Here is a 71,761-nt window from a genome sequence, read left to right as displayed (position 1 = left end):
GCACACACGTGCTGAACACCACCTGTGAGCTGATTAACACAATATTGTTATGGCAAAAAGGGGAACAAAGCACGAGGAAGTCATGCAATGTAACAAATGTCTCACATGTGAACTTGTTGATCTGCTTGCCTAAAAAGGTACATAAGCCCTTTTCTTCAGCTTAATAAATGGAGCTGTGTTGTACTCTCCTGCCTGGGCTGTGTACTCTTTTCACTCTCTGCAGCATTCAGCCATCTCTGGCCATTCAGTGCCACAGCCGCTGGCAGCAAAGCACTCCCTGTGTAGGATGATAGATTTCAGTCTGAAAGGCGCTTTAAAGATTATTGAATTCAACACCCACTTATTGCAGATGGGGAAACTGAGGCCCAGAGAATTAAGTGGCTTCTCCATTCATGTCCCACAGCTAAAAAGTGCCTTCAGCTGCATTTGAATCCAGCTCTTCCCAAGTCCAAGTCTGGTGCTCTAACCCACTACGCTAATAGTGTCAACCTCAAATAGAAACATATCAAGGATCCCTGGGGGCCTCATGTTGATTTAGAAAATGACATATTCTCTATGTTTTATCATATTTTCATTTATTTTACTAAGTGTTTCCCAGCTGCCTTTTCATTGGGTTCAGAGCCCTGGGAGGGTCATTCCGTCATGCTTTTACTGGGTCACTTTGAGGCTCATGACAGTCCTGGGGGCGGTTTGGAAGGCGTTCTTGTCTTCACTTGATAAGGCTGGATCTGAGGCTCACAGCAGTAATGGGACAAGCACTTGTCTGTGGTCACATAGCTCCGGAGTGTCAGAGGTGGCTCCCTGGACTCCAGATCCATCCCCTCCTCCCCTACATTAGTCCCCTTCTCCTCCTCCCTCACCGCTGAGGCTGTGCCCTCCTGCCAGGAGAGATTCATGGTTACATCTCGGGGATTTAGCATCCTAACCAAGGACAGAAGGCTACTGGGGAATCAGAGAAACAAGACCTAACGTAGATTTGTGGAAGGACTCAGGTGGAGAAGACCACAGGCTAGCCCTCCTTCCATGTGGGGCAAGAAGCCCTTAGTTTTCCACTGGGCTGAAGAGAGCGCCAGACTTGGAGCCAAGGGTCCTGGGTTCAAATCTCAGCTCTGCTACTTTAGGTAACACTGGTCCAGTTTGTGAAAATGACTAGTGGTAGATAAGGGAAAAGAAAAGGAGTGAGTCAAGAAAAATTCACAGGTTTAGCCAAAAAGGGGTCAGAAGAGCCAATGACAAAAACCAACAAGCCTATTGATTAAGTGGTGGGGTTTTTTTTTTGGTCTTATTAGGGATTGCAATTAGATCTGTGATTTGTTGTAGACATGAACTCCCTCTACCCAGGCCCGTTGGAGTCTCCCTGAAATTTAAAGTTGTAAAATATTCTCTGAAGCCCTAAAACATTATATGACTTGCCTGGGGTCACATACACATCAGAAGTGGGACTTCCTGGTTCTGAGCCTGGCACTCTATCTACTTCCTTACAGCTATTGTTTTTATTTATTATTATATATTCATACATTGTTTATTATTGTTGCGTTATTCATTGCTCCTAGTTCTATGTTCTATCACACTGCCTTATTATTACTATTATTGCTGTGGTTATTATTATTAAGAAAGGTGTTTTATTCTCTCTCCTCCCCCCCCATTAGACTATAAGCTTAGGGGGCAGGCCCCTTGGTTTGGGGGCAGCCAGCATTAATCACATTGAAATCAACAAAAGTCATTTCAGCAAACATTTAAGTATCTACTAGATACAAGTATACCTCATTTATTGATCTTTGCAGATATTTTTTACTGGTTCAAGGAGGGAAGAAAAAATATATATATAATATATATATAATACATATGATATACACATACATTATGTACACACATATACAGACATACATATGTATATATCCATACATAAATACACACACATACGTGCACAAACTCAGTTAGGTACAGAAATCTATTTTACCAAACAGGGAAGTAAGAGGAAAATGAGAAAAAAGAAAGGGGAGGGATAAGAGAAGGATGAATTAAAAGAGGTAGTGGTCAGAAGCAAAACAGATTTTTGAGGAGAGACAGGGTAAAGAAAGAGAGAGAAGAATAAACAGAAAAAAATAAGAGAGTGAGAAATACACAGTTAATAATCATAACTTTGAATGTAAATGGGATAGAATCACCTATAAAATGGAAGTGGATAGCAGAATGGATTAGAAACCAGAATCCAACAGTAAAGACACTTGAAAAGAAATTACAAGAAACACACTTGAAATAGAAAAACACAGAGTTAAAGGGTTGGAGCAAAATTTATTATGCTTCAACTGAAGTCTTTTTAAAAAGCAAGACTAACAAACATGATCTCAAAGAAAAAGCAATAATAGATCTAACTAAAAGAGATAATCAGGGAAACTACATCTTGCTAAAAGGTTCCATAGACAATGAGGTAATAACAATACTAGACATATATGCGCCAAATAACATAGCAACCAAATTCTTAAAGGAAAAGTTAAAAAGAGTTACAAGAGGAAATGGACAGTAAAATTGCAGAGGGCCTCAATTTACCTCTTTCAGAACTAGATAAATCTGACCATAAAATAAATAAGAAAGAAGTTAAGGAGATAAATAGAATTTTAGAAAAGTTAGGTATGATAGACCTATGAAGAAAATTGACTAGGAATAGAAAGGAGTATACCTCTTTTTCAACTGTATACAGTACCTTCACAAAATTTGCCCATGTATTAGGGCACTAATACTAATAAATGCAGAAAGGCAGAATGATTAAATGTACCCTTTTAGGACTATAATGCAATAAAAATTACATTTAATAAAGGGCCTTCAAACCACAGAACAAAAATTAATTGGAAACTAAATAATCTAATCCTAAAGAATGAGTGGGTCAACAAATGAATCTTAGAAATAATAAATAATTTCACTATAGATAATGACAATGAGACAACATACCAAAATTTGTGGGATTCAGCCAAAGCAATACTTAGGGGGAAACATACATCTCAAAATGCTTACATCAATAAAAAAAACCAGTACATCAATGAATTGAGCATGTAACTAAAAAAATTGAAAAGGAACAAATTTTAAATACCCAATTAAACACCAAAATAGAAATCATGAAAGTCAAAGGAGAGAATAATAAAATTGAAAGCAAAAAAAATCATTGAAGTAATAAATATAATTAGGGGTTGGTTTAATGGGGAAAAACATAAAGTAGATAAGCCATTGGTTAATTTGATATTTTAAAAAATAAAGAAGAAAACTGAATTACCAGTATCAAAAATGAAAAAGATGAATGCACCACCAATGAAGATGAAATTACAGCAATTATTAGGAGCTATTTTGCCCAATTATATGCCAATAAATCTGGCAATCCAAGTCAAATGGATGAATATTTACAAAAATATAAGTTGTCCAGATTAAAAGAAGAAATAGAATATTTTAGTAACTCTAGCTTAGAAAAAAGAAATTGAACAAGTCATGCATGAGCTCCCTAAAAAAAAAAATCTCTAGGACCAAATGCATTTATAAGTGAATTCTACCAGACACTTCAAAAAAAATTAATTCTAATACTATGTAAACTATTTTTTAAAATAGGTGAAGAAAGAATCCTACTAAATTCCTTCTATGACAAAAATATGGTTTTGATACCTAAACCAGGAAGAGCAAAAACAGAATAAGAAAACAATATCCATATTTCCCTAATGAAATTTTAAATAAAATATCTTTATTTTATTTTAAATTATTTATTAAATTAAGTTATTTTAAATAAAAAATATGATAGCAATATATCATAAATATCATACATACGCTATGACCAGTTGGAATTTATACCAGGAATGCAAGGCTGGTTCCATATTAGAAAAATCTGAAGCATAACTGACCATATCAATAACAAAAACAACAAAAAACATATGATTATCTCAATAGACAAGAAAAAGTTTTTTTTTTAAATACAACATCCATTCCTATTTTAAAAAACACTAGAAAGCATAGGAATAAATGGAGCTTTTCTAAAAATGATAACTATCTAAAACAAAAAGCAAGCATTATCTGTATGGGGCGGGGGGGAAGCAAGAAAAAGAAAGAAAGTGAAAAACAGTATGTTTCAATCTGCACTCAGAATCCATCAATGCTCTCCCTGGAGCTCGAATTTTTCATTATCAGTCCTTTTGAATTGTCACAGATCACTGTATTGGTCAAAGTAGCTCTTTTTCACAACTGGTCATCCTTGCAATATTGCTGTTAGTGTACAATATTTATCTGGTTCTGTTCACTTCACTTTGCATCAATTCATATCAATCTTTCCAGGTTTTCTTGAACCCATTCCTCTTGTGATTTCTTATAGCATAAAGCATTCCATCACAGGGGCAGCCACGTGGTGCAATGAATAGAGTACCAGGCCTAGAATAAGTAAGACTAATCTTCATGAGTTCATATCCAGCCTCAGACACTTACTAGCTGTGTGACCCTGGGCTTTCTTATCTGTAAAATGAACTGGAGGAGGAAATGGCAAACTACTCCAAAATCTTTGACAAGAAAACCCTAAATGGAGTCATGAAAAGTCAGACATGACTGAAACAAGTGAACAATAATAATTCCACCACAATCACATACCACAACTTGTTCAGCCATTCCCCAATGGATGGGCATCCCCTCAATTTCCAATTCTTTCCCACCACAAAAAGAGCTGCTATAAATATTTTTGTATATGTATTTTCCCTTTTTATGATCTCCCTGGATTACAGACCTAGTAGTGGTATTGCTGGATCAAAGGGTATGCACAGTTTTAAAGCCCTTTGGACATAGCTCTAAAATGTTCTCCAGAAGGGTTGGATCAGTTCACAATTACACCAACAGTGTATTAGTGTCTCTATTTTTCCACATCCCCTCCTGCATTTGCCATTTTCTTTTTCGGTCATGTTAGCCAATCTGATAGGTGTAAGCTGGTACCTCAGAGTTGTTTTAATTTGCATTTCTCTAACTATTAATGATTTAGAGCATTTTTTCATATGGCCATTGATAGCTTTGATTTCATATCCTTTGATGCTCATATCCTTCAACTATTTATCAATTGGGGAATAGCTTGTATTTTTTATAAATTTGGCTCAGTTCCCTATGTATTTGAGAAAGGAAGAAAGAATGTTATGCAATAAGGAGCAAGCTTAGCCCCAGAGAAGAAATGAAAATGCATTAGCTTCCCTTTTCTGCAGAGGTGGGGTACTAAGGGTGTGGAATACCGCATATACTGTCAGACTCTGTTGACCCCTGTCGGATTTTGTTTTCGTTTGTTTGTTTTGCTAAAGTGCTCTGCCCTCCTTATCCTTCTTCTGTATTCTTTGTTAAGGGGAGGCTACCTAAGTAAAGCAGAGAAATCTATTCAGAAATGAATGTGACATAAAAACAAAAGATACCCATCCAATTTTTTTTAAAATAAAGTTTAAAAAAAAAACCCTTTTCAAAAGGTTCTGTTGTAATTGCCCAAGTGAGAGGAGATGGCTTTGGGGCTTGCTCCAGGGGCCTGGCAGTAAAGTAGAAGCCTCCACCCCAATCGACTCCCCACCTCCCTCCCTATCTTCTAATTTGTTTTGAATTGATTCAGTAACCACAGAGAGGTACATATTGGTCTGCCCCGCTTCCTCTACAATAGAATGTTGTTCAGTCATTTCAGTCATGTCTGACTCTTCATGACCCCATTTGGGGTTTTCTTGGCAGAGATACGGGAGGGTTTTGCCATTTCCTCCTTCAGCTCATTTGACATATAAAGAAACTGAGGCAAACAGGGTTAAGTAACTTGCCCAGGGTTACACAGTTAGGAAGTGTCTGAGGCTGGGTTTGAACTCAGGAAAATAAGTCTTCCTGACTCTAGGTCTGATACTCTAACCACTATACCATCTAGATGCACTGCCCCCACACCCAATGAGAATTGAAGTCCCTTACAGGCGTTATCGCATTTCTTGTTCTTGTCTCTCCAGTGCCAGGTGTTTAATAAATGCTTTTTGGTTGATCGTTAAGAATGACGGTAGGATGATAGGAGTAGAAGTGACCAGGAAAATTAGAGACCAGCAAGTCCAAGCCTCTCCTTTTCCAGGTGGGAAGCTTGGATGAGACTCGCTCAAAGCCAAATACAGGTAGGAAGTAGCAGAGACAGATGTGGAATGCAGGACCTCTGCCTCCCAGTTCATATCCTCTCCACATCCCCGTGGCTGACAGATGTTCAGAAGGAGCTTAGCTGGACTTAGTGGTTGCTCTAGAATGGGGCAAGAGGGAAGAAGAGAAGGCAGAAATGGCTCCCAGGTTCTGAGCCTGAGCAGCCATGATGGTGCCATTGGGAGGATTGAAGCAGCCTAGAGGGGGAGTAGGCATGTGAATGATGAGTCCAGCTTTAGTTGTATTCAAGGAGTCAGGGGGAGATCCCACAGAGCTGCCCAACAGGCAAGTAGAAAGGCAAGGATGTAGGCTCAGGAGAGAAGAGGATTTGGGAAACAGCCAAGGAGAGGTGACATTTGAGTGAGAGTGGATGAGGCTACGAGGGAAAGAGGAGAGAGTGGAACCAGTGGGCCAAGGCCTGGGCCTTCCTGAGTGCCCAAATTTAGCAGGTGAGAGGAATTAACAGAGCCATCCAAAGAGACAGAGTGCAATTAGCCAGAGAGGTAGGAGAGATGCGAAACAATGTTAAGAGATGAGAGAGGTCCCCAAGAGCCAAGGGATGAGAGACATTCCCAAAAGCCAAAGGATGAGAGATGTTCCCAAGAGCTAAGAGATGAGAGACATTTCCAAGAGCCAAGAGATGAGAGACATTCCCAAGAGCCAAGACACAAGAGACATTCCCAGGAGCTAAGAGATGAGAGACATTTCCAAGGATGAGAAAAGTTCCCAGAAGGAGGAAGGAGGCAACTGTGACAAACGCCAGAAAGAAAAAAGCAAGGAGACAAGAGAAAAGGACACTGAATTTGGTCACCTAGAGATTCCAGGGCAGCTGAAGACCAGCGGGGAGTGAGATGAGAAAGCAGCCTGCAGGAGGTTAAGAAGTGTTTGGGAGCTGAGCAGGCTATGAAGGCATGAGGCTGCCAGAGGATCTGGGTTCAAATCTCACCTCTGACATGATCTCTTCCCTGCTCTGGTCTCAATTTCTTTGTCTGCAAAAGGAGGAGATTGAACTAGATGGTCCCTGAAGGAGCTTCCAGCTCTAGGTCAGTACTTCTTTAGGAAGGCTGGCAGCAACGGGGAGAAAGAGGACCACAGACCAGGAGCTCAGCCAAAAGAGGGGAGGGCTCAGTTTGTTTGTACTGAAGATGGGGAAGATCCAAATGTGTTAGGAGGGAGATTGGAGGGCACCTGGGTTCCCGCTATGTGAGGATCTAGGAATCCAAGAAGGATTCCCAAGGGAATAGGAAGATCACATCACCAGACTTCCTCCCAGCTCCCCCTAGAATCACAGGATTTCAGAGGTGGGAGGGACTGAAACCGTCACCCAAGGGTGGTAGTGGGCAGAATCGCAGCCTTCAGAGTCAGGAAGACCTGAGTTGAAATCTTGCCTCTGCGTGACCCTGAGCAAGTAAGTCAATTAGATCCTTTCAGCCTCAGTTTACTCATCTGTAAAATGGGCTCAAATGAAAGGACATCTGTAACCTCCAAGCACCGTGGAAATGCTGGCAATTGTTATCATCCCTCAATGACACCCCAGCTCACAGCCCTCCAGCCTTCGTTTGCAAACCTCAGGGAAGGGGAGCCCCAGATTTCCCAAGGTACCCCCTTTCCACTTTGGTAGGCAATGACGTTTGCCTCCCTATACCTTGCCCCCACTGCACTTGGCTCCTGTCATCTGGGTCCAAACAGAAGAAATTCAATCTCTGCTCAGCACTGGGATGCCCTTAAAATCCTTGAAGCTACCTGACTTAGCCTTCGCCTCTTTCTGGGTCTCCCTGGGCCTTTCTCACCTTTCCCCAGAGAGACTCCTGGGGCAGAGGTGACACACTCATTCAGAATTCGGAGAGGTGGGCAGAGGACAGATATAAGAATGGCAAGCCCTACTAATGGGAGACAGAAGGACAATGCCAGGAGTGGGGATCTCCTAAACTACAGAGGATTCCCATGAGAGAGTTGGACAGTCAATAAGTGGGACCCTTCCCCATTTTCCCAGGAGGTCTTTTGCTTAGAGGGTGGGAAGAAATACTGGCTTTTGCGAGTCTGTTATTCTAAACTCTAACCCTGCCCACATATGTCTGCATCCCATCTGTGAATCTGCCTTCAATCTCTCCTGAATGGCTGGTTGCCCCCATGATGCACCTTCACTTCTAATAGCCAAGGAAAAATCAGTCATGAAAATAATTTATTTCAGATATCTGGTCAGACTTCCTGTAGTAGAAACATATATATTAGAATATATTCTATATTATAGAAACCTATTCATGAATAATTGAAAAAAGCATTATTAAATTTTCACCATGTGCCAGGCTTTCAGGGAAACAACTCCAAAGGACAGATAGTCCCTACCCTCAGGGAGATTGCATTCTAATGTAATATTACATTATATATAGGGACTGGGAGCCAGGGAATTCATGAGAGTTGTGAATGGAGTAGGGATGGTACCTTTGACTTGCTTACTACTCCCAAAGTTAGAGGTGGGAAGGGAAGAAGGAGCAGGGGGCAAAGAAAGGGTACTCTGCAGATACCGTGACATGAAGATGAGTGGAGAGCAGACTAGTATTTCATACTATTCAGACATAGTAATGATGGAGGACATAGAGAAATATAGGCACTGTGCAAATGAAAATGACACCTAAGAGCAAAGAAAAGCCACTTTAGTTCATGGGATTCACAGAGACTGGTTGGTGGCTCCAAAGATGAGACATTTTCATCCCCATTCCAACAGAATGTTTCCTGGGCACTGAAGTTCATTCACAGAATCTCCACTAGAAGGAACCTCAGAGCCCGCCTAGTCCAATGCAATACTGAACAAGAAACCCTATCAATCCATCAATAAACATCTATTACTTGCCTATATGTCAGGACAGGGCTGGACATGGGGAATCCAAAGACAAAAATGAAACCATCCCTGCCCTCCAGGAGCTTCCATTGTTTTGAATACTATCCTAGCCTATGCTTGAAGACCTTCAGCGCTGGGAAATCCAGCCCCTTGGTCGGTAACTCCTATCACTTTCTTGAGAAAGTTTTCCCCACATCCAACCTGTGCCTGAACAAGAGTCTTCTCTACAAAACACCAACAACTGCTCCTCTGTCCCTTACATGAAGATGTCTGAAAGACCTCACTTCCTTCCAAGGCAGCCCATACTACTCCACTTTTGCACAGGATGGAAAGAAATACACATTTATTAAGCATCTGCTATGTGCTGAATGCTTTATGAATATAATGAGGTAGGTGCTATTATCATTCCCATTATCCCCAGTTGAGGAAACTGAGGCAGGCAAAGTGACTTGACAAAGGTCACACCGCTAGGAAGTGTCTGAGGCTGCATTTGAACTCTGGACTTCCTGATTCCAGGGCCAGTATGCTATCTACTGGGCCACCTGGCTGCTTCCAACGAGCAGAGCCCTAAGGGTTAGGAAATTTCTTTGTCCCTCAAGCCTAACTGAAATCTACCTCTCCATAGCTTCCCTTCCTTCACTTGCCCTGGTTCTGCCTTCTGGGACCACATAGAACTAGTGTAGTCCCTGTTCCCATGGCAGCACTTCATCAGAAGTGGCTCTCATCATTCCCACCCCCCGCCAAAGCCCCAGTTCTCTTCCCGCTCAGAGTGCCAGGTCTCTGCAGGCTGCCCTTTGAAGTCACTGAGCTAAAACATCCATCATGTCTTTCTTCACTCACATCACACTCCCCCACATAGCGTTGCTCTTTTCCCTGCCTCCTCATTTCATTTCCTCTCCATTCTCCTGCAATCCAACACTCGCAAGATGTCCCACATCTTCCCAGCCCATCTCACTTTGATTCTTCCCGAGATTGCCTGGTCTTCCTCGCAATTGACATGGTCCCCTAAGCTCTTGCCCCTGTGATGCAAAACAATTCTCCAAGCACTCGGGGTTAGGTCTATACAAGGGCCAGCCTCCTGGAGAGCTGGACAGTGAAAACTCTGGTCAGCCCTCCAGGCCTTTTCCTCGGGGCATGTTCAGGATGCTCCTCAGCATCCAAGCTGGGTCAGCACAGAAACCAGTGAGGCCCACGTTTAGTGAACTGTCCTCTATCAGTTTAGACATTCTGACCTCAAGAGGACCAAGCAGAGGATCTCAAGGCTGAAAACTCTGGGCTTTTCAGGCTGAACTGTCTGGCTTTGGACTTTAAAATATCAGTCTCTTGGTCAGGAGCCATGGCCACCTCTAGGGCCTTCACAGAAGTCACCCCAGCATTCTTTAATGTCCCTGAAAATGTTTGTTGTTAAGTGAAGATATAGGGATCACAGATTCAGAGGTAGGAAGGGCCTCAGAGGCTAAACCCCACCCCCACTTTGTAGATCAAGAAACTGAGTCCCAGAGAAGGGAAATGACTTTTTCAGGGTCACAAAGCTAAAAAGTGGCTCAGGGAGGATTTGAACCCAGACTTTCCTGACTCCAAGCCCAGTGCCCATCAACTGCATCATGCTGGCTCTCGGATGAGATAATGACTTTTGCAGACATATAATGGCAGAGCTAGAAGGTACCTTAGTCCAACATCTTCATTTTACAGAGAAAGAAACTTAATTTCAGAGAATTTAAGAGACTTCTCTAAGGTCATTCAGCCAGCTGGAGGCAGAGACAGGAATCTAACCCAGATCTCCTGGATACTAGCCCAGCATTTATTCTGCCTCATACTTCACTGCTTCACCTTAGCACTCTAGCTGGAAGCTTTTGTGCTTGAGTGTGTTTGCTTTCAGAAATGTAGAGAGAGTTAGATAGATGGAGGGATAGATGAATGGATGGACGGATGGATAGATGGAGGGAGGGAGGGAGGGATGGAGGGATAGATGGAGGGATGGATAGAAGAATAAAATAGACAGGTAGGCTACAGAGAGATAAATGCAGCCAGATAGACTGACACACATAGATAGACAGAATGATACATAGAGGACAGGTAGATGCTTGATAGAATAATAGATAGATATAGATATAAAGCTCAAGTGACAGAGCTGCTAAAAGAGTAAGTGAATGTTTGCATTAGAAATGTGATTCCCCATTTCATAAAACGATTTCAAAAGGAAAGGCACCTCAGAGGTTGTCTGATAGCCCAGATGAATCAATTCTGACCTAGAAGGAGCTAAAAAGACCGATGACTTGCTCTTCTCAAACTCTGCAGCACATGTTTCAAATAGTTGTAGCCCCTTTGTTGGCAGACATGCATCTTTGCTTCGCAGATTGTTTGTTCTTGTTTTCACATTTGGTACAACACAAGAAATGATGGATTTGGAGTTGGAGAATCTGGGTTCAAATCCCAGCTCTGCTACCTGCCACCTGGTGTGACCTGGATAAGTCAGAGCCTCTCTGACCTCAGTTCCATCCATAAAATGAAAGGGGTGGATGGGGGTCCTCTGAGGTCTCTGCTAGTCCCCAGACCAGAATCCTCCAATCCTTGGAGCCCTCCCCTCCTCAAGAAGCAAAGGGAATTGCCCAAACTGAGCCCCATCTCCTCTGCCTTCAAAGTCAGTCCTCATTCCCCATTACTACCCTGAGTTCTTTAAAACAGAGCTCCTCCAGTGCATTTGAAATATGGCTCAATGGATTATTTTTTTTGTTCGTGATGAAACACACCAGTCCTATCACACAAGGCATGCCTTTTCTTTTCTGCAGCCCTGTTTTATTGTTTTATACCAGAGAATTCTTCCAAGGCTTGGCTAGTGGCAGAGTTCCTGGGAGCCTGAGCTCTGGGGCTACTCTACCCACCCAACTATTTGCCCTTCATGCTGAAGTCGTCTGAGCAGCCTCCAGGAGGTGTGAGGGGTGATGGGCATTTCTCCATCACCCCTTTTCTGCTCTGCAAAAGCCTCTAGCTTCCCCCCAAGAAAGCCTTCATCATCCCTCTACCCCTTAAAAAAAAAACAAAAGTGCCTCCCTCAGACCTTTAGCCCTCCCCTCCCCTGCGGGTAGACATTCCACAAGCACCAGCTCAGTTCTGGCTGCCCAGGGGCTTAGCAGACTCACACAGAGACAGCCTCTCTCCACTCTCCTCCCCTTCCCTCCATTCTATGAGCTGACATTACCAGAGCATTGAGTGTCTCGGCTGCAAGGCTCCTGAAGATCTTCTAGTCCAATGTCCCCTCCTTTTACAGGGGAGATACTTGCCCACATCCACACAGGATATAAGTAACAGACTAACTCTGAGGGGAAAAAAATCAGTGCCCCCAACTCAAGAAGTCAAACACACAACACAGGGCTTGTTTTGTTTGTTTTGGTTTTGTTTTTTGAAAAAAAAATCAGAAACACAGACATCACATTGAGTAGTGCAGTATAAATACAGATTACAGTACAAAGGAAAGCAAAATAGAAAAATCCTCTTGGCTTTTTCACTGTCCAGCAGGAATCAGCTCCATAGATTATAAATAGATGAGTCAGACAGACGATGTACAAAACCCATCCTGGAGGGCGTGCTAGCCTGGCTCAGGGACACATTTCAGCACAGGGAAAATGCTTTCTCACAAGCAAATTCATTCATCAAGGGAGTCTCAGGGTGTCAGCCATGGTGGAGCAATCCCCAAGAAGAGATAGCAGCCCAGGCTATCACAGCAGCGGAGTTTGAGGTACTGAATCCTGATCTTCAGAGGGCTGACATTCAAGGTCAAGTCTACGCCATGATCTTGGCTTAGTTAGACACTGATATTTACATATAGATTTCTATGTATTTTATATATATGTATATATATATATAACTTTGCATTCTTCTCGTACAAAATAAATATGCTCAGACTGTAAAAATACATGAAATTCCATCTTTCATAGCTTCTAATTAGACAAGAATCTTTCACTTAAAATAAATTCTTCTTTTTTTTCACCTTGCACCCCCAAGGAGGGCTCAGTTCCAAGGGGCCGGGGTTGGGGCATTTCCTGCAGAGGAGCCCAAGCTCAGAGTCCCCAACAGCTTATCCCAGTGGGTGAAATATGGGGCATAGTTGCAATTGATTTTCCTGTGGTGCATGTCATGATGGGACACTCCGCCGAACCAGCCATAAGGCACTAGCCGGTGCGTGGACCACGGAAAGTCATAGCCACAGTGGTCTTCCACAGACAGCCAGATGTTGACCACGTTGAAGGTCATGGTGGTCAGTGGGTGGCAGCCGAGAAGCATGGGGTTCAGGCAGTTGAAGAAGCCCAGGGAGGAAAGCTCCCAGACACTGAGGTACTGCGTAGCCAAGGCGAAGGGGGATATGTTCTTGTGGTGGACCTTGTGAAAGGTCTGGTACAGCCAGGGGACCTTGTGATGCACCACATGCCACACGAAGAACTCAGCATCGAAGAGCAGAAGACACACAGTCACGTGGTAGAGGAGCTCCCAGAGCCCCGGGGCCACCGCTGGCCAGGTCTGGGGGCCCCAGTGCCAGCGGAGGACAGTCACAGGGAAGATGAAGACTACGTGCTGATAGACTGTATGCAGCAGGCAGAGCAGAACCTGCCCTGCAGATGGGTAGAAATTAGGATGGATCTTGTACTTCCTCAGGGCTGGGACCCTGTAGCCCACAAAGTCCAGGACGATGAAAGGTAGGCAGAAGGCGACATAGGTGGTACCAGAGAAAAGGACTGGGAAGAAAGGGGACTGAAGCAGCCCCTCTCTGGCCTTGATCATATCCCAGAGAGGCTGCAGAAGGCACACAGTAGACGCATCCAGGGCCCAGAGCCCTGGCAGTTCTGAGCTGCTGTTGGTCATGCTGAGACTGGCCATCAGTGGGGAAGGAAACAGCTGGTCCAGGCTGGGCTGGGCTGGGCTGAGCCGGGCTGAGCCTGTCTAGGCTGTCTGTGAGCTAGGACTCTGCTTTAATAAGAGCTCCTGGTCCCTCCCATTCATGATGTCACTTGTTCTCACTTTCCCTACCTCACTGCTGGAGGGTGGGGACGAGGGGGAGGCAAGGAGGAGGGAGGAGTGGGAGGATTTTTTTTCCTAATTTTTACAAAAGCAACAGGCCTCCTGCTTGGCACATCCTCTCTGAGCTCCAAGGGCCCCCTCAGGGGTTGGAGAGATGCCTGAGCAAGGCAGAAACGGGAACTGCAAAGCAGAGAGAAAGAAGGCAAATCATATCCATGTGCTTACAGCTGAGATGGGTGAGGCATGGTGATCGTGAGAGAGCAAGCCTTGGAACAAGCTAGCCGGCCCCTGGGACTGCATCCTCCCCAGGAGCTTGGCCTCCGGCCGGCCACAGAAGCTCCAGGGCTAGCCCTGGGCTGCTGTGTGGGCCCAGGCTTGCCCATCAGGTGTTCTGGCCACCTCCTCCTCCATGCAGCTGGGAACACTCTGGACAGCTAGGAGAGGCAGGCTGACAGGCTGCTCCGATGCTCCAATGGCCATGCTGGCCCTGCCTCCCTCAGTGCCCCTCTCCAATCCAGCCTTCCCTGGAGGCAGGCCCTCTCCAATCCAGCCTTCACTCAAAGCAGCCCCTTGGCTTCACTACCAAATGAATATTCCTAAAGTTTGGTCATGGAGATATACCACTTCTGCAAAGGAAAAGGGGATACTCTGAGCCCTGCCTGCAAAGGAATGATAGACAATCTGTTTGGCAAACATATGCTGTTTCCTTTGGGTTTTGTTTTTTTTTTTGCTGTGGTAGTTTTTTTTTTCTTTTTTTCTGTTTTGATTCTTTCCCAGCCAAGTACAGAGGAAGGAGACTGGAGGAGGAGTCAGGAGGTGTGAGTCTCACCTGTTCTGATATCCAGTTGGGGATGAGCCAAGCCAATAAATATTGATTAAGCATCTGATACGTACCAGGCAGAGGCAAAAAAAATGAAAACCATTCCTGCCTTAAAGATGCTTACTTGGGGGGGGGCAGAGAGATGAAATGGAACAAGTAAACAGACTGATATTTCTATGGTAATCTGAAGAGGAGGAGGTTACTGACCACCAAGGCTTCTGGTAGGAGATACCAAATTCCTTGAAGGAAGCTAGGGATTTCACCTCTCTGGACCTCTGTTTCCCCCTATGGAAACTGGGCATCATAATCCAAACCTCAATGGTTGCGGTATAGCAGGCAGAGCATAGGGCAGCGAGGTGGTGCAGTGGATAGAGTACAGAGTCTGTTGTTAGGAAGACTCATCTCCTTGAGTCAGATACTTACTAGCTGTGTGACCCTGGGTAAGTCACTTTACCCTGTTTGCCTCAGTTTCCTCAACTGTAAAATGAACTGGAGAAGGAAATGGTAAACCACTCTAGTATCTTTGCCAAGAAAACCCCAACCAGGATCACATAATCAGACACAACTGGAAAAAGCCTGAATGACAACAGTGGATAGTGAGCTAACCTCAGAATCAAGAAGTATTATCTCTGGCACAAACTGGTTGTGTGATGCTGGGCAAGTGCCTTCAACTCTCAGGGTCCCCAGGCAAGTAACTATGAAGTAAGTGCCACCAAACATTCTGTCAATTCCAGAGCATAGCCAGATGTGAATTGTTCACATTAACCAGAATTTAGCTGGTCTTGGAAGGACTGACAATCAGCTCTCCCAACTTCCTGACCTCCTTCCACACACGCACCCACTCCAAGCCTACCCAACTAGTGCTGACTAGACCTTAGATAATGAGAAGACTTTGGGCAGGGTTGTGACCACGCTGGGACATTGGGAGACAGCCAGTCCTTTTCTGCAAGTTGATTCTTCTTTCTCTCCCCAATTACTTCCATTTATAGGCACTGTTTCACAGAATCATGATCACAGAAATGTTGGACTATAAAGGACCCCAGAGAACATCTGATCCCCACACCCCTATTTACAGAGGGAAAAAACCGAACCCCAGAGGGGGAGGTGACTTTCTCAAGGTCACACAGCTAGTAAATGGCAGAACCAGGACTCAGACCAAGGTTCTCAGCCTCCAGGTCCGGAGTTCCTTTCACCACACTCTACTGCCCTTCTCAAGGGAAGGCAAAATGGGTAGAAATGTTGGTAGAAGAGGTGAGTAATGTAAGCCATATACCAATACATTGTTGGTAGAGCTTGGATTGCTGGAAATTGGTGGGCTTGGTAGAGCAACCATCCTGAAAGCCAATTTGGAATTGTGTGAGAAAAAGGGACTTAACCATTCATTATCTTTGACTCATACTATTCCACTAGGAGGCATGAATTCCAAAGGAATCTAAGATAGAAACAAAGGTCCAACTATCCAAAGAACAGGAAACAAAGTGGGTGCCCATTGATCGGAGAAAACCTGAATAAATTGTGAAATACGACAGCAATGCAATGTTGTTATTATGGGAAATGATGACTGAGGAATTTGGAGAAACATGAGATTTGAATGCAGTGATTCAGGGCAAAGTAATCTGGATCAGAAAACCAACATACACCATAATTACAATATCAATTGTTAGACTAAGAAACCAATTGTGGTCCTGGCAAATAGATGATAAAAGAAACTTCTATCCTCTCAATAGGCAAGTGATGGACTGCAGGGGCAGAAGGGTGGTAACATCATCAGGTAGCATTAGGTGTTTCCATTTAGCTGTTGTTCTCTGTTGCAAGGGAGGGCTTGATTTTGAGAGGAGAAGGGGAATATTTCCAGAAATGACCATGATGTGAAAACATCATTTTAAAAAAAACAAAGCCAATTTACTCAGTTTGGAATTGGGAATCAGCTTTGGCATGACTAGAAAGACCATCAAACCAAGTTCTGGTGTAAGTCCTTGTTCCTTTAATAGCAATCAGTAACAGAATCCTTTCCCCGCGTGTAGAACATCTCAGAAACAAAGTGGTTTCATAGTCACAATTTGAGTCCTTGTGAGGATTAGCCTGAAACAGGGTCCCAGGCAAGGTTGGGCTTAGGGCAATTCTGTTAGCAATGAAGAAAGTGAAAGTCAGTGTCTGACTGGCGAACTGGTCCTCAGAGGCAGCCTGCTTTTTCCCTAGCTTGGAAGCAGGACAAGTTTTTTTTTTCCAAGGCTCAAGGCTACCACTCAGTGGTGCCTCTAAGAACGACAATCCCGTTGGGTCAAATTTTGATTTGTATTGCCTGAATAACACAAAACCACAATGAGGGAATCTCCGAAAGTCAGTCAGTCTATAAACATTTATCAAGAGCCCACTATGGTCCAATGCCAGGCACTGTATTAAGTGCTGGGGATACAAAAAGAGTCAAAAGACAGTATCTGCTCTCAATCTAATAGGGCAGACAACAAGCAAACAAACATGTACAAACGAGTTATATACAGAATAAATTGGAATAATTAAGAGAGGGAAGGCACTAGAATGAAGAGAGGCTGGGAAAAGCTTCCTGTGGAAAGTGGGGTTTTAGCTGGGACTTGAAGGAAACCAGGAAGCCAAAAGGTAAAGAGGAAGAACAAGAGCATTCCGGGCATGGGGGATAACCAGAGGAAATGCCAAGAACCAAGAAATGAAGTTGTCTTGCTCGTAGAACAGCCAGGAGGCCAGAGTCACTAGATCAAAGAATACGTGGAGGGGAGTAAGGTGTAAGCAGACTGGAAAGGGAGGAGAAAGTCAGGTTATAAAGGCTTTGGATGACAAGCAAAGGATTTTGTATTTGATCCAGGAGGTGATAGGGAGCCACTGGAGTTTATTGAGTAGTGGGTGACATGGTCAGATCGGCACTGTAGGAAAATCACTTTAGTGGCTGAATGGTGGATGGACTGGAGTGAGGAGAGACTTGAGGCCAGCAGACACTCCCAGCAGCTACTGCAGTGGTCCAGGTATGAGGTAATGTGGGCCTACACTACAGTAGGAATGCTCAAGGGATGAAATTTCAATGGTGTAATGGACAGGTTTTGCACCATATTGGATTTGGAGGGTGAAACATATGGAGGAATTCAGGATGATTCCAGGCTGTGGAGCCTAAGGAACTGGAAGGATGATGGTGCCCTCTACAGTAACAGGAAAGGTAGGAAGTGGCAAGGGCAGTTTAGAGAGAAAGATAATAAGTTCTCTTTTGGGCATACTAAGCTTAAGATGGACTTCCAGTTGGAGATGTCTGGAAAGCAGTTGGAGACATAAGCCAGGAGATCAGTAGAGAAACTGGAGCAGGAGAGGTAGATTCATCAGCATAAAAGTGGTCAGTAAATCCATGTGAGCCAGTGAGAATTAGGTTAGAAATGGAATTAGGGTCAGCCTATCACCACAAGTTGGAGGGGAAAGTGGGTGTATGGTGTTCTTCTGGGCACTGAAGACATCTGCATGTCATGTGGCCTTATTCAGTCTGGCACAAAACGTTACTAATTCGTATCTTAGCACCATTATATTGGCCAATCAGCCAATGCAGTACACAGAGGAGAGACATCTTGCTTGGATTTTCAGTAATTTCTTAAACCATTCACTTTTCTATGCTCCTGATTCCTGTACATCTTACTGATGTACTCATTCTCTCACTCCCTCTTCAATTATGGGACTATAAGTTTCTTAAGGGCAGGAGTTAACATAATTATGACTCACGACTCTATGCCATTTTCCTTATCATCCCAGTATGGTGTAATGGAAGGATCCCTGGGTTTGGAAAGCCAGAGGACCTGGGTTTATTCACTTTCATTCAAAACATACTCATTAAAGACCTAACAAGTGCTGAGTCCTGTGCTCTACCCTGTGGAGAGTCATAAAAGGAATTAGTCATGGGCACCATGCTAGGCTAGATACAAAGGCAATTAAGTGTCACATAACAGAAAGAGTGGTGAGTGATTCCAGAGGCCTGAGTGTGAATCCCAATGAACACACCACTACTGGGTGACCTTAGACAGACCTTTCACACCTCTAGGCATCAGGTTTAGGGACTCTAGGAACTGGAAGGAACCTCAGTGGGCATCTCATCCAACCCATCCTTGAACAAGAATCCCCTCTTGGACTTACCCAGACAGGTCATCACCCAGCTTTTGCTTAAAGACCTCTCTCCAGAGGAGGTGCATTTCACTTCTGGATAACCCTAAATCTTGGGAAGCTTTTTTCCTTACACCATCTGTCTGCTTGCTCCTTCCCTCTCTTGCCCTTAGTTCTGTTTTCTGGAGCTAAGCAAGACGTGTTGAATCCTTCTTCCATGCACAGCCCTTTCCGTGCATGAAAACGACCACCATGGGTTCCCTGAGTCTTCTGGTTCTCTGATGGCATGGGAACCTTCCCCATTTTGGTTTCCTCCTCTGTTCACTCTCCAACTCACCAATGTCCTTCCTAAAGACCAGAACTGAAGACAAGACCCTAAAAGTGGTGGGACCAAGGCAGAGGACAGAGTTTTTCAATACAGTCAGGAATTGCGTTCATTTTTGAGACTTGCCATGTCACAATGATGGCTACCATTTAGTCTACAGCCCACTTAACCCCCAGTCTTTGTGTCCCCCACCTTGTACTTGGGAAGTTGGTTTGTTGAACCCGAGTGTAAGACTTTCCACTTATCTCTATTAAATTTCAGCCTATTTATTCAATCAATCCCTCAACCAACAAACATTTAGTAAGTGCCTACTGCTAGATGTCAAAGCATCTGGCCCATGATGAGCTGTATCAATCTTGATCCTGTCCATCCAGTTCGTTAGGCTTTGCCCCCAGCAAATGTGACAAATGGGCTACAAGTGGGTATTTGTCCAATTCAATGATAAAACTGGTCAAGGGCACGAGGCCGAGGACAGATCTCTGGGGGCCCCCACTAGATACCTCCTTCTATATTGTCATTAGTAATTAACACTTAAATACGATGACTCTATAATTTGGCCCTTAATTAGTTCTGAAGCATTACCCATTCTCTTCACAGAATGTACTGTCCTAGGTGCTAGGAAGACCAAACCCAAAGCAGTCTTGGCCTCCAGAGGTTTACATTTGACTGTGAGATAAAACATGAGGTGGTCGCCCTTTGAGGTTCACAAAGCCCTTTACAGACATGATCTCATTCAGCTTCACAAGAACCTTGTGAGGTACGTGCTGTATTCCCATTTTACAGAGAAGTAACCCAAGACCTCAAACTGTCTTCACTAAGACATATACCGGTATTCAAACGGATCTCTGACCATATCAGTTGTGTGTCTCCCCAAATCCCCTAGTGATGCCACCAGCCCATCCCTGATTGCCCATCCTGCCCAGGACCAGAGGCCACGGAAGGCCACAGGAAGCAGCAGGCCCAGCTTTTGCTAGGCCCCTTAGCTACATTGAGTTGGAACTAGCTTAGCTCTCTGCTGAGGATGGCTGAACATGGCTACTGGACATCCTTCCTTGGCTTAGGGGCTGCTGGGCTTCTCGACACACCTTTTTATCGACAAGTCACACAGGCGGCCAGCCTTCAGCTGGACAGGACTCGGCCTGCTTGTGGCCTTTGGCCCAGTCCACTGGGCAATGATGGAGAGTAGGCATGAGTTCTGGGGCTGTAGAGTGACCACAAGGGCTCTAGTGGGTTTCCTGACTGATTCTCCTATTTTCAGCCAATGGCACTGAGCTGAGGAGCAGATGCCCAGCCCCTTTCTGGACATTTCCCCTGAGGGGAATTGTGGTGGTGATGGTGATGATGGCCATGGTGATATTTTCATCTGTTCCAACAGGTCCCTAGGGGATGGCTAAAATGGAGGCTGTGATTCCCATATCTTAGCTTTGTATCATAGGTGGGCATAAGGAGTCTCATGGTTTAATGGTGAAAGGGGCTGGACTGAGCCTTGAACCCTGGCTCTTCTCTGCATATGCTGTATGGCTTTAAGAAGGCTAGTTCTCCTTTCTGAGATTCAGTTTCCTCAACTGTAAAGTAGGGATATTTATTCCATACTCTTGGGAGATTGGAGGTTGGGAGGATGAAGACTGGGTGGTGCGGTGGTTAGAATGCTAGACTTGGAGTCAAAAAAAACTTCAGTTCAAACGTCACCTCAGATAATGACTAGCTGTGTGACCTTGGGCAAGTCATTTAACCCTTTTTGCCTCAGTTTCCTCATCCGTAAAATGAGTTGGAGGAGGAAATGGCAAACCCCTCCAGTATCTCTGTCAAGAAAACCCCAAATAGAGGAGAGACCAAAGAGACCAAAACAACTGAACAAGGCCCCTTCTGGCTCTAAATCTCTGGTTCCAGGTACCTTAAAGCACTATAGAAATAGGAATTAGCAAGAAACTCTTTGTCTCCACTTCTAAGATTTGGCTTCCAGGGTAAAAGATGATTCCTCATGATTCTGCTAACGTGGATGATCACCTCCAAAGCCAAAGTGGGAAATGGCAGACGATTTTGGCAAATGCCAAAGTAATCCGGCTTAGTAGGTAGTGAGTTTCCCATCGATGGGGGGTGTACAAGCAAAGAGGGGTGGCTGCTTGGCCGAGGGGATCTTGTTCAGGTATACGGCATGCTGGATGAGTGCTGAGGGCTACAGAGATGAGCTGTGGTCCATCTCTGTGATCCTCACTCATACTGGCCCCCCTCTTCTCCTTAACACTCAGGCATAGGGAATGCCCCAGCCAGCCAACTAGAAAGGCCATCTGTAGCTTTCTGGGAGTGTGGAAGGGCCCTGAACACCCCACCCTCACCTCCATCTCCCCAGCAGAGGATGAAAGCCATGTCTCCATGTCTCCTAGAAATCCCCTCCCATGGACCAGGAAGCTTTGAAAAGAAGGCCCACACTGCCACCGTGTGGCCAAGCAGCAGCCTGGCTCCCATCCTTATCCTCCCTGAGTTGGGTCACATTGAACTGCCTTTCCATCCATGGCCCCCACAGAGCTGCAAACCTGAGCCTGGCACTGGCGTGAGGCTGGGGACATGGGGAGGGGGAAGAGGAAGATGGGCCTGCGAGGAGCCCCCGCATTGAGGGCTGGCTGGCTTTGTGCAGAGAGCTATCAGAACTAAGGCATCCACCAGTCTATGCTGGGATCCATGTGATCATGGCTCCCTCTCTCTACCCCAAAATGGAATCCAGGGCTGAGAAGGTTCACAGAAACCACCAAATAAGGGCCTGAAGCTGTCCATTCCTTAACTCTGTGACCAGAGACTGCAAGAAGTCTGGCCTCTCCAGGATTTTATCCACAAGAGGGTTAAGGAGGAGGGACTTCTAATATTTCAGGGACTAATATTTAGAGCTAAAAGAGACCTTAAATATCATCCAGTCCATCTCCATTTTGCAGATTAGAAAACTGAGGCCCAGAGGAGGAAAAGACTTTCCCGAAGTCCCAAAGGTGGGATTTGAACCCAGTTCCTCAATGTTCCAACTTCAGTGCTCTGACCACTGACCTCATCCGCTCTACGCTTTTCCAACAAGTCAGCTCAATGAATTCAAAGATTTCCAAAGGCCTAGGAGAAAAATTTGAAGCTTTGGCCGTGTTTGACCAGCCTGGGTGAGGGTGGGGGGGTAGTTGTGGCTTGGGGAGTCCCCGGGGAGACCACTGTAAATAAAGCATCCTCTGTCTGGCAGCTTCCACAAGGGGCTTCCCTTCAAAACTCCAGCAACGTCTCTTTCCAAGACCCAACCCTATGACCCCAGTGTTGGGGTTTCATGATGTGTTGAGGTGGAACCGTCCCAGAGAATTCAGAGTCAGACCACCTCTAATCCAAGTACAGGCACTTATTGAGATTGACAGCTCACATGAAGCAGGCTAAGTTCCAAGAGGAACCAGCAACTTCAGAGAAAGCAAGATAGATTTTTATAGGGTAAAGATGCAATTATATAACATAAATTATGAATATTAAAAAGGCAGGAGGGGTCTGTTAAGGGATTAGGTAATAGGAGAAGGGTCCCAGACACAGAGGAACTGCACATTCAATTACCCACAATGCATACAGAAAAGGCCATTTGGGGGGTGTGTATGTATGACAATGATATTATAAGAATCCTCTCTACATCATAAGTTGACCTAAAGGACAGCTTTTGCTATTACTGTGCAGGTACCTACTTACAGAAAGTCCCTTCTATTGTTTTGGGGTCCACATCCTGCTTGGGCATCCTGGTGGTGCTGCTTTCCGATTGACTGAGTATTGTGGTCCTATCTGAGACTAGATGGATGTGGTTGTGGTTGAGTGTTTGGACACACCTGGTTCTGTGGGTCTGGGGGCAGTGGCTGGGATCCCATCGTATGGACTCACCTGCTGTTTCCGTGAGAAATATGAGTTCATGGACACACCTGTTGTTCTAGTGAGCAGTAAGGCACTATGAAGTTAGGATATTGAGTGGGGGTGGGGGTGAGTGGCTAGGTAGGGGCAGTGGGCCTGCCGTTCAGTGGGCCTATAAATAAGTTAGAATATTGGGACTGGGGGCAGCTTTATTAGGATTCCATTACCAGTGAGTGTGTGGATGAGACTATTTTCCTCCTCCCCCTCAATGGGGGCCATAGGCACAACCAGCAGGTGAATCAGAAAGGGGGCTGAGATCCAACTCCACAGCAACCTCTGTGACTTTACACAGGGCCTCTCAGGTCCTCACTTCCTCATGTGTGAAATAAGGGGGTGACTGTGCTCTGGCCTAGACAGATCATACCTGACAGGGCATTGACTACCCAGAGTATGACCAGAGGAAGACAACCAGTTTGGGGAAAAATCTCAAGGTCATGCTTGAGGCAGCTACTGGTGCTGTTGATGGGGGGCTGTGCCTGAAGTCAGAAAGACCTGAGTTCAAATTCAGACACTTCTTAGCTATGTGACCCTGAGCAAGTCACTTAATTGCTGTTTGCCTCAGTGTCCCCAACTTTAAAACGGAGATTCTATTAGTACCTACCCCAAAGGGCTGTGAGAACCAAAGAGATTATAACTGTCAAGTGCCTGGCCAGGAGGAAGCACAATACGGACACCTGTTCCCTTTCCCGTGCTATGGGAGGGGTGGGCGAAAGGAACTGGGGAGATTTTGTCTGAAGAAGAAAAGGCTGGGGAGGGCTGGCACCTGGAAAAGGGACCAGGTTCATTCTATTTGCCCGTCTGCCCCCTCAACCTCCTAGCAATGAGTGGAAATTAGAGTGACTAGTTTGGGCTAAGCATCCAGACAAACTTCCTAATAATTCAGGCTTTCTAAAAGTGGAATCAGCTGCCTTAAGAGGTAGTGAGCTTACCGTCCCGAGAGGTCTTCAAGCAAAGGTGGGGTTGCCCTTTCTGAGTAATGCAGTACCACAGAGATTGTTGTTCAGCTTTGCACTGGCCTAGATGAGCTGAGGTCTCTTCCAGCTCAGAGTTTCTATAATTCTTTGACAGCAGAGGTCAGACTTCTGGTTTCATTGGTATAGGAATTCCTATGAAGAAACTCTCCTTCCACCCCCCTCTTCCTCCCCACCCACGTAGGTCCACACCTGCCCTTCAACTTAGAGCCTTGGATGAGAGTTCCCCAGAGCAGTGAAAAGTTAGGAGACTGTGCCCAAGGTCACAAATCCTGTATGTGTGAGCTGTTTAATAAATGCTTGTCAAACTGAATTGAATTAAATTCAGCTGGAGCAAAAGATAAATGGAGGGCCATAGTGGGAAGCAAGACCAGAAAGGTTTGTTTCTCTACCAAGCTAGCCTGTGGAGATTTGTGGATCTACTTACTTGGTGGTTTCATTTTATTTTTACATTCAGGTAAGTCTAAACGTGTCCCTTCTCATCTGCATCACAGCCTCAGAGGCCAAGAATGTAAGAGGGAATAAACAGATGTTTGAAAGAAACTACCAAAAATAGATAAACCCACCCCCGGGCGATGTCTGGAAGAAGTAAGAAAATTCAGAAGAGCAGGTTGGGTCCTCTGGAAGAATTATACTTGGTTCCAGGTATTCCAAATACTAAACTATAGCTCATGAGCCCCCACTAGTGTGTTTACATTTACTTTAGTACCCCAACAGATCAAAATAAAGACACTTCTGGAAATAACATAGCATGAAGAGTTCAAGAGTTCATTCTTCCCCCCAATAACCCTGGGGCACACTCTCACAACACCATTGGGAAGAGTGGATACACAAAGAGAGGGTAAAAATAGACAGCACATAAGGAATGCCTGAGGCAAAAAGCAGCTCACACCCTTTGTGTTTCAGGGCATATATCCCAGGTCTTAGTTTGGGAAAAAGGCGTGGTTTTTAAACTAACTGTTTTACCCCAAATAGCCCAGAGGAAAGCCAAAGACATTTTGGGATCCTGTACCAGATTCCATTTCTTTATTTTCCCTCATGTCAACCTTGGGAGGAAAGTAATGAAAATATTATTAGCTCCATCTTACAAATGAGAAAACTGTGTCTCAGAAGCAAAGGGACTTACCCAGGCTAACATTGCTGATACTCAATGAAGACAGGAGTCAAACCCAGGTAACTCAGATGCCAGTGTCCTGTTCCCTATTACCAATCTGCCTCTCATACCGACCAGTGAAGCAGATGTGTGATTGGTGGGAGCGGGGAGGCGGGGGGGGACTGACCCTGAAACCAAAGAACTTGGGTTCAAATGCCGCCCTCTGCTGTTCCCTACCTGTGTGACCCCTGGGACTCCAGGGGTCCTCCTCATCCTTTAAGTAAGTGGAGTAGATGACCTTTTTGATGATAAGACCAGAGCTGAGCAGGAACTTTAAAAGCCAACCTCAGTCATCCAGAACAGCCTAGATTCAATTTATTTGAGCAATTGGAAGGAGCTAGCACTCTCACAGGGAAAATGAAGCAAGTACTCCTTTAGAAACATAAGGTCTTCAGGGGTATTGAGGAAGTTAAATAAGAAATAAGGGATGGATTGGTTCTGATGATTTAAGGAGGGGAAAGAAAGAGAGGGTAGAAAAAAGGAATGCTATGAGGTAGAAAAGGAATAACTTGTTCTTTCTCACAAAGGGGGTAAATGAGAAGAAAAGATTATGAAGGAACTACTAGAGGGAACAGGCATTTGATGAACCCTATTCATCTGAAATCAAGGAAGGATGGTTGAGTACAGCCTGAGAAATATGTCATATTCAACAGGAAATCTAGCAGGAATGGGGAGGGAAGATTAGAGTTAAGAGGCAAGATAATGTGATAGAATAAATAACTACCATCAAAACCAAATTCTTGATCCTGAGGCAGGGAATCAAAAGGGGGAGAAAAGAAAATGAAGACCTGGGCTGTCCAGGGCTTCCTGCCTGTCACCTGGGGAACGGATGAAGAAATAGTCATAGAGGGAATATACTGAAATGTTGCTGTACCCTAAGAAACGGTGAAAGAGACAATGCCAGAGAATCCTGGGAAACACGAACTGATGCAAAAAGGAGGCTAGCAGAACCAGGAGAACAATGTATAAAAGGATAGCAACATTGTAAAGCTTTGAAAGACTTTGGAGTGCTGGTCAAAGCAACAGCCAGAGGACCTGTGATGTGAACACAAGGTGGGAAAGAAACATACATTTTTTAACGTGGCCATTGTAGGCATTCATTTTCCTTGACTATCATAATTTGTTTACAAGGTTTCTTTTTTCCCTCAGTGTGTGTGGGGTGGGGTGGCTTAGCAATAGAAATATCCCCCAAAAGGCCTTTGAAATTTTAAAAATTAAATTTAAAAAAGACGGTACAGAAGAGAACAGGTTTTTTTAAGTCTACGCAGAAGTGATCAGAAGAAAGCACAGAGGAGCAGGATAGTTTGGGAAGCATGGAATTATATACTTTTTTTAAGCCAGTATTATGAAATCCATTTTCAGATTCAATCCTTTTTTTGTGTTCTGCTGTGTGTATAGAAATGTTCATTTTCTGGAAACTTCAAAACAAAAAACCCTCAAGGGGTTCCCATGTGACTAGAAAGTGGTAGCCCATCTTCTGTTGCCACATTCCAGCATGAGGTCAGGGTGGGCTGCTGTAGTCAACACACCTCAAACACCCACCTTCAAGCCCTTCCTGCCACATCCGGCACCCCTTCAGAGCCCAAGCATGGAAGGGAGATAGCTACAAAGCAGTCACACATGCAGGTGATGGGTCAAAGAACACGTGACCCTTCCTCTGGTCTCCTCTCCCAGCCTCCCTCCCTCCAGTGTCACCCCAGGAAGCCAGAGGACCTCAGGTTAGGCCAAACCTAGCACCTAAACTCTCCCTTCCCTACCTGTCTCGAGCCCTGAGTACCATCAGGAGTGCAAGTAATTATTAAGAGTAACGACTCAAGAGAATGAGAAGCAGTGTTGTAAATCTGGAGTAAGGAATCCCACTTCTGACACTTGGCAGCTTCATGACTATAGACTAGTCATATGACCATGACATTAAGCAGCTAGGTAGCATAGTAGATTGGGTACTGGACTTGGAATAAGGAAGACCTGAGTCCAAATCCAGCCTCAGATTCTTACTAGTTGTATGACCCTGGGCAGGTCACTTAACCTCTGTTCGCCTCGTTTCCTCTACAGGATAACAGCACATACCTCACAAAATTGTGAGGATCAAATAAGATATTTATAAAGTACTTAGCACAGAGGCTGGCACATAGCAGGTGCTTAATAAATGCTATATTATTTTCATGGATCAAGAAGGGATCTCAGATGACCTGTAGTACAACACCCTCAAGTTACAGATGAAGAAACTGAGACCTGAAGAGTTTGAGGGACTTGTCCAAGGTCACACAGCTAGTAAGAGACATTTGAACCCATGTCTTCTTGACTCCAAATATAGCCATTTTCTGCTCTGCCAGGCTCCTGGCTCCAACTACAGTCCCCCTCCCATCCCCCATGACCCTCTGCCTCTCGTTGGAAACAGTTCTAGCACACAGGTCATTCATGCTGAGCTAGCAGTCCATTGACACCCCCAGCTCTTCTTTTACAAGAACATCTGCTTCCCACATATATCCCCAAAGCTGGACATGAACACTTTCCAGACACAGGAAGAAAGGGTACAGAAGCAAAAGAGAAAATAAGAAGGCAAAGTTTTGTGAATATTCCCCTTCTCCTCCTCCCAAAAAAGACAACTTTTGTATTACTGTGTACATCATTCAATTTTATTGGACACATTTTTTCAACTTTAAACATGTCAGTAACAAAATAACCTTTGTACATGTGGGGGTCCTCCCAACTTTCATCATAACCTAGTATCCCTAAATTCTAGTCTAGTCTATGATTCAAGGAGGAAATTATGTGAGGAGTATCAAAGCCCCCCCTCCTCTGGTTACCCATAACACACACACACTCAAATGTTTGTAAATAAGGACCAATAAAATCATCCATACAGATGAAATGAAAAGATTCAAAGGCTAGGACTTCCTGAGTGTGGGTAGACAGATTCCCATGGTTATTTTGAAAGGAAAAGGAAAGCTAAAGGCAGCAGTGGTGGCTTCTGAGCTGCACTGAGTTCCAGGTCCCCTTCTTGGGGACCAGGCAAAGGAATGAGGAAGGGGCGAATGTTGCTCAGGATTTCACCAAAGCAATGAAATGTGGGCCCCTTATTCACAGCATCTGGGACTCCTGAACCAGCAGAGCCCCAGAGCTTCAGACTTCTAGGATTTTGGGCACCAACAGTCCAGTGGTTTCAGTCTTCAAACTAATCGAGCAAATAAGTTTTAAGTTACTGCAAGGCCATTCAAGGTTACTCAGACATGTGACCGCTTGTCTAGGAAGTATTTCTGGCATCTGCCAACCACAGGATCAGAAATGCCTGTGGCCAGGAGAGGCACTCACCCTGGTGGAGAGGTCACTGCCATGCCACACATTTGCTTGTCTAAAAGGCAGGGAAAAGATGGTTACCAGACAGGACCACAGATTTAGAATGTAAAGTGGCCTTCAAGATTGCTCCCCTGATTTTAGCGATGAGGAAGCTGAGATTCTGTGGCTAAGTGACCTGCCCTACATCGCATAGCTAGGTCAAAGGCCTGCCTAGATAGGGAGAGGTTAAGTGATCTACCCAGGGTCACACACAACCAGTAAGAATCAATGGTGAGATTTGAACCCAGGTCTTAAGGACTTGAAGTCCAGAACTGTGCCTAGTAGGTCATGCCATCTCTCTTGAAAGAGCTGGAGCTTTGTAACCTGATAAAGAGAAGACTTGGGAGACTGGGGGGTTAGGAGGGTGGTGAGGGAGGAGATGGTAGCTGTCTCTAAGCTTTGAAGGCTCTCCCACCGAAAGGGGACAAGACCCGTTCTATTTGACTTGGCGGACAGAACTAGGAGCAAAGGGCTGCAAAGAGGGCTCGTGCCAGGCAACCACTGGCCCTCCCTACAAATGTAAGGGAATCAAATGTGGCTCTTGGCCCCTGAGTTCCTCCAGTGTGAGACCGGCCTTGTTGCCGATGTCGCAAGGGACCTCATCAAGAAACTAGGGAATTTAGAGGTGTCAGGCTCTAGCAGAGTTTGTCCCCTGGGGACTGTCTGTAAACTATCCAGATAAACAACACAGATTTGGGGGATGGGAGGCGGGAACCTTCACCCCAGTCTGTGAGGTTGTAAAAATGCCCAAAGAGCTTTGAGTTAATGACTTCCTCTCTGAGCCTCAGCTTCCCCATCTTTAAAATGGGAGGAAATCAGACCCCATTGGCTCTAATACCCCTTCTGGACCTCAAGTTCTAGGACTCTGAGGGACCTGAAAAGGGCTATCTTTCGTGAGACACTGTCTTGCCATCCCCAGGTAGGCTCAAAGGCCATGCGCACAATACAAAATAGTGTGTGGTAGGCCAAAGTCAAAATAAGCCAGAGAATGGGCCCCCCACCTTATTGTACAAAAAGCTTTGGGAAAGTGCAAATAGATTAGAAAAGACAACAAAATGATTGCCATGGCCCTGAGCCAATGGTCTGAGCTGAGACTCTCCGGGGAGGCTTCATTCATACTTCTTCATCAGGCCCAGGATCTCACTATAGAGTCTCGCCGGAGCATCGATACCCCAGATGAAATCCAGGTGTTCATACTGTGGAATGTTCTTATGGTACACAAGATTGGTGATCTGAGTCAGTAAGAGGCCCATGTCCTTGGCGTCTGCCAGAGTGTCGTGGCTCCCACTCCAGAGGGCTGTTGGAACCATCATGTCTTTAATTCGATAGAGGGGAGGCTCAGTCTGGGGGGGAAAAGGCCAAGGAAAACCCATTTTTAAGTCACCAATGTTTTTTAAAGCTATAATAAACAGAGAACCACATGCCTTAAATTTAGTTTGGTCAAAACTGATGGAGAAGGAGGTTCAATTAAAAATTGGGACCTGCTGACTTCATTTTGAAGTCACTGGAAGAATCCAAGCCCAGCATGAAAGGAGGGCATTGAGCTACAAAAGTCATTCCCCATCATGATCTGTTGGGGGAGAGGGAGGACAGAAGGGAAGGGGAGCCTCAACTGGCACCTCTAACCATGGATGTGATGAGCAAAGGAAGGAAGCCTCCAACTGCATCCAGTCACTTCCCACTACTATCACAGATAGCAACCCATCCTCCACACCCACCGAGGAACCTCCAGGGTCATCTTGCTCCAACATCCTTACCTGATTATAATGAAAGCAATTCTTTTCTTGGCTTCCCCAGTCATAGGCTTTAAACTCCCCGGATTTGACAGCCTAAACATTCAGAATTTAAAATAAAAGGTTAGAAAGAGTTCACTGATCCATGAGAAGGTAATACAGCAACCCAAAACACATGCCTTAGCAATCAGCATTTATCTAACACCTACTATACACCAGGCCCTGGAAATACAAAGGCAAAAGTGAAAGTGGGCCTGCACTCATGGAGCTTCCATCCAGTTGGACCAGATGGCCTAAGGTCCTCTCACCATTCCCCAGCAGCCATCTCGCCATGGAAGAACCCAGGGCCCCTTCCTCTGCTTGGTCTCTTCCTCCTGGAGCCTCTGGCCAGCCATGTTCACTCCTCCATTCCTCTCTGAGCCTCCCTCCAGAGTCTCCTCCGTCCTGCCCCCTCTGTTGGACACTTCCTCCTTTCCTCTCGGTTTTAAGTGCTTTTCTTCTCCCCTTAGAACGTAAATTCCTCGAGGGCCGGGATTTTCACTCAAATTGTTTAGCATGGTGCCTGGCCTATAGTAGTCATTTAATAAATGCTTGTTGACTTCACTGCAACATTTCTTTCTCTTTTTCCATTTCCTGATACACTCCCCACATAGAACTTCCCCTGTAACAAAGGGTGACAATGTGATGGCTTCACAGTGGCAAGTCTGGCAGCACAGGCAACATTCTGCACGCCTGGCCCCCCATCTCTTTACCAAGCAAAGAAAAGTGTGCTTCATTATCTGTTCTCTAGGACCAAGACGGCTCACAGCATTTCATGGGAATTAAACACCCCAGTTCTTTTCCTATTTGCAATGCGGCCTGTGCATTTTTCTTTAGTCAAACAGTGTACTACCAGAAATCAGTAAGACCCAGATCTCTTTGTGTATTCCAAATGAGGGACTGTCCAGAAATTCTGCTTTAGCCCCAGGAGCTCAGCAAGGCCTGCCCTGGGGACACCATCTAACCTTGGCCTTGGGCAGAGTCAGCCCAAAATCACAGCTAGGGGCCCCAGCGATCAATTGCACTATCAGACTGAGGCTGTTTTTACCAGCCAGCTCACAGAATGGCCATTTGTCTGACACTCTGTAAAGCTGAAAACTCTATGGGAAATGTAAGTCATTATCATTTTGGGAGAAAAAAAACCAACAAAGTTTCATGTGGTTTTTCCACATTCCCCAGAAGCCAGTTCTATCCAAGGTCAGATTGTAACATACCACTGATAACAAAAGACCATGACTTCCAGGTCGGTCACCCCTCTGAAGCTGCCCTCCATCAGGGCACCCCATTACCCAGAAATTCCCTGATTTCAGCCACATTGCACCTGGGAAGGAGCCAACAGCAACACGGACAAATTTCCAGAAACTGCCCATGGCATCCAGTCTGGCCTAGCCTTTGCTCTCCTTCTCCCGGGCTTTCCCAGTTGGTCCTCGAGTCTGGTTGTGGTCTCTCACCTGAGCCGGGTTAACAGCTGCCTAGTAGGCCTCCCTGGCCCCAGGTCTCCCCCTCTTCAATCGAGCTGCCAAGATGATCCTCTCTTTGGGTGACCATAGCACTGCCCTCTCGGAAAGGTCAAGCAGACCTTCCCATTGGGTTTCCTGGGTCACTGAACAGTGTCCCCTTTCGTGAACGTTCTGGCATAACCACACTGGCCTTCTCATTTTCTCTCCTCCAGACTGCCTCCCCTACACCTGAAAGGCACTCCCTCCTCACCTCCAGCCCCTGGAGGGCTCAGCTCAAATGGTGACTTCTTCCATTCACATCTCTGTGTACAGAATGTAAGCCCCATGAGGGCAGGGCCCAGCATGATATTTGGCACAAAGTTGGCCTAATAAACAAATCTCAAAGCGACCGCCCCTCTGCAAGCCTTTGGCTCCTAGCGTTTTGTACAAATCCCTCTTTTCACAGGCTGCTTCCTCCATGTGAACTCCTCGGAATGGCCAGCGGCTGCTCTTGCCTTTTTTTTGTATCCCCCAGCTTAGCACAGTGCCTGGCACATAGTAAGCACTTGAAAAATGCTTGGTGGTTGAATAAAGAAAAAAGCATCCATTAAAAGGGTAAGGGAGCAAGCATTTACATTGCTCCCACCATATGCCAGGCATTGTGTTAAACACTTTACAAATATCAGCTCACTGGATCCTCACAACAACCCTTGCAGGGTAGGTGCTGTTATTAGCCTCATTTTACAGTTGAAGAAACTAAGGCAAAGAGCTTAAGTAACTTAGCCAGGGTCACAAAGCTAGGAAATGTCTGAGGCTGGATTTGAACTCTGCTCTTCTTTACTCTAGGCCCAGTGTTCTCTGAACTATGTTGCCCCCAACAGCCTAAATGCTTACTTTGTGCCAACCAAAGTGCTAAATGTGAGGGATGTCAAATTTAAAAGCAGACAGTCTCAATTCCCAGAGAACGCATGTGCTAATTGGGGGTGACAACCCCCTTAAAGTAAAGTTAGGAGGAGGCTGGACACAAAGGCCAGGAAGTGGTCAGGCTGCCCGGTGGGCAAGATAGCGAGGCCCTCATTGGGTCAAATGACCCAGCGGTCTGGGCACTGGACGGATGGGAGTTTTTCAATGACATACTTAGGAAAACTCAAACTGGCCCAGCGATAGAGCACACATCCACCCCAGACAGCTGTGCAGAAATTAGGCACCTTGAGGTGATCAGACAGATTCCAAACAAGCTGACCACAATCATGTCCACGACTGGACGCAGACAAGACCGTGGTCACTTTCCCACAGAGACTCGGGGAAATCCACCACAGAGGAGCCTCAATAACTCATGAAAAGAGGCTGCTCTGGGCCACCTGCATCCACCCAAGAGCAGGGCTCCCAGTCACCCAAGCTCCTTGGCTCACTCCCTTATCCTGTCATCTGCTAAAAGTCTATACTCCACTAAAGACCAAAATGTTCAATATTAGAGGGCTGTGGAAAGACAGGGACACATGATTGTGGTGGAATTGAGGACTGGTCCAACCACTAGGGAAAATGTGGAATTCTACTAGACACAAGTCACTGATCTGCCTCTAAGCCTGACCCCAGCAGTATATTCATTCCTAAGTATACACCCCAAAGAGATGAAAGGCAGGCTAGGACCCACACGTTGAAAAATATTTATAGCAACAGTTTTTTGTTGTTGTAAAAAACTGGAAAGAAAATGAGTGCCTATCAGTTGGGGAACAGTTACAAAAATTCTACATATGAATTAATGGAGTGTTACCATACTCTAGGAAACAACAAACATGCTTGAGAAGATTCAGATGCAGAATGAAAGAAGCAGAACCAGGAGGATAATTTACATGATGGGCACAACAGTGTAAGAACATCGGAAGACTTCAGATGCCGATGAGTGCAGTGGCCAGTGACACCATCAGAGGACAGAATTCCCACCTCTCAGCAGAGATACGGTAAGCTATAGGTGCAGAATGAGGCAGATGTGATCAGCTGTGGCCAGTGAGTTGGCTGGTTTAGCTAAATGTACTTTGTTACAAGGAAGCGTTCTATGGAGGTAGGCCTGGGAAGTAACCATAATATTAAAAGATTGTATTAATAAAATTCTCTTAAAGTTGATATTTCCTACTCCTACCCCTCCAAAAGGCTCTCAAGCCCCAGGGGACTCAGCAGGGACATTTCAACCTAGTAAGAAATTTCTCAATGAAGTCAACATCACAATTCTGATCTCTGTGTGAAAATGGGCACAGAGAAAAGGTACAAAAAGGCCACTGAAGGTGGAGATGGGTTGGGAAAGGAGGGCGGAATCCTAATAAAGAAAGTGATCTCAAAGCAAGATGGGCAGCTTCAAGAGGTAATGATGGTGATGCATGTGCATCACCTATACGAAATTGCTTACTTTCTCAATGAGGAGGGGTGTGGGGAGGGAGGGAGAGAATTTGGAACTCAATTTAAAAAAAGGAATGTTACTAATTGTTTTTACATGTAATTGGACAAAAATTTAAATATTTTTAAAAAGAAAAGATGAATATGAGAAATTCGGAGAAATGTGAGATTACTTGTATGAACTGATACAGAGCAAAATAAGCAGAGTCAAGAAAAGAATCGATACAATGATCACACCTACATAAAAGAACAGACCACTAAAGGGAAATTCAGTTCAGAGCAGAGAAGACAGCGGAAGCTTCGGAGAAGAGATAACAACACATCCTTCTCGCTTGTGGTAGAGAGGAGGCGACTGCTAGCGTAAAATATAAACACTACAATACAAAGTTTCTAGGTCACATGCTCATTTCAGATTGATTTTTCATTGTCAAAAGTGAGGATTCAGTCTTGGGGTGGGATGGGAAATGGTGGTACTATAGAGACAAAAGATATCAATAAAACTAATCATTTAAAATGTTAAAAAAAAAAACAAGAGGTGATGATGGGCTCCTCCTCTTTGGAGATCTTCAAGCAGAGGCTGGTTATTAACCCCTTGGCAGGGATGGAATTATGGGGATTCTCTTCATGTATGGGCTGAACTAGATGGTCTCTGAGCTCCCAGCTATGTGATCCAATTCTCCAATTTGGTCATTCTGTGATTCTCATTCTGGAACCCAAAGAGTCCCCTAGTTTACCTCCCTTATTTATGGACATGGATGCTGAGGTCTAGAGGGGGAAGCAACTTAACCAAAGTAGCAAACAGCAGAGCTAGACTGAACCCAGGTCCTTAACCATGAACCCACTGTGCACTCTTTCCAATACAATGCTTGTCTTTGAGCTCTGCTGTCTCACTACTGAGGTCAGTTAGTTATGGGTAGGTAAGAGAATTGGCATCAATTCACCCCTCACCACCCCCCCAAATGATTAGAAACAGAATTCCAAGTCCATGTAGCAGCCAGTGATCAATCCCAACCTAGTAGGCTCATCTCTGTGAACAAAGGAACTCTTATTCTCTGTCCTTGGTTATCCCTAGGTTCATCCATTCTTGACCTCCTGAGGAAGACACAGGAGAATGAAAGAATTTCTGTAGTAACAGAGTTCCCTGGTGAAGGACAACATCAAAGGGATGACCTGGGGGATGGAGAACCTTCATCCCCAGGGCTATGCAGCAAATGTGCCCTGGTCAGGAAAAGAACATGGCATGAGTGCTGAGAATCCTGGGAAAATTCTTCTCTAGCAACAATGACCCTCTGTGTGTCCCCTCAGGGTTTCAATTTTGCCAAGTTCTTGACATGTAACAAGAAAGCAACATCCAAGGATGTGACTTTCCATCTTGTCTTGATGTGGGCACAGAGGTCCAAGGTTGGTCTGCTTTCTTTCACTGCAGGCTCCGGCAGTGAGTGAATAAATAAGATGAAACTCCCCAGTCCAAGTGGAGGCAGGGTCTTTCTACCAGGAATGAGGAACACGAGACAGACTGGAACCCCCAGTGACCATGAGCGCTCCCTTGTCTTCTCTCAACTGTCAGTCCAATGACAAAGAGTGCTGTGTATGTTGAGAAGGCTCTAACCTCGGCAAAGCCCCTTCCCACAACATATGGCAAGGGAAGCCATAGCGAGGGCCCATTTTATTATGATTATTGTTCCTATTTCACAAGTGGGGCCCACCCACAGTCATGGAGCTGGGATTCAATTCCAGGTTTCCCAATGCCAAGTTCAGCACTCTTTCCACTAGGCTTCACTATCTCCCCAATTTAATCCAACAAGCATTTACTAAGCACCTACTGTGTGCAAGGCACAGTAGAGCTAGGTATGAAGGATGCAAATAAAAAGAAGAAAAACCAATCCCTATGCTCAAGGAATTTACCTTCTCCCAGAGAATACTGCATGTACACAGATAAGTACAAACATGACTATTTAAAGAGAGAGACCAGGCACTAGTATTGAGTCAATTAAATTCCTCAAGGGCTCACAGCTCTGGAGCTGGCAGGAGGGGTCCAACTTTTTGTTTTAGAGATGGGGAAACTGAGGCACAGAGCAGAGAAGTGCCTTGCCCAAGAGTGTACAGGTAGTAAGTAGCAGAAGCATGATTTGAATCCAGGTCCTCTACTCCTAAATCCTGTATTTTTACTGTACTTTCCATCCTCCATCTCTTAAACATTTATTAAAGGCCCCTTCTGAAAGCACCATGCTACATATGGACCAAAGAGTCACAGGACCAGAGGATCTGGGCCCAGGAGGCCCAGACACATTAACCACTTGGCCAAGGTCAAACACGTAGTCAGGGAGGCAAAGGCAAAATTTGAACCCAGACCCCCCCACTCCAAATCTGGCTCCCCCAAGAACTACTACTCAACCTTCAATGGAGAAGCCACAGAGGCCCCTCCTTGGCCAGCCTGGAATCACTTCTTCATCCCTTCTGCAGCAGCTTGGAGCACAGGCAGAATCAGGGTGAAGCTGCTGGGGGTGAGCACCTGGCATTGGGCCTGGAGCCTCATAAAGAGAGGGGCTGGGAGTGGGGGCAGGGGAGGGGAGAGAGCTCAGAGCCAGGGAAGGCTCCTTGTCCAAGCCACTCACTCTACAGAAGAGGAAACTGAGGCACAGAGACAGACAGTGACTTGGCCAGAGACTCCCTGGCAGTGTTTTCTGACTCCAGCCTCAAGACTGTGCCTGTGAAACTTGCCACCTCCCAAACTCTCAAGGCAGCAAGCCTTACCTGACCCCAGTGCAACATGTTCTGCACAGACGTCCCGGCCGGATTGTGCGAGCTGTACACATCCACTCGAGACTGCAACACAAGGAAAGGAGAGGATGAGACCAGAGCTGGAGGGGGAAGAGGAGGGGGAGGGGCGGGCCTGCTCACAAGAGGTGGCAGCCCTCCCAGAAAACCCAAGACCCCAGAGCCATCAGGGCTCCCCAGCAGCCTGTGGCAGAGCCCGGCTTTGCCCAGGATCTCCTGGCCCCAAAGCCTTTCATTTTGCGATGAGGAAACAGACCCTACAAGGAAAGTAACTGGCCCAAGGAGTGAGGATGCCCTAAGGGAGCACACTGGACTCCGATCCAGAGGACCTGAGGTGAAACCTTTGCTCCGCTAGTCATCAGCTTGGGCAGGCTGCTTCATGCTGGGCCTCAGCCTCCCCATCTGTAAAATGAGCAGGATGGACGCGATGATCTCTGAGGTTCCTTCCTGTCCTGGCCTAGGATCCTGAGGGGCAGATCCGGGCTCGGAAGCCAGGTCCTGTGCCCACCCCCGATGGAGCCCGGCTGACAAGCCAGACTCACCATAATGTTAAAGGCAGAGAGAAATCAGCTCTGAGTGGACACACCGGAATCATCCAGTTAAAGAGACCCAGGGCCTTTCCCCTGCTCCCAACCCTTCCCCACCCCTCTCCCCCACCCTGTGACTGCCCCAGGCTGGCTGCAAAGGCAAAGGCTGAGAGGAAAGCCAGGACTTGGTAAGGGGGACCGCTGACATGCCCACACCTAGATTAGCAACTAGATTATTGGTTGTTTGACTTATGGGGGGCAGGGGGGATGTGGACTTCAGAACATGAAAACAGAGGCAAGCTTTGTCCAAAAAAAAAGAAAAAAAAGCATACATGAAGGAATGAAAAGGTGAGGGGAAGGAGCGAAGGAAAGGAGTGAGGGAAGGGAAAGAAACAAAAAGAGATGGGAAGGAGGGAAGGAGGAAAGGAGGGGAGGAGGGGAGGAAGGGAGGAAGGGAGGAAGGGAGGGAGGAAGGAAGGAAGGGAGGAAGCGAGGAAGGAAGGAAGGAAGGAAAGAAAGAAAGGAGAGAAGGAAGGGAGAGAAGGAAAGAGGGAGGGAGGAAGGGAGAGAAGCAAAGAGGGAAGGAAGAAGGGAGGAGGGAGGAAGGGACCCAACCAGAGAAGAAGGAAGGGAAGACACACTCATTAAAGGCCAGTCCCTGGAGTTTAAATACCATGTTCAGGTTGTGCTCATCGAAGCCGCAGAGGACAAAAAGGAGGTTCCCGCAGAGCTCCTTCAGAATCATGTGGGTACACACATGGGTCCCCAGCCACTTCAACATCCAATTTTCGGGGAGAAATTCCTTCATTCCAAATATGTCCTGCACAGAAACAGAAATCCAGGAGGCTGTGTTGGTAAACAAAATGGGCTCTCAGCACTTAGTTCAACCAAGTGCCCTTGAAGAGTTTGGCCTTTGTTTCCTTGATTAGATTTGGGAGTCCTTGGTGCCTCCTTGCCTCAGGGGAGGGCCTAGTTCACACATGAGTTTGAGTGACATGTTTGGGACATCAGAGGCTTTTAGACCACGTGGGTTCAAGTGGCCTCTTTGTGACGATTCTAGGTCATGTGGGTGAGTCACATGTGTGACTCACCCTTGACTCTGAAAAAGATATAAAACCAGGGGTTGGCTTTGTCTTTTCTGGAGCTCTTACCCACAGCAGTGGTGGCGTGAGTGACTCTGGGCCAGTCCTTGTTATGAGCTCCCGGGCTGAAACTAGATGTTGGTAACTATGAATTGTATTGGGTCTGTCTGTTGATGTTTGTAATTTTTTTGTACTCGCTCTGAAGTTCAGGGTGCTGGCTTTTTCCCCGAACTAAGTGGATGGTATTTGTATGCTGAATTAAAGTAAGGTTGTTAACCCCTTAACCTTGCCTTCCTTACTAAAGCAGATCAAAAGAACCTGTGCTGTTGCAGCATGCTGGTAGCGTTCTTGTTGTTGGGCTTGTGTTGGTCTTTTACCCCCACAACAGCTGCTAGCCAGGTTGTTGAAACAGAGGCCCATTTCAGGGGGTCCCCAGGGCAGTCAAAGGCCCTTTGGCTCCCAGGTCAGCAGCAGGCAGGGACCCAAGAGGCTGTTAAGTCCCACCCCTCCATTTTTGGAAGAAGGAAACTAAGGCCCAGAGAAAGGGAGAGATTTGTCTAAGAGGCAGTGGCAGAATTCAAACCCACACCCTGTAACTCCAAATTCACTGTTCTTTCCACTACAGCAAGCTGACCCTCTTTGTGCTAATTTGCCTCAGAGTCCTGCCAGTGATGGAGAGCTCACTACTCTGTGAACAGCTTTGATGATCAGAGCCATAACGAGGGAGGGACAAAGCCAGGGGAAGGGGACACAGCTGGTTGGCACCCAAAGCACCAGGAGGTGTGGGTTCTATGGCCACTACAGGAGGGTTCACAGACTTCCAGCTGGAAAGGACCCTAGAAATCACCAAGGCTCACCCAGGATCACACAGCTGGTAAGTGAACCTGGTCCTTCCAGGCTCCAAGGCCAGAGCTCTAACCATTCAACCACACCACCTCCACTCTGGATATTAGCGCCCTGGGGCAAAGCATGTGCCCCATGCTGGTTACACTCCTGCTGAGTATTACAAAGTTCACCCTTGGAGTAAGCCAAAACCTGCTTCTCTAACCTCTGCTCCTGGGAAACAGGCTAAGTTGACCATCCTTCCCAATGACAGGCCCTCAGGTCTTTTCCTATCTACTCTTTTCAGACTGGTCTTTCCATCATCATGCTAAGCAGCCCCCATCACTAGATGAAGAAAAACTAGAGAATAAACAAGAGCCAAGGAAAAGAGAGATTCTGGCCCTATAAAACGCCCTGCTTTGGCCAACTCCAATGAGAGCACCCACAGGCACGCAGCAGAAACACGATAGCTTCCACAGGAGGGAACAGGATTGTGTGGACAGAGAGCTTGTTGCACTTGGAGACACAATGATCTGGGTTTGAATTCCACTTCAGATATATACTAGCTTTGTGCTGCCTCTAAAACGAGGATCATCTTGTCACCTTCCTCATAGGGCTGTTTGAAGGATCACGTGAGATCCCATCTGTAAAGTGCTTCTCCTTGTATGTAAAGAACAATGTTTACTGATTGCTCCGTACTGGAGAAGGCCAAGCCCCTAACACCGCTAGAGTGGCCACATGGACCACCCTGGCCAGGAGCAGGAAGTGGCCTTTGAGACACAGACTTATGGCAGCTGGCTGAGCCCCAGTGGGTAACAGAGTGTGGGTGTGGTTATCCTGGAGAAGACCTTGGGGGCCCATGAGAGCCACCTTCCAGTCTGTCCAGACTGTCGTGATTGAGAGGGATTGGCCTCAGAGAATGGAATCAGGAGCCGAGTCTCGGAGCTGCCATGGATCCGTCTCAATGTCAGGAAAAGCTTTCTAACAATTAGGGCTTTGCCAAAGTGGGGGAGGTGGGGGTGGCCTCAGAGCACCCCCAGCCAGGGGTCCCTCTGGCCGAGGCTAGAAACCCCAAATGTGGCCACAAAGAGTTGGCTTCAACTAAACATCATCATTGGCCTAGAGGTTTCTCTTAGCTCCACAGAATACAGATAGGAACCTCTGTCCCCATTACCCCCAGAACTAAGAGCAGCAGAACACACATGTTTCTTAACTCTAACCTGGAGAGCAGGCCCCTGGAGTGACACTGCCACTTGGGAAAGAACATTTCACAATTTAAAAACAAGACCAAACGAAACCTCGCACTAGCTGGCCTCCAAGGTCCCTGAAAGCTTGACGCTGATGCTCCTACAGCCCTTCCCCTCCCTGGGTCTCAGTCTCTTCCTTCGTAAAATTGGACTCCCCAACCTCATCTACGGTCCTTCGAGCTCCATCCAGGATCCCTACCTTGTAGAACAAATCTGGGAAAAGTCCAAACTTGGCCATGGGACTGGTGCTGAACTTGACAGTGGCCACAGGAGCCAAGGCAAAAAACATCTTGATCTTCTTGGCCAGCTGGGGCAAACTTGAGAAGGCGATGAAGGCTGGGGGGAGGGGAGGACACAAAACAGGACTTCAGGCCTCTGCCCAGTAAACCCCCAAATACCGATGACCGTGCCCCCCCCCATGGGAAGAAGCTGCATTGACCCATCCGGTGTGGCCACCCAGCCCCTCTGAAGGCACCAAGGGCCCCCAGGTGGCCCTCGAAGAGCACTCCCAGGTCCCAGGTCTGACAGGACTCTTGATGCCGAGCCCCATGTCTGCTGTTGACCCAGGGTGTGGATTCAAGCCCTACAAAGCCTCAAGGACATGTCAAGTGTGTGTTCTCAAAGCTGCCTTAAGATCAGCTGGAAGGAAGCCAGGACTCTCCAAGGCCACTCCAGCCCCAAAGCCTGAGCTGAGGCTATGGAATCTTCCACCAGTTTAGAGGAAGGTGACCCAAGCATGGATGGGGCCTCCTGGCTCCCATTCAGCCCTTGCTTCCCAGGAGACCCCTGCCTTGGGACTTGGCTTGGGGAAACCCTGGAATTGCCCATAAGTCAATGGTCAAGGGCTCAACCCCTAAACATCTAAGCCCAGGATATCTGTCCCCCCTACCCTGGTTTGGACCTCAGTCCTGCCTGACTCCAAGGAAAGCTCTTCTTCCCACTCCATCCTGTCTCCCCTTGAGAGTAGGGGAAGTAAGCCGTGGCATGTGGAGAGGGAAATGGCCCTGCCCACTGAGCATTATTAGCTGTCTGAGGTCGAGTCACTGGGCAAGTCACTTAATCTCTCTGTGACTCAGTTTCCTCATCTGTAAAATGGGGATGTTGTGAGACTCAAACAAGCTAATATATGGAAAGTGCTCTGCAAATCTTCAAGAACTATAGAAATGTGCGCCAATTTTTGTAAATTTTTTTATATTACACTCAAAGAGAAAATCAGAATGGAATACTTGGAAGAGATCTTAGGATCTATCTAATGTGTCCTCCCCCCAGTGAGGAAGCCCTTCTCCACCATCCCCATGAGCTAAGAGGATCATATATTTGGGCATTGGGACCCCCTGGGACCTGACCTTCCTGCTCTTGACCACTAACACTGCCTGTTATAAGCTTTTCTTTCTACGCACATGTGCACACGTACACACACACACACACACACACACACACACAGAGCAGGGCACACACTGAGCACAGCTCCAATCAGAGAAGGATGTCTTCAGACTGGAGTTCCCATTACAAAGACCACCATTGAGAACCCAGAAGCAGGAACTCCTCACAACCTACCGATGGTGGTGCCTTGGGAATGGCCAACATAATACACCTGCTCTTGACCCGTCTTGTTCAGGATAAAGTCGATCACAGCTGGGAGGTCATGCTTCGCCATCTCATCAAAGCTGCAAGGCAAAAAGAGAAGCAAAAGAAATTCCAAGCCCAGGGTCCTTAGCTTATATGTCGACAGTCAATTCACATTTCACATTAAGGCACCTATTCTGTGCCAATGGAAACTATGCCAGGAGCTAGGGCTATTACCGCTATTACCACCACCACCACTACAACAAATACTAGTAGTAGTAGTAATACCAACTCTTAAGGTTTGAAAAACCCCTTAATAACAGCTAACACTTACATAGTACTTACTCTGGGCCAGACATGGGGCTAAGCACTTTATAAGTATCTGCCCATTTGATCTCACAACAACCCTGGAAAGGTAAGTGTAGTTATCATCTCCATTTGACATATGAGGAAACTGAAGCAAACAGAGGTTAAGTGACTCGGCCAAGGTCACACAGCTATTAAGGGTCTGAGGGGGATTTGTTCTCAGGTCTTCCAGATGCCAAATTTGACAATTTTTCCACGGTACCACCACCTGCTTTAAGAAAACAGCACCGGCCCCCAGGGGCTTACATTCTACGGGAAATAGGTGACAGTTGTTGTGCTTTGCAGACACTGTTACAATGAAGCCTCCCAACACTCCTATACAGTAGGTTCAACAGGTATTAACATCCTTACTTTACAGACGGGAAACTGAGGCTCAGAGGTGCAATAAGATGCCCGAGGTCACAGAGCGGGGTTGTTTTAACAGGATTCAAACCCACATCTCTCCTAATGCCAAATCGTGAGTGCTATCATCTCATACAGTGCCTCAAATATCAAATGCACCAGAGAACGCTCAGCTGTTGTCATCAGCCCATGTGCCTGCACCATGTGAAGTAAAGGTGTGCGTTCCTGGAGAAGTCATTCAGGGGAGGAATCCCCCTCTGGGGCCAGAAGCAGCACCCAGAACACAGACTCACCCATTGATGCTTCACCCCCACCTACCTGAAAGCCCAGAACTCATCCTGGAAAACAGAAAGGGTCATGTGTTTGCGGGACCAGGTGTTTCCTCGGCTGTTCCCCATCCACACATCATAACCAGCATCAGCCAAGATAAAGCCCAGGCTGCTGTTGTCCAGATTTGTGACCCAGTTACTGGCATCAGCGAGCAGACCATGCTGCAGAAACACCACCTGCCGGGGACCTGGAGGACAGAACATACATGCTTACACAGAGCTGAGCTTGGGAACAGTCATAAAGAAGAGACACACTGCCCCTCCGGGGCAGGACTGGCCAGTCAGGGACACTCCGACCCTCCGAGGACCACCAAATCCCATCCTTCTACCCTTCTGCAACTCAGGGGCTACTAGGGCAGTACGTCCATCTATAGAAAGGGACTCAAGAGCACAGAAGCAGAGCCCTGACTGTCGGAGCATTCCACACTAGTAAGGTGCTCCTCCTTTATCACAGATGGCAAGGAAACAGGATCTCCTGGCTAGGCATTCCATCCACCTCATCATTACACTTCACATTACTAGACCACTTCACAGTTCACAACCCTGTGAGGGAGGTGGATGACACCATCATCTCTGTGCAACTTGGTGGACTCTTAGATCCCTTCCACCTCGAAATCTATGGTCCTACAGATGGGGAAACTGAGGCTCAGAGTAAGGAAGTGACTTGCCCAGGGTCACACAGCTACTAAATGTCCAAGACAAGATTCAAACCCAGGCCTCTCTTGACGCCAAGCCCAGCACTCTATTCACTTGGCTACAGTGGCTCGACTCTTGGTTACTGCCACTGACCAATGATGAACCACTCCAGACTTTGCTAGCCTGATCCTCAAATGACAAGCCCACAGCCATTCTATATTTTTTGGTAATAAGACTGTGTCTTTACAAAGTTCAAAAAAGAGAATCATGAAAAAAGCAGCATTCAGGGAGAATGAAAACAGAGAAAGTAAACTATAGACCCATTTCCCTATTGAATATCAAAGCAAAATATTTAAATGAAATATTAGCAAGAAGATTACAACAAAATATCGTGAAGATTATATACTATGACCACCTGGGATTTGTACCAGGAATGCAGGACTGGTTCTATATTAGGAAAGTACCAGCATAATTGACCATATCAATAACAAAAAAAAAACCACATGATTATATAGATGCAGAAAAAGCCCTTGACAAAATACAACATCCATTCATGTTAAAAACACTAAAGAATAGGAATAAAATGTAGCTTAGCTTTCCCAAACATGATTAGCAGTATCCATCAAAACCAAGAACAAGCCTTGTCTGTAGTAGGCGTCATGTAGAAACCTTCCCAATAGGATCAAGGGTGGAGCAAGGATATCCATTATCACCCCTATTATTCAATATTGTGCTAGAAATGCTAGCGATAGCAATGAGACAAGAAAAGGAAATCGGAGAAATAAAAATAGGCATCGAGGAAAGAAAAGTATTACTCTTTGTATGTGATATGTTGTGCTTAGAGAACCAGTTAAAAAACTAGCTGAAATAATTAACAACTTCAGCAAAGTTGCAGGATATAAAATAAACCCATATAAATCATCAGCATTTCTATATATTACCAACAAAACCCAGCAAGAACAGAGAGAAAGAGGAATCCCATTTAAAATAACTACAGACATACAAAATATTTGGGAATCTACCTGCCAAAACAAACCCAGGGACTATATGAATACAATAACAAAATGCTTTGCACACAAATAAAGACAGATCTAAACAACTGGAGAAATATTAACCTTTCATGAGTAGGTCAAGCCAATATAATAAAAATGACAATTCTACTTAAGTTAATGTACTTACGCAGTGCCATACCAATCAAACTACCAAAGAATTATTTCATAGAGCTAGAAAAAAATAATAACAAAATTCACCTGGAAGAACAAAATTGCAAGAATATCGGTAATCAATGGCGGGGGGCGGGGTGGGATGGGAAGGAAGGTAGCCTAGTAATTCCAGATTTCAAAGTGCTGTTATTGGTCATTCTTTGTTTCAAAGAGGGCCAATGACATCACAAGGTGCCGTCTTGACTTGTGCATGAATTGGATTTAAATGAGGCCGAGCTGCACAAAATCTTCAGCCTCACTCTCTCTTCCAGAACCATCAAAGTCCAGTGACAGGATAAAAGTCCAGACAATTAGGGACAGCCCGGGATGCAGTGGATGATCTTGGTGTCTTGATACTCCACACTCCACAGCGCCTACTTCAGCTGCCTTCACAGACACTGGAACAAATTGTTCCACCAAAGAAAGTCTTCAGTGCTTGGGGTAGACACCCCTCAAACTCACCAGCAGGTTTCAGGTCTATCAGTTACCCTCAACCTGGTTTAGCCAGTCTGCAGAAACTTACTAGGGTGTGGCCACCAAGTATGCTATAGCTTCTTGGAGCCACAGGTGAGAGCTGGGTGAATCAAGGGGATACCAAAGGTGGATAAGCAGCCCTTAAAGGGCTCAGCAAACCCTCATACCAGAGGTGCTCATCCTTCCTCAATACCCCAAATGACCCAAACACCCCAGATTTCAAACTGTATTACAAAGCAGGTATCACAAAAACAATCGGGGACTGGCTAAGAAATAGAGGAGTGAATCAGTGGGGCAGATTCAGTGCATAATATACAATACACAGTACACAATACACAACAGTAAATGATCCAGTGTTTGATAAATCCAAAGATCCAAGCTTTCAGGGCAAGAACTCACTATCTGACAAAAACTGCTTGGAAAACTGAAAAGCAGTTTGGCAGAAACTAAGCATATACCAACATTTCACACCATATACCAAGATATGGCTCAAAATGGACAAATGATTTAGATATAACAAGTGATTTCATAAACAAATTAGGGGAGCAAGGGAAAATGTACCCATCAGATCCATGGAAAAGGGAAGAGTTTATAACCAAACAAGAGACAAAGAGGATCATGGGGAGTAAAATGGATATTTTTTATTATATTAAATTTAAAAGGTTTTACAAACACAAAACTAATACATCTAAAATTAGAAGGAAAGCAAGAAACTATGGGAAATATATTACAGCAAGTTTCTCTGATAAAGATCTCATTTCTCAAATATATAAGGAACTGAGCTGAATTTATAAGAATACAAGTCATTCCCCAATTGATAAATAGTCAAAGGATATGAGCAAGCAGTTGTCAGAAGAAGAAATCAAAGCTATCAATAGTCACATGAAAAAATGCTCTAAATCCCTATTGATTACAGAAATGCAAATTAAAACAACTCTGAGATACCACCTCACACCTTCCAGATTGGTTAATATGACAGAAAAGGAAAATGACAAATGCTGGAGGATGTGGAAAAGCAGGGACACTAATGCGCTGTTGATGAAGTCGTCTAACTGGTCCAACCATTTTGAAGAACAATTCAGAACTAAGCCCAAAGGACTACACAACTGTGCATATGCTATGACCCAGAAATATCACTACCAGGCCTATACCCCAAAGAGATCAAAGAAAAGGGAAAATATCCTATTTGTACAAAAGTACTTATAGCAGCTCTTTTTGTGGTGGCAAAGAATTGGCAATGGAGGAGAGGTCCATCAAGAGGGAAATGGCTGAACAAGGTGTGGCATATGATTGTATGGAATACTATTGTGCTATAAGAAATGAGCAGGAGAGTTTCAGAAAATCCTAGGAAGCTTTTTATAAACTGATGCAAAGTGGAGTGAGCAGAACAAGGAGAACACTGTAAACAATAACAGCGATCTTGTAACAATGCTCAACTTAGCAATTCTCCAAAGGACCCATGATGGAAAATGTTCCGCCTCCAGAGAAAGGACTGATGAACTCTGAGTGCAGACTGAAGCATACTTTTTTCACTTTCTTTATTTTTCTTTTTGTGCGTGTTTTATTTTGCAACATGGCTAATACGTAAATGTTTTGCATGACTTCACATGTTAAATCTATATCATATTGCCTGCCTTCTCAATAGGTGGGAGAGGGGAGGGAGGGAGAGAATTTAGAATTCAAGATTTTTAAACGATTGTTAAAAATAATTTTTTAACTTAAAAAAATAGAGGACCATATTGGGAGGGGGGAGAGGGGAAGGAGACATCAAGAACTGAGAAGAGAGAGCAAAACTTCCCAATTGTCATTTTGCTTCTATTTTTTCTACCAAGAAGAATGATCTTTGGAATGGGATGGACAGAATAAAAAATGATTAATAAGGAGGTGACACCCAAGTGTGTCAGTAAGCAAAATGGGCTCCTTAGCACTTAGTTCAACAAGTGCCCCTGAATAGTTTGGCTTTTGTTCCCTTTTGAGTAATTCATTGAGCCTTACTAGGCGCTAAGCTCCAGGCCCAAACCCCTATTAGGTGTAAAACCTTAGTGGGTGTGGATTGGCAACTAAGGTGCGGACTAGTTTACATGTCTGGGAGAGCAGAGGCTTTTAGACCACATGGGTTTAAGTCCGCCTCTCTGTGACGATTCTAGGTCACGTGGGTGAGTCGCATGTGTGACTCACCCCTGACGCTGAAAAAGATATAAAAACCAGAGGTTGGCTGTTTGTTCTTTGGAGCTCTGCGTGACTCTGGGCCAGCCCTTATTATAAGCTCCCTGGCTGAACCTAGATGTTGGTAACTATGAATTGTATTGGGTCTGTCTGTTGATGTTTGTAATTTGTTTGTAATTTGCTCTGAAGTTCAGGGTGCTGGCTTTTTCCCCTGAACTAAGTGAATGGTATTTGTATGCTGAATTAAAGTAAGCTTGTCAACCCCTTCACCTTGCTTTCCTTAGTTAAGCAGATCAAAAGAACCTGTGCTGTTGGCAGCTTTCTGGGTGCTGGCTGTGGGTGGATCTTATACCCCCACAGAAGCTGCTAGCCGGATTGTTGAAACACCAAGATAATGGGATAGTAAGAGACCACCCAACTGCCCTGAGTGAGTGAAGGTCCCACTGAACAAAAAAAAATGACTAATAGGGAGTTGACACCCAATATAAGAATATGGTAAGAGACTATCCAATTGCCCTGAATGAGTACAGGTCCCACAGCTGAGACAAACAACATCCCAAGAGCTACAAAAATGAACAGCTGTGATTACTGAGCCGTTGTCAGCCATAGCTAAATGATCAAGGCAAAAAAGGAGAGGTGGCCAGGCCCTGGAGAAAGGGAAACATCCCAATTTTCAAAAAAGGGAATAGAATGTAGTCTAAAGGTTGGATTTTATTCTTGGCAAAATATTAAAGGGTATTATTACTAAAGGAATGGTTCCTTAACATAGAAAAGGAAGCAGTGGTTCTTGCTTCAGCAGCGCATATACTAAAATTGGGATAATACAGAGAAGATTAGCATGGCCCCTGCGCAAGGATGACACGCAAATTCATGAAGCGTTCCATATTTTTAGAAAATATGTAACTCAAGATCTTGCAGAAATCAATGTTGAAAACTAAAATATTAAATAATAAAGCTCTAAAATAATTTTTAAAAAAAGAAAAGGAAGCAGTGATCACAGGCCTGCCTGACTTCAGCAAGCACAAGTCATGCCACGCTTACCTTGTTTCCATTTTTGACTGAGTTTCTAAACAGGCAGGTCAGGAAATAGCTGTATATGTAGTTTACAGAGATTTTAGCAAAAATTTTAAGGAAGTATTTCATGCTATTCTTGCAGAGAACATGGAGAAACATGAACTAAATGGCAGAACAATTTGGAAAATTTGAAACTGATTAAGTGGTCAGATGCCAGGAGTAGTCGTTGCTTGATCAATATCACCTTGGAGAGACAAAAGAACAGTGGGCAAGGAGCCAGCCTGGGTGCAGAGCCCCTTTCTGGCACATGCTGTCTGTGTGCCCCTAAGCAAGGCGTTTAAGCTGTGTGGCATTCCCCTTCCCCCAGCACTTCTCTGCCATTATCAATCACAGAGCCAGTAAGAATCTGCAATGGCAGAACAGGTTTCCTCAGCAGATACTCCTCATACCAGTGAAATCACAAATTAGGTTAACAAAAGTCTCGGAAGGGCATCTCATGTGGGGTGCCCCAGGACTCCATGCTTTGGCCTTGTGCTATGCAGTATTTTTATCAACGACTCAGATAAAAACACAGGAGGCATCCTTACTAAATTCAAAGGTGACCCAGGACCACAACAGGGATCTAGGGACTGGATGGTACAATCCTCAATTATCTTGACAGGCTAGAGATATGGACCAAATTTATATCTGGCTTTAAATAATCAACCTCACAAATGGAAGCCAGGGACAGTGTGTCTGGTAAGCAGGTCACCTCCAGAACATCTAGAGGGTCTCAGTGAGTTCAGTTTGAAGTAGGAGCCTTCAAAAGTCTGAAGGGCAAAAGAGGGGCCAGCCTTGTTCTGACAGCCCCAGAAGGCAGAGCTAGGAGAAGTGGATCCAGGATCCCAAGCCCAACTTTGGCTTCAGATAAAGAAAACTCTCTGCTGGTGCCATCTCAAAGTGAGCTGGGCAGCCCTGGCAGATGATGACAAGACCTTGGACAGAGCCTGGATTGGATGATGGTTTCTTGGGATTGTCACAGAGAGGATTTTGGTCCAAGTCCAGGTGGGGTAGGATGACCAACTCTGAGGATCTGTGATTCTGCCCTCTTGGTAATTCTGCCAAAGGTGTGCACCTGCCAAAAAACCACCTTACCCTTGCCCATGGTTTTACTGGCAGCACAGCTGTGAGGCATGTGTTTCATTCATTAATAGACAGGTAGGGGACACAGTAAATAGAGTGCTGGACCTGGAATTAGGAAGACCTGAGTTCAAATCCAGCCTTAGACACTTACTAGCTGTGTGACCCCAGGCACGCCACTCTACTTCTGTCTGCCTCAGCTGTCTCTCCTGTAAAATGGCACCTACCTATTATATCTGCACTTAGCACAGTGCCGGGCATATAGTAGGCATTTAATAAAAGCCTATTCCTTCCCTCCCCTTCAGAAGGGCCCAGAGATCACCTAGTCATCCAATTCCTTCATTTTGCAGAAGAGAACACTGAGGCTGAAGGTCACACATAAGTAGCACAGCCTCCAAGGTGGGCACTCTTTCCTCTGTCTCCTAGGCAGGGCTATCCCGGCCACATTTGGCAGCCCCACAGACGAAGGCGCAGAACTTCCGGCAGGGCCAAGGGGATCAAAGGAGGAGGGTCTGGACTGGTCAACAAGGATGGCCCTAAGTCAACCTGGGAGACCTCAGTTCCATTGCTTAGCACAAAAGCTGACTCTTAAAAAACGTTAGTTGACTGACTGGTTGGTGAATTCAGCAGTTGGTCCAGGGGCCACGGTTACGCTGATTGAAACCGAGTGAACTCCCTGGGCCTGCCAAGAACCAAGCTTACCACCATTCCTACCGCCCCAGAGGATGAAACTGAGGGAACTTAACATATCAGAAACTGGTCCATTAAAAATAAGCAAGCCATCAACCACAAAGAAGTCAGGAAACTTTGTTTAAGCCAAAAGGGGTGAAAGAAATCTAACCTAAAAAGATGCAAGCTTTCATTTTACAGATGGAGAAACTGAGACCAAGAGGAAAGAAGTGCCTGACAGAGAAAGGCACAAAGGTATAATGATAGCAATGATAACAGTAACACCCATTCTTACCATGTTTTAAGATATGAGATAGATAGTAGAGGCATTACTGTACCCGTTTTGAAGACTGGGAAACTGAGGTTGAGAGCTTGTCACACAATCATGTCTCCTGATTCATTCATTCAGCAAGCAAGCATTTATTAAGTGCCACTTTGTAACAGGCACTGATAATAAAAAGACCAAAATAAATAATTCCTGCCTTCAAGGAATTTACCTTCTACCTGGAATGACAATACAAACACAGAGAAATAGATACGTATTATTTTGCACAAATAATATGCCAAGTCAACATCAGGTAATTGGGTGGGGCAGGCCTAGCAGCCTGGGGGAATAGGGAAAGGTCTCCCCAGGAGCTGATATTTGAGCTGAGCTGAGTGTTAAACTCAGCCTCTATCTAGAGAAGCAGCAGAATATGGTGGAAAAGACAGTTGGAAAACCTGGGCTTGGGCCATTTAATTAGCAGAGTCTACACGGCAAGGTCATTTCTCTTTGTGGAATCCACTTGCTCACCAGCAGAATGCAAACACTTGAATAAGGCACAGGGTCTGATTTTCATTTCCTGTGTATCCCCAGTGCCTTGACCACAGTAGGAGCTTCATAAATGCTTGTTGGATTAGATGGTGATTGAAGGAGTTGCTTAGCTAAGTGCCTAAATTCATCTTGGAAGGGTGGGTCTTTGGGGATTCAAAGGCTGTCTCCAAAGGCACAAAGGATCCACAACCCAGGAGGAGAGACAATGCCTTCAACAAAGAGATCACAGTGAAGCTCCAGTGTATTGAACTGTGAAGGGGTGGAAACCCCCTTAATCCCCCCGCCAAAAAAAGCTACATCTAAGAACTGAGGTTGCTTAATCCAGAGAAGAGCTGGTTAAAAATTATTTTCCTTATCTTGTGGGGATGACCTTTCCTGTGAATATGACTATCAGCTTCCTGCTGTGCCCTATCTGAAATCTTAGGTTGGAGATTTTGTCCCTTCTTCCACCCATGAGGACAAACTGGCAAACAATCTTCTAATTCTGAAGAAATCTGGCTGCCCTGGGAACTTTCCAAAAGTCTTTAAGCAACCGCTGTCAGGGGTGAGGAACCTGCAGCCTCCCCTCTGGGTCCTTGGGTGCAGCCTTTTATTAAGGAGATTTGTTCTGTGAACTTTGGAATCAGTCAAAGGTCCGCACTTCAGGACCCAGAGGGCCACGTGTGGCCTCAAAGCCGCAGGTCCCCCACCCCTGAATGCTATCCAGTTTTTTTTAGAATATGGTTTCAATCCTTAATGCTGATAAGGACAACACTGAAAAAGAAAATTTTAGGTCAATTTCCTTAATGGATATAGCTGCGAAAATAGTAACCAAAACTATCCGTGATGGAACATTAAAAAAAATCATTCATCATAACCGTACATAATTCATTCCAGTAATAGAAGGATATATCATTCAATATTATAAAAAACCAATATATCACGCTAAGAAAAAGCATGTTAAAATCACATGATCATATCCATAGACATAGAAAAGGCCTTGGAGAAAACACGACCATAGCCATGATTAAAAAAAAAAAACACTAAAAAGAACGAGAATAGATGGATTTTACCTCAATATGACAAAAATTATGAAAGTCAATATTAATTGCCTGCAGTGAGGAAACATAAGGAGCATTGCCACTCACAAGGACTGAGCCTCTACTCTCTAGGAACACTAAAAATGCTAGTACTGGAAATAGAAATGGGAGGGATTAACATAGCAAAGGAAGAAAACCAGATTATCTTTATTTGCAAGGACCGCAGTGTTTACTGAATTCAACCGTTTGTTTAGAAGATTAGCCTTAACAAAAAATTAACTGAGGCAATGAGGGAGCTCAAAGAAGTTTGCAGGCCATAAAAATAAGCTCAGCAAAAAATGTTACTATTGTAAACAAGCAACAAAAATCCAGAAAACATCCTCTGACTCTGCCAACTAGCCTTCAGTTTTGTCACACTGTCATGAGGAAATGGAGGAAGGAATAGCAGTTGCTTACTACTGGGTTTTGGGTTTGTTTTGATGATTTTTTAAAAAATTAACGTGCAAAAGGGAGTACTGAGCCAGTTTGCTAAAACTTTTACTCACCTTTGCTCTAGTAGAAATAATTTTTTATTTTACTATTTTCCAATTTTGCCCTGGTTTTAAAAGATGGTTTATAAAAAGATTTAAAATATATATTTCAACTATGACTTTGAGGGAATGAATAGACAACTAAATAAGTCTTAAGTATGGTATGATTTGTGACATCTATTAAATACAGAACAAATCACACATCCTAGTGTGAAATATAGACTGCAAAAACACCAAGAGAGGATGAGAGCAACAGCTTCTTATGAGCCCTCCTTTGGTGGGTATGATTGCTAATGAAGAAAGAATGAAAAAAGAAATGGAAAGAATGGAAAAATGAGAGGGGGGAAATCTAGTAATCCTGAAGATTAGTGAAGGTGAAAAATCTCATAGCATTTCATTATCAATTTGTTTTAAAAGGACAGGGATCTCTCCTAAGCTAAGGAAATTTACTCCTTTATCCAGAAAGAATCTGTTGACTTTGCATTTGACTCATGGCATAGTCAACAGAAACAACTGAAATTTCTTGGTGCTATAGTTTTAAAACTTTATGTCTTCACTATTTCAAAAGGCAAAACCAATTTCACTTTTTTTTCTTGGTGAGGAGAGGAGGAGGAAACCTCCCGACAAAGCCAGTATCAGGTTGGCGGTTATTTACCACTGCCTCTGTGATTAGGAAGACGGCTGTTTTTGAATTAGAATCATTCCAGTGCTGAAAACTAGAGACCAATGTTAAATTTCACTTTTGGGGAAAGAATATTTTTAAAAGCAGGATGAGGGTCAGGGAGGTCCTACAAAAAAAAAAAAAAAGGCTTTTAAACAAGGGGCCGAAAAAGGACATAAAATCTTTTCTAAAATATACATAAAATTCTAGAGGCTGTGGGGAAAGCCTTATATAGAATTCGTAATTTACTTAGAGAGAATTTCTCACGCTGGGCAGCATTATCTTGCTTTTAAACTGTAAAAACACATTTTTACAGCATTTACATCTTTTACAATTGTTTGGAGAAAAAAAGACACAAAACCAACAATGTAGGATTTGACCCTTAGAGTTTTAGCACTATTCCATGATACTGGCATGATACTTCCAGAAAGTTTTTCTTTTTCATATTTAAAATGTCACTTTTCTATATGATGTGCATGCAGGTTTTTACTGTAACTCTTTTCTTAAACTTTTTAGTGCCGTCTCTAGTGTATTCCTGTAAATGTCAGTTATTGAAGATGAGTCAGTATAAAGTAGTTTTAGCTTGTTTATTACAATGTTGGCCTCAATATGAATTTTTTTAAAAGGTAGCAGGTATTCTTTGATGTTTCTAGTAATCATAGACCCTTCCCCCGGGACATTTGTTTTGTTTTCATAATAAAGGGCAACAAAAAAAAAAGAAAAAAAATCAAGAAAACATTACTTTAAAAGAAACCTCATTGATAACAACAAAATTATTAAATATTTGGAAAATAACTAAAATTTAAGTGTGACCAGTATAAAAGATTAACTATAAAAATATATTGATAGACGGGCAAAAAAAAAGGAAGACCTAAATAATTGGAAGGCAAGCAATGTTCAAGGTTAAGTTGAAATAAAAATGACAATATTTTCTAAATAACTTTATATATTTGAGGTTATACTAATAAAAATTACAATGGGTTTAACTGTAGAATATTCACTCTGGGAAGTGGAAAGAAACTCAGAAGCCATGTGGTCCAACTAGCACATTTTACAGATGAGGAAACTGTCAGTTTGAATTTGAACATGGCCCATGGACTCCAGAGATGGTGCTTTCTTCACTATGCAATTCATATGGAAAAGATAGAGCCAAAGAATGTCACAGGCGGATGTGAAAGGGGAAACAAAATCTGATTAATGGTAGATTTGCTATCCTAGACTTTGGTATTGTTCAGTCATTTTCAGTCGTTTCTGACTCTTTGTGACCCCACTTGGGCTTTTCTTGGCAAAGATACTAGACTGGTTCGCCATTTCCTTCTCCAGATCATTTTACAGATGAGGAAACTGAGACAAACTGAGTTAAGTGACTTGCCCAGGGTCACACAACTAGTAAGTGTCTCAATTTGAATTCAGGTCCTCCTATTCTGGCTGTCCTATTCCAGACTTGAAAATATATTATAAAGCAAGTCTCCTTTAGACAATTTCACATTAGACCACTCCCCTCCAAAAACAATACAGAAATAAAGCAGTACGGCTGAACGGGAAACCCCAAAATAGAATCAAATAACAATTCATTTCTTGCCTACAGAGATCTGACAAATCATCAGATCTCTCTGGTCCTCCCTTATCTCTTTGTTGAAATAAGGGCATTTGTACCAAGACCTTTGTACTAATTTGTCTTTTCCAGATCTAAATTCTATGATCCTTGGAAGAACTGGGCACACTGAGCCTGAGGAAGAGAGGGCTCAGGAAGGACCTGAAAGCTAAGTTCGAGTATTTAAAGAGCCACCCAATACGAGAGAAATTAAACACACTGGGCTTGGACCCAGAAAGTAAGAGCGAGCAGTGAACAAAGAGACAAGCTTAGGAATAACTCACATTCTATCATGGTTTAAGGTTTATGAAACACTTTACTGCAAATAACACTGGGAAGAAGGTGATACAAGTCCTTCCCATTGTATGGATGATATGAATGGATAGATGGATGGAGGAAGGGAGGGAGGGAAGGAGGGATGAATGGATGGAGGGATAGATGGATGGATGGATGATTGATAGATGGATGGATGGATGGACGGATGGAGGTAGGGATGGATGGATGGATGGAGGGATGGATGGATGGAGGAATGGATGAAGGGAGGGAGGAACGAATGGAGGGATGGATGAATGAATTTCTGGGAGGCTGAGTGACCAAGATTCACAGCTACAGAAGAAGCATGGTTTAACAAGCACAGCATTAACATCATCCCCGCAGGACCTTCATTCCAATCATGCCTCTCTTACTGGCAGCTTCCAGAATTCCCTGCTCCCATGAGGTCTCCAAGCAAACGCTGGATGACTCCTGGCTGGGGAAGATGTCGAGGAGATGCTCTCACAGGCACCAAGGGGACCAGATGGGGTCCTGGAGAACCTGCCACTTCTAAGCAGCTTATTCTCCCTGTGAGGGACTCCTGCTCTATTCGTCCAGCTCCTTATCTGGAGTGCAGCCAGCTAGATTGCCCAGGCCAGAGTTTTAAAAATCAGCAACCTCTCATTGTACTTGTAGCCCAGAGGAAGCTTAATATGTGGTCTCCCCAGAGGAGATACAGGCAGAGAATTGGCCCCATTCCCAAGCCAGGAGGCCCAGGATAAACAAGACACCCCCTCCCAGGCCCAGCCTCTGAGTTGTATCAGACCTTTCAGAAGGCTGAGACAAGCTATCTAGCAGTCTAGGTGGGTCAGCTCTCTAGCAAATGCCCTAGCTGTTCCCAACAGGCTTGTATCAGGATCCAGAGTCAGCTGGAGGATCAGTCTCAGTGTCCTCCTCCGTCACATGGGAACACCAATAGCATTTGTTTCACAGGGCTGTTGTGAAGCTCAAACAAGCAACATCTGCCTGCACACAATCGTCGTTTGTCCTTTGTTTTCAAAGAGGACCAGATAATGCCCTGACTCATGCATGAGTCGGATTTAAGTGAGGCAGTGCTGCACAAAGTCTTCAGCCAAACTCTATCAGTCATCGGAGTCCGGTCAAAACAGGACAAAAGTCAGGATGATGGGGGATAAGCCAGGATGCAGCGGCCAGCCTCGGCACCTTTGACTCCTGGTCAGGCTCTAAGGAGTGCGGAGCACCTGCTTCAGCCGCCTTCATGGCCGTTTGAACAGATTGTTCTCATCCGCCCATTCCACCGAGGGAAGTCTTGTCATGTTGCAGGTAGACAGTTACCTTCAGCCTGGTTTAGCCCATCATGTTCCACGGTGTGGCCACTGTGCGGGCTACGGCTTCTTGGAGCCACAGGTGAGAGTTGGGTGAATCAAGTGGACACCAAAGGTGGTTGAGAAGCCCTGAGAAGGGTTCAGCAAGGGCTCATACTAGAAATGCTAGTTTTCCCTGAACACCCCATAATACTCAAGTGGCCTTCTCCTGCTCACTTACAGATGAGGAACTAAGGCAAATGGGGTTAAGTGATTTGCCCAGGGTCAGCCACCTAGGAAGTATCTGAGGCCAGATTTGAACTCAGAAGACGAGTCTTTCTGACTCCAGGCCTGGCGCTCTGTGCACTGCACCAACAGAAACTGAAAGTTCTTTTGCAAACCTGTAATGCCATAAACCAGAACTGAGGCAATCCTGGACTCCTTACCTGCCTCCTTTCTCCCAACCTGTCTATCGCTTCCTGAGCCACAACCACAATCAATGTGTTGTTTATGACCAATTAGTGTTAACGAGGACTTGGGTGGGGGAAGGAAAGGGGTACCTCCATTCAGAGTCCTCAGTGAACATGGTCCCAGAAACCTGGCTCTGTGGCCAGAGCTCTGGATTGTACTGGGGGAGGGGGAGGAAGTAGAAAGAAGGGGAGATGGGTAGGGGGAAGGGAAGAGGGGAGGAGGAAGAGAAAGAGGAGGAGGGGAAGGGAGGGAAAAAAGGAGAAATGTGGTCAATAGGGAGTCATGAGACCTGGGTTCAAGTCGTACCTCTCATCCAGCTAAGTTGTGTGATCCTGGGCAAGTCACTTGGCCCCAGATAACTCTCTAAGACTTAAGTCACAGAAGAAGAGGGCATGTGAATTGGTACAGGAAATACCTCACTGGCTGCTCTCTGTGGTGATGAAATCACAGGTTCATCCCAATAATCATAATTATTAGTACAATGATAACTCAAATTGACAAAGTGCTTTAAAGGTTTGCAAAGCTCTTTATCTATCTGACCCTCACAACAGCCCTGTCTGGTGGAAGCTATCTTTGGCACTTCCTGGACGACCCTCTGTTCCTCAGTGTGCCTATCTGTAAAATGGGCACCATAACTGCAATCCTCCCCATTCCCCACCCCACCTCCATCTAGGGTTGCTTTGGGGAATGCCAGGTGCCTTGAGCTAGAAGGGACTTAGAGAGCTTCTAAACCAACTCCTACATTTTTCCAGATAAGAAAACAGAGGCCCAGAATGGGGATGTGATTTACTCAGGGTCACACAAAGCATGAATGGCAGAGGCAGTATTGGAACTTGGGTCCTCTGACTCCAAATAAAATGCTCTTGACACAGGGCTAAAGGCAGGAGACCAAGGAATGGCTTGAATGTTAGGAGGCCCAACCTACTGACCCTTACTGGCCTGGCTAGACAGAATCAATCAATCAATAAACATTTCTTAAGAGCCTACTATGTGCAAGACACTAAGTGCTGGGGATACAAAAAGGCAAAGGGTAGTCTCTGCTCTCAACATTCACAGAGTCCCCGAATCCCAAGTGGGAAATGTCCTCAGGGACCATCTCGACCAACCTGAAATCCACTGAGAATTCCCTCTAATAGAATCCCTGACAACTGGTCAGTCAGTGAGCATTTATTAAGCACCTACTATGAGCCAAGTACTGCAAAGAGAAAGAACTTCAAAACCACAGTCCCTGTCCTCAAGGAGCTCACGTCCATTTAACCTTTGCCTGAAGTCCTCCACTGATGTTGAGACCACCACCTCCCAATGGGCCCACTTCACTTTGGAACAGCAAAATCAGAGGGAGGCATGGCCAAGCAAGACGTTTTGAAAGTAACATGCAGAATGTGTTATGTGTGCATTTATTTTCTTTTCTTTTAAACAAATAGTACAAAATGGACATCTACAATTTCCCAGAGAATCCTCTTTCTGTATTATGTGGAGTAAATGGAAATGTTCTCTTTTCGGGGTTTGAAGTTCAGAATCTGTTTTTAACTGTAGCTTCCTTTCCACCCCAGAGGGAAAGGCAGGATGATAGTCACCAGGACCAGACAGATTTACAAGTAAATTCTAACAAACATTTAAAAACCATCTCATTCCAATATTAAATAAATCATTTGGAATGCCAGGCAAAGAAGGGATCCTAGCAAACTCCTTTTATGAACAAATACGGTGCTGCTCCCTAAACTAAGAAGAGCAAAGACAGTAGCGAAGACTAAAGAACATAGATGCAATCTTAACTAAAATCCTAGCTAGGGGACTGCAACAATATTTCACAAAGACTGGACATTGTGACCCACTGAGATTTATGCCAGGAACTCGGGGACTATCTCACATCTACTGGACTGGCTTGCCTTAAAGGATAGAAGGGGAAAATATTGTTTGAAGAACAACTGTGAATGACTAAGCTATTCTGAATATTGAAAATAATCAAGTCAACTACGAAGGCCCATGGAGGAAGATACCATCCCCCTCCAGAGACAGGACTGGTAAAGAGAAGTGCGCATAGTACGACTGTACACGTGTGTCAGATGATGGCCTTCTCTAGTGTGGGAGGCAGAGGGAGATAGGAAATTAAAATATAATCAAAAAATAAACTATCAGAGCGAAAACAAGCCCTGCTTGGCCTTGTTCTCCAGGGACCTCTCTGTCCAGCCCCTCCCGATTCAGAATCATCCTCGACTCTGATTACCAAGCACGCACAGGACCTGGCCTTGCTGGCTGGCCGCCAGGCTCCAGGCCCTCCCCAGTATCCCAGCCTCAGGGAGGTAGCCCTCTCTTTCTCCTTGAGTACACACTGACTGTATTTTGACAGAGGCCACCACTGGTGAGGAGTGGGCACTGATCCAAATTTCATTCCCTGAAGGACCATATATTTGTCCTTAGTCAAGTGGAAAACCCCTGGCCTGTTTCCTCTTCTCATCTGCACAGAGAAGCCTTGTGCCCTGCTGACAGTCATGAGGCTCATTTGCACAATCACATGTCTATAACTTGGGGTCCTTGGAGGCATGAGCTCCATCTTTCCACCCTCAGCTCCATCTTTCCACCCTCAGCTCCATCTTTCCACCCACAGCTCCATCTTTCCACCCACAGCTCCATCTTTCCACCCTCGGCTCCATCTTTCCACCCTCGGCTCCATCTTTCCGCCCACGGCTCCATCTTTCCAGCCAAGGTTCCTCTCTTTCCACCCTCAACTCCATCTTTCCACCCTCAACTCCATCTTTCCGCCCACAGCTCCATCTTTCCAACCTCGGCTCCATCTTTCCACCCTCAACTCCATCTTTCCACCCTCAGCTCCATCTTTCCACCCACAGCTCCATCTTTCCATCCAAGGTTCCTCTCCTCCCTGTCCCCTGATCACTCCAACAGTGCAGTCAAAAGAACCTTGGATTTGGAGTCACACAGGTATGACCTTGGGCAAATCCCTTTCCCTCTCTGACACTCAGTTCCCTCCTCCATGAAATGAGGAGGTTGAACTGGACAGTCTTTAAGGCCCTTTCCAGTTATAAACTGCATGATCCTCCCCAACCCAGAGCCCTCTCTTGCCCTCAGCTAGCTGCTGACTAATCCATTCAAGAGTTAGTTTACTCCAAGAGTACTTGGGTTTTTATAACCAAGTTGATCATTCAAAGGAACAAGCCCACCATGGCGGGCCTTCTGGTGACAGGCAGAACAGTGACTAGAGGGGCAACAGGGCCTTTCTGAAACAGGTCACAGACTTAGAGCTGGACAGGGCCTGGGTACTCTCACTCTTCAGATGAAGGAACCAAGGCTAATGAAGGCACAGTAGCCATATTCACCGGCCTCTTCTCCGTCTTCAGAGACCACAGAGACATCCTGCTCCTCACTTTTTCACTCAAAAGCTTTTGGCCATACGAAGACAATGAGTCACAAATTTAAGACATGGAGGGGACACTTCAGTGTCCATCAAGTCCAACCCATACCCCAAAAGGAATCCCTTCTGCCGCACTTCCCCAACAAATGTTTATCAGCCTCTGCCTGTAGACCTCCAAGCACAGGGAACTCACCACTCCTCCAGGCAGCCCATGCCACTTCTGGACACCCCTAATCATTAGGAAATTTTTCCTGATATTCAGCCTAAATTTACCTCTTTGTGACTTCTACCCACTGCTCTTGCTTGTGGTCTGGGGGACCAAGCAAAATAAGCCTTTTGACTTATATATTTTGACAAATAAGATTTCTGAGAGTCCCTTGGACAGCAAAGAGATCAAATCAGTCAACACTTAATGAAATTAATTCAGGCTCTTTACTGGAAGGTCAATACTGAAGCTGAAGCTTAAACCCTTTGGCCACATAATGAGAAGATAGGACTGAATGGAAAAGACCCTGATGTTGGGAAAGATTGAAGGCAAAAAGGAGAAGGGGATGGAAGAGGATAAGATGGTTAGAGAGTGTCATGGAAACAACGAACATGAACTTGGGCAGACCTCAGAAGATAGTGGGGGACAGAAGGGCCTGGCGTGCTGTGGTCCATGGGGTCATGACGAGTCAGACATGACTGAATAACAGCTTCCCTCCCAGATCCCCAAGTCAGCACCCATCTGAGCCTATATTCCTTCCCTCCACCAGGACCTTGACAGAAGATGCTTCTTCTTACTTTATTTTTCCTTTAAAACAAGAAGCATTTATAAATCTTGTTTGGTTTAAAGAGTTTTAGTTTAGAGAGCCTTATAGACAAGAACTCTCATGGGTTCTCAGGTTGAAAATATCATGACAAAGGGATGATATTATCATATTAAGCACCTACTAGGTACAAAAATACCAAACTCACTGGGATACCAGGCAAATAGTCTCTGCCCTCACGTAGCTTCTCTCCCATTGGAACGGGGGAGAGGTTTTCAATATACCCCAAATGAGGGGCAATTGTTTTCTATCATTGGGAACTAGCAATCATCAACAAAAATAAACATTGCAAAAATCCAGTGATAGGCATAACATCCACAAAGTCATCAGAAGGCATTTTCCCTCGGAAATCACTGTTACCTTTGTCCCATCCATTCTTCCTGCCATGTGGAATTCGGTTAACGCTGAGGACGTAGCCATCATCAGTCACAACATTATACTCCTCACTGGGAAAGCCCCAGTAGGAGATAATTTCACTCTGTCGGGAGAAAAATCAAATGGTGACTCAGGGAGAAATGTGAGAAGGACAGTCAAGGGATTAGCGAAGGGAGGAGGGAGGTAGTAATAATATTCATCAGACGGTATTTTTCCAGTTGTTAAATAAGGCTCAGTCTTCTCAAGATCATTCACAGGGGGCAGGCCACAGAATATCCCTGAACAGGTCTCTTCCAATCCCACTGACCATATCAAGAGAATCTAGTGTCCAGAGACTCAAACCAACTCTCTGTCTGCTATAGATGAGGATCCCCATTCACCTTCCAACGTGGACAATATCTTGATTGGTTTTGTTTGACTAATCTGTTATAAAGGAGGGCTGGTGGAGGGGGTGGTGGCATGTGAATTGGTGGGTAGTGATAGACATGAAAAAAATCACAGAAGAAAGCAAAAATAAGTTCAGAAAGGAGCACTGAAAAATTAACAGCAATTTAGTAACAATTTTGTAACATTGAATATATGTTGTTTTCCCATGTCACAGATGTTGAAGTTCAGTCTCATATCTCATTGGTATTTTGTTTTTTTTGCATATTGAAATGTTTGTTTTTGTTGGTGACAGATACATTCACAATAAAAAAAAGTATTTTATGAAGTGGATCCCCAACTTGGTCCAGGCATTGGGAGCCTTTCCCATCCCTTGGGTCTTCATCTTCCCAGAAAAGGTGCATAGACTTCTCCCTCTTGTTGATAGGGATTTTGGAGCCCTGCCCTTCACCATGCTCTCACTCTCTTCACCATGCTCTCCCTCCTCCCCTTCACGTCTTAGCCTCCCTGGCTTTCGCAGGCTGCCTTTCTTGGTCCTGCCTACTGCTGGTGCCCTCTCTTCTCCCACTACCTTCCATCTACTCTGTATGTACCTTGTATGCACCTCTCCTCCATTAGAATGGGAGCTCCCTGAGGACAGGCACCAATTCTTTTTTTTTTTTTTGGCTTTCTTTGTATCTTCGGTGCTTGGCATAATGCTTGATACATAGTAAGGGCTCAATGAATGTTTGTTGACTGATTGCCTCCTACAGAGTTGAACATCCCAGGCCTTCTTTCTCCTCTTCTGGGGCCAAATTGTCCTGACTCAGATTTGCTAAATCTCCCACTCCCCTTCTGATGTCCTGAACTACAGAGGATTCCTTTCCTCCTCCCGGGACTCTCTGGTCCCACCCCACAGCTCCATCAGGTTGTTAATCCTATGGATCCACTCAAAAGCTGGGGGAGAAAAGGAACTGAAGTCAAGGGGAGAGAAGCCAGTGACTTGTTCCTTTTCCTTCTTTGGGTGACCTCTGATCCAGTTTCCATATGAACATACTATAGAGCATTTCCCAGGCACTCAAGTGGAGAGTCTCCTCCGCTACTCAGGGGACTTACTACCCCCCCACCCCAACACCCTCACAACCCCAACATCCCCTTGGGTTATTCAGGCCCCTACTTCTCCTTTTCACAACCCATGGTTTCTTCAATTGGGAGATAAAAAGGGGAACAAGAAGAACAAAAACCAAGGCAACCGATTCTATTCAAAGGTCTTCGGAAAGGGCAGGGAGTGGGACAGAAGGTTAAAAATGGAAATGAAGAAGAGAAATTAAAACCAGCGGCCAAAAGTGGCACACCTGACTCTGTGAAACGACCATGACTCAAAATGTCATGACAATGCCAAAAGTGACAATGGGCAAAGTAGCTTGGCTGGAACATGGAAGGTGCCAAGGGAAATAACATGAAGTAAGTCTATCAGGGTTGGCAGGCAAGGGCGTGGGAAGGGCTTTGATGCATTCTCTTTCCACAGGATGGGACAAACCACAGATCAAGCCCACAACGTGACAATAAAGTAATATGGCTTTCAACAGGCTGCCATGATGGATGTGCAAGCACTGGGAGCGCAAGGGATCCTACCAAAGATGAAAGGAAGGCTTTTAAGTCCTTTTCCAAAAATCCTTCTTTTTGCTGTAAAATGGGAAGATTCTTGATGGAGAATTGCCAGCAAGACACAGACAGCAAAGGCTGTACCAGCAAAGGGGGGACCCATACTGATCAGATGCAAGAGCCACAGCACTCTTCTCTCTCTGCCTGTGCTGGCACCTGCCAAATAGTCACCTTGTAAGGATGGATACTTATTCCAACAATGCCAAAACCTCTCCAGAGCTCCTCTTTCTGAGACCCATAAACCACACTGGATTATCAGCCTAACTACTTTATGAACCTGCCTCATTTCTTGAGCAAAAATAAGATTGCCCCAAGCAAACCACCCACTGTATTCACCAGACTGCTCTGTAAATGGCATTTAGGATACTGAAAAAGAGGAGGCAGTATGGTACAGAATGGGCTCTAGAGTCTGAGGCCCTGGGTTCAAGTCCTTCTGTGTGACCTCGGACAAGCACTCTCCCTGAGCTTCAGTTTCTGTGGCTGTAAAATGAGGTCAGACTAGATGGCCTTGATCATCCCATTCATCTCTAGCTCTAGAGCCATAAAGTCTGTGAACAGGACAGACAAGGCCTCAGCTGTTTCTCTAAAAGTATCAGTCATGGGGCAACTGGGTGGTGCAGTGAGTAGGGCACCGGCCCTGGAGTCAGGAGGACCTGAGTTCAAATCCGGCCTCAGACACTTGACACACTTACTAGCTGTGTGACCTTGGACAAGTCACTTAACCCCAATTGCCCTGCCTTCCCCCCTCCAAAGAAAAAAAAGAAACCAAAAAAAGGCATCAGCCATGTCACTTTTTAATCATCCTGGAGCTGTTGCAACTTTGCAGGACTGGGCTGGATTTAACGAGCCTGATGGTTATCATGAAACAAGGGAGGCCAAAACTGACTTGAAAAAGCCACCTCACTCCTCTATTCAGAGAAGTTAAGTACAGACAACCTGGGGGTTGCAAGTTAGGCAATGGGAAGAGGGGATGAGTAAAGGAATCATTTAACCTTGCATGAACTTATCTGATTATTCCTGCTAGACTGAGAGAGAAAGCAAGAAATGGGAAAGGAGAGGAGGAGAAAAAGAAGGAAGAGAGGGGAGGAGAGGGAGAGAGACATCAGAGAAGGGATAAGGAAGAGAGGAAAGAGAAGAGATGGGGAAAGGGAAGAGAAAAGAAGGAGGAAGACAGAGATGAGAGGGAAGAGAAGAGAGAAAGAGAAGAATTTAAGAAGAGAGAGGGAGAAGAGATGAAGGAGAGAGAGAAGAAGGAGAAGGAAGAGAGATAGGGAAGGTGAGGAGAGAAAAGAGAGAAGGATAGAAAGGAGGAAGGAAAGAGAGGGGAGAGAGAAAGAAAAACAAAGAAGATGAGGGTGAAGACAGCATCTTAAGGGTTAGGCCAAAAGAAAGACTGGGAGGCAGAAGAAGGTATGAGCTGAATCCCAACAGCAACTCCTCAGGTAGGCAGAGCAGGCCCACAGAAAGCTACCACAGACTTTTTTTCTCCCAAGCATTTCCCAGGTCTTCTTAGAAGAAACTCACAATATTCATGTATGCTTCAGGATCCACATGTCTCTTCTTCCTGGAATGTTCCTCTGAGTGCACCAACCCAAGGACCACACAGGCCAACATGCCAAAGAGCCATTTCGTCATTCTGCGCAGGATAATGCGTCTGTTAACAAGGGAACATTGTAATGATAACAATCAAACTTGACGCTAGAGGAGAGTTGAAAAAATTTCTCTCTTCCCACTAAGGGTGGGAAGCACTGGATATACTCTCAGATTTTACAATTATATTGGTTGATTTTGCTTAAGATGGCCCAGCTATTAGTAACCAGCCACAAGAGTGTGAGGTCCATTCTGGAGAGCAATTCAGTACTATGCCCAAAGGGCTATAAAATCACACATATCCTTTAACCTAGCAATACCACTACTACGTCTACATCCCAAAAGAGATTTAAAAAAAGAACCAACAAGGAAAAGGACCCATACATGCAAAAATATTGATAGCAGCTCTTTTCTGGGGGCAAAGAATTAGAATTTGAGGGACATCCATCGATTGGGGAATGGCTGAACAAATTGTGGCATGTGATTATGATGGAATATTATCGTACTATAAGAAATGATGAGCCAGATGCTCTCAGAAAAACCTGGAGACTTGTATGGGCTGATGCAAAGTGAAATGTACTCTGTACAAAGTCACAGCGACATTGTGAGATGATCAGCTGTGAATGACTTCACTATTTCTATACAACGATCCAAGACAACTCTTGTTATGCCCTGCCCCCCCTTTTCAGTTTCTCCATCTTGCCCCAGCTCACTCTACTGTTTGTGTCCCCATCTCCACAGAAATGATCCTGCCTCAGCTTGTCCCACTGTTTGTGTCCCCATCTCCACGGAAATCTAATTGTGTTCTTTCCCTTTAAACACTCTTTCTCTCCCTTTGCTCAGGGCTGTTCGATTTGAGTAATTACTCCGAACAGTCACGCGCTTCAATAAATCCACATCTAAATTTATATCCGGGTCTCACTCGCTTTTTTTTGGCACAACACTCTGAAGAACTTAGGATGAAAAATGCCATCCATCCCCAGAGAAAGAACTGATAATGTCTGAATGCAGATTGAAGCTTTTTTTAACTGTCTTTATTTTTATTAAGTTTTTTTTCTTTGTTTTCTTTCACAACATGAGGGAAGTGTTTTGTATGACTACACATGTATAACCTATATCGAATTGCTTGTCTTCTTCGTGAGGGGGTAGGGAGGCAGGAAGAGAGAATTTGGAACTCAAAGTTTTAAAAGTGAATGTTAAAAATTGTTTTTACATGCAACTGGGAAAAATGAAATACTAAATAATTTTTTTTTAAAAAGACTGTGGGGTCCCTAAGGGACCCATGCCTTCTCATAGCTTTACCTCCCCCTCAGCCCCTGGCATCCTACTCTCTGCATACAGGAGGAGTTTCATAAATGCCCACTGTTCTGAATTGGATTATGATCCTCTAAAAAACCACCAAAAGTAATTTTTATAGCAATTGATTCAAAGGAAAAAAAATTATTCTGTCCTTATGACTAAGCAAAAAATACTGCCTGAGATGAAAGTGAAGGAAGAGTGGGGAGAGGAGCCCTCCCTTCAAGCCCAACTAACATATGACCAAGTGATCAAGCTTTCCACAGCCCCTATCTCCCACACCCTTTGCCCTGAATGTCAACTTTAACTTCCCTCCTAGAAAGCCTGAGTGGGCAATCACAGGAGAGGAAAATCCAAGAACAATTACGGTTAATCTATCTCTTCTTTACCACACTCTCTTGGTAGTTTCTCTATCTCTGTCTCTCTGTGCATGTCTGTCTGTCTCTGTCTGTCTCTGTCTCTCTTTCCCTCTCTCTCTGTCTGCTCTCCCTTTCTCTCCTGCTCTTTGTCTCTCTCTTAGATTTGAACCTTATCTTCCCGATTTAGCTCCAGCCGCTACTCCCTCCTGATCCCTGGCAGAATGACACACCAAGACAGTCATCTTTGGTTTTTTCCAAGAAAAGTGAAATGCCACGCTGGGAGTTCACATGAAGGGAAGAAGAGTGAGCAGGAGCCTCCAGCTTTCTGACCTGCCACCTTTACACGAACACCAAATGATAGTAGTTTCCAATGACCCAACGTTAAAGTGAAGACCTCCAAGGCTGAGACAGTTTTGAAGAAGAATTTGCATTCACATCTTGCCTTTGCCACCTCCTCCCTCACCTGCGTGACCTTCAATGAGTCACAACTTCTTAGGGCCTCAGTTTCCCCATTTGGGCTAGCTGACTTCTAAGTTCCCTCCTGGTTCTGAATCGATGACCTGAGGCCTGTCCACAGTTTTCACTGAGAGGCAGTTGTGTCACAGGAAAGCCACTGGGGTGGGATCAGAGGGACCTCAGAGGCCAGCTAGTCCAACCCCCTTTTTATAGATGCGGAGACAAAGCCTGGGGAGGCTGGGACCCAAGTAGACAGAAGATTTGAAAGCAGGTCTGCTGACTCTTTGTCTTCTCTTTCCATTGTAACCAACACACCTCCCACATCTAGGGAGTTTCAGGAATGGAACTGGAACCCAGTCCTGTTCTCTGTCCATTCCACCACCGCCTCCTCTCCATCCATTCAGAAGCATTTATCGTGCAGATCCGGGGGTCAGTTTGCATGCTATCTCCCCTATTAGTAAACTCCTTGAGAGCAGAGGCTATGCTATGTTCTTGCCTTTCTTTGTATCCCCAGAACTTAGCACAATGCCTGGCACGTAGTAGGGCTTAATAAAGGCTTGTCGACTGACTGCCAGGCACTAGCAATACATAGACTAAAAAGGAAAAAAAATATTTCAAAGAATTTACATTCAATTAGAAGGCAAGAAGTTACAGCTAAGACTCAGTTTGGAAAGGAATAAAAGATGGGTAGATGACCATAGACAAAATTAAAGCTGATCGCTTCAGTAAGTCTACGTCCTTCCTTAGTCTCCTCCTCTCCCGTAACGAAATTAGCTCTGTCCGTGGATGACCCTTCCCACAAGCTCCGCATAAAATCTCAATTTCACAACCTAAGGCTTTCTAAACAGCCTCGAGGAGAATCGACTTGACTCTAGTCCCCGTATCACTACAGAAGCTTCTAATCTTCAAGGAACCTTCAAAGTGCTCTCAGAAATTTAAACAAGGTAGAAGTGAGAGGATCTGGGTACAAGGCACCAAAAAACCGAGGCAAAGGGAGGAAAACTCAGGGTGGCAGCATTTACCACCATGGCCAACACACACACGAGACCCATTCTGGTTGCTCGGGGCCAGCCGGTGCCCAGGGGTGCCAGCTAGCTCTCGACGAGTCCAGCTTTTCGTTTTCAAGGGGAAACTGAGGCTGCGGGAAGTCGAGTGCCTTGCCCAATGGTCGCAAGAGCTTCGAGCTGGAAAGGACTTTGGACATCCTCTTGAGAAAGCAGCCTGCCTCATTCTACAGCGGGGGAAATTGAGGCAGGGAGAACTGAGTTGCCCAAGGCCACCCAAGTACACTGGCAGGGGAGACCGGGAGGACAAAGGTCAGCGCTCTTCCGCAGCGCGGGTCTCGTACCCCCACCTAACCCCCACGCCCGGAGCGCGAGCCTCTGGACCCGCCACCACTCCCAGTCCGTCCTTTCCAGGATCCGGCTGCACTCCCCTGGAGCCGACTCACCTGAAGCGCAATCAGGGCCGATCTGACAAGCGTGGAGGGGGTGCTGGCCAAATTAAGACCAGGGAGGGAGGAGCCGGCAGGAGAGGAGGCGCCTGCAGCCCCTGCCTCAGCCCCTCCGGACCCCGCTCAGGCTACTGCGGGCCGCCAATCAGGAGCGCCGGCGCCGGGGAAGTGGCCTCCGAGCTCCTCCTCTGTCAGGGCTAGGCGGCCGGTGACTCGCTCCCGACAGCGGGCGCAGCCCCCAGCGTGCTCCGTCAGCCCGCGACGGCCCGGGGCGGGGCCTAAGGAAGGAAAGGGGGCGTCCCTCACCGCCTCCGCTGGGCCCCTCCGCTCCGCGGAGAGAGCTGGACACGGCCCTTCGTGGAAAGCTGCTAGAACTTTAGATGGCCAGACTGGGAGAGCCTTAGAACGCCGGGGCATGGATGGTGCGGGGAGCCCTGGAACGCCGGGTGTCAGATCCCACGCGGACCAGGGGCTGAGAGCGAAGAGCTTTAGAACGTTGGACAGTGCCGGGAGCTTTAGGACGCGGAACGTGTCTGGGAGCGAGGGGCTTTAGAACTGAGTGTCAGAGCAAATAAAACCTGAAGTGTCAAAAGGAAAGCGACCTAACAATCCAGAATGTTAGAACTTAGGGTAAACAGGAGGTGGATTGTCCAAGCAGAAAGGGTTCTGGAACATAGCGTTAGAACAGAGAATGCCTGAGCTGGGAAGGAGCTAAGAATGTCAGAAAATAGACTCCCAGTAGAAAGGGTTTGGGGTCATAACCTAGTCCAACCTCCTCATTTTGCAACTGAAGAAACTAACCAGGTCTTTCAGTGACTTGTCCAAAGTAACAAGCTGTCAAACCCAGGCCTTTTGACCGCAGAGTCCCTGCTGATTCCACTGAAGCATGCTATCAGAGTAGAAGACTTTAAATAGCAAGTCAGACCCCATTCACCCCCACTTCACAGATGAAGAAGTGAAGGGTTAATGAAATATTAAACATCTTCCCTGTACATTTACAGGCCTACATGAATACATACGTTGTTCTTTCTCCTTGGAACCCAAGTTCCCAGGACTAAAAGTTCAACCTGCCCTTGGCCAATTCCTCTTCCTGGGAGCGTTAGCCACCCTTCTAGGAACAAAGAGAATCCATCCTGTGTGCTTTTGAACACAGACATTTTGCCATATCAGTCACGGTGCTTTGCTCCTTTGGACTCTGGCCAGGTTCAGAGCTGCAACATATCCAGTGTGGTTAATTACTCTAAGACATTTAAGGCTCTGGTGACAAGCCGATTAATTGGTCCAATGCCTTTTTTGTCCAAAACTGGATATAACCTGGAGAGATCCACCTACTCTTTGGAGTTCACCTGTGAGGAGGACGCTCTGCCCAGGACCTTTTCCTAATCGGGACTCTGAAGGCTGAACCCGGACTCCCCAGCCGCATGACCCAGATGTAGGTGTTCCCCCGATTTGGTGATGTATGTAAATATGTTTATTATTCTGCTAGGCTTTATCTTTATGTGTATATTTCTATATTTCTTTAATCTAGCTTTATATTGTCCTGTGCAAAATAAATGTTATACTCATTCTACCCTGGTGTGAGCTTGTTCGCTATACTGTGCAATCGGATCCCGAAAATAGTTAAAGCAGCTGCATGGATCTCCTTAAGCATCAAAGACACTAAGAGGCCAGTAGGGTAAGTGATTTGCCAAAGGTCCCACAAGTAGAACATAGCAGCGCCAAGATTAAAGCCCAGAGTCTCTGAGTCATCCCTGCCTCCTGGTTTCCCTGGCTTCCTTCAAGTGCCAGCTAAATTTCTCCCTTTTACAAGAAGGCTCTTCCCATCCCCCTTAATGCCAGTGCCTTCCCTCTGTTAATTACTTCCAATTCATCCTGTCAACAGCTTTTTCCATATTGTTGTTGTTCAGTTGCTTCAGTCACATCTTACTCTCAGTGAGCCCATTTGGCAGAGATACTGGAGTGATTTGACGTTTCCTTCTCCAGCTCATTTAAAAAATGAGGAAACTGAGGCAAACAGGGTGAAGTGACTTGCCCAGGTCACACAGCTACTAAGTGTCTGAAGTCAGATTTGAACTGTTAACAGGATTTTTACTGAGCCAGTCTCTAACCTGAGAATGCTGGAAGCCTCACAAAACAGGCCTAGGGGTGGGAGTAAGGAATGTTCTCTTAGCTGAAGTAAAAGCATAGGTTATATACTTAAATCACAACTGGGAAGGAGGGGGGAAGGTGGATTCCAGACAATCAGTTAGTGGTTTCCCACTAGAAACCCTTAAGTCCCACAAGACAACAACTCTGGAGTCAAGTCTTCGAGGGTTGTGACCACCACCCCTAATGTATAGAACCAGAGTCTGTGATGGGAACAGGTTCTACAATCTTTGATTTGCTTCACTCAAGGTCCGGTGATCGTGAGTGTTGTCAGAGTTTTGATTAATCAGTTTAAGCTACGTTATGAACTCTGATTCCCGAGCCAGAGTCAGCTCTTGAGAAAATTAAATATTAGTATATTCATTACACATGTCATATTGATTAATATGAAAGTTATAAATTCCCTTCTCATCCCCTCCTTTCAACCAAAAAGGTCCCAATAACTGCTGAAAGCTGATGAGAGACATCCATTTGAAACATGATTTTGAAAAAAATTTTTGGTTATAGGAATTTGCTATAAAAGGAAAAAAAGAGGGACATAGTTATCATATAACAGGGGAAAACTCCCTTAACTCTGTTAGATTCTGGGGATGAGTCACATCTAACAGCCAATCATATAGCTACAGAGTGTTAAAGCAAGGCACAGGGTTAAC

General features: G+C 45.3%; 2 protein-coding genes and 1 non-coding gene across 3 annotated transcripts; 1 reads left to right on the top strand and 2 right to left on the bottom strand.

Annotated features, from left to right (window-relative positions):
* Positions 1–12,832: 12,832 nt before the first annotated feature.
* On the bottom strand, positions 12,833–13,858 carry CH25H (cholesterol 25-hydroxylase). Its single transcript, XM_036736411.1, has one exon. It carries the CDS (start codon positions 13,856–13,858, stop codon positions 12,995–12,997), a length of 864 nt encoding a protein of 287 aa, XP_036592306.1. The 3' UTR covers positions 12,833–12,994.
* A 14,040-nt stretch (positions 13,859–27,898) lies between these two features.
* LIPA (lipase A, lysosomal acid type) lies at positions 27,899–68,987 on the bottom strand. The gene is made up of 10 exons (XM_036735704.1): positions 68,961–68,987; positions 65,334–65,445; positions 61,767–61,884; positions 43,271–43,469; positions 42,236–42,345; positions 40,878–41,014; positions 38,201–38,347; positions 36,977–37,048; positions 30,378–30,449; positions 27,899–29,963 (listed from the first exon to the last, which is right to left on the bottom strand). Exons 2-10 carry the CDS (start codon positions 65,442–65,444, stop codon positions 29,730–29,732), a joined length of 1,200 nt encoding a protein of 399 aa, XP_036591599.1. The 5' UTR covers position 65,445; positions 68,961–68,987; the 3' UTR covers positions 27,899–29,729.
* Positions 48,547–48,649, top strand: LOC118830429. Its single transcript, XR_005009064.1, has one exon. It is a non-coding gene; the product is annotated as a U6 spliceosomal RNA (small nuclear RNA).
* Positions 68,988–71,761: the final 2,774 nt, after the last annotated feature.

The sequence above is a fragment of the Trichosurus vulpecula genome, chromosome 8 (genome assembly GCF_011100635.1).
Source record: "Trichosurus vulpecula isolate mTriVul1 chromosome 8, mTriVul1.pri, whole genome shotgun sequence".
Lineage (NCBI taxonomy): Eukaryota > Metazoa > Chordata > Mammalia > Diprotodontia > Phalangeridae > Trichosurus > Trichosurus vulpecula.
This window is presented reverse-complemented; position numbering and strand designations above follow the sequence as displayed.

Coding starts and splice junctions, on each gene's coding strand:
- CH25H (XM_036736411.1), bottom strand. CDS start 13,858: ATGGCCAGTCTCAGCATGACCAACAGCAGCTCAGAACTGCCAGGGCTC.
- LIPA (XM_036735704.1), bottom strand. CDS start 65,444: ATGACGAAATGGCTCTTTGGCATGTTGGCCTGTGTGGTCCTTGGGTTG. Junction 61,885..65,333: donor CTGAAGCATACATGAATATT/GTGAGTTTCTTC, acceptor TTCTCCCGACAG/AGTGAAATTATCTCCTACTG. Junction 41,015..42,235: donor TTCCCAAGGCACCACCATCG/GTAGGTTGTGAG, acceptor CCCTCCCCCCAG/CCTTCATCGCCTTCTCAAGT.